Below are 72,089 nucleotides of genomic sequence, written 5' to 3'. Positions count from 1 at the left end.
GGGAACATGTTAAGTTGGAACCTAATGCACTCAACCGAGTTGCGCAGTATTAAAAACTCCAAACCTGAGCTTGATGTCCAACCAACAAGAGGGATCACTAACCCCAATAAAAGGAATTCGCAAACTCAACTAAGGAAATAGCTTGACACAACCCAGCTCGGCATATCCCAGCTCAGCAGGCCCCTAGTTAGCACGTCCAGGGCCGATACACTTCAGGTCAGTATTGACCGCCTCCTATCAAAATCCGACCTCCTTTGCCTAAGATCCTAGGAAAAGATCCAGGAAGCCTATCGCAATACAGATTCTCCTGAGATCTCGACCGCATAGAATCTTAGTCTAACCCCTCATCCAAGTGAGACATACATAATGGATGAGCTAGATTTGTGAACCACATCTCGGTGGGCCCAAAAAATTATTATGAATGTTTTAATAGAGGGTAACCCCTGCCATCTTTTATATGTGGTGTGGCCCACACAAGTCACGAATTAACTGGATTTTTAAGCCCTAGTCCTACTATGAAATGGTGCATCTAACTGATGGGGTCGATGTTCGTCATACATCATGGTAGGGCCAACACAGCTTGACCTAGACCGCATGGAGCCTTTTCCCATCCATATATATATATATATATATATAGTCATGCTCTCCTGCACACCTATGCACGTGTGCACCTTTGCACACGTGTCATGGGTGTCTAATCTGAATGGTCCATTTGATACGGAATCCCATGAAACCTCATGTGAGAAATTTTCACCCTGATCTAAAATTTTGGTGGGCCATAGCAAAAAGAAATACAAATCAAGGGAGGAAACTATTTTAATTTTTCATAGGCCATCAAAGTTCTAGATCAAAGTAAAACTTGGTCCTGGGGGGGTTTCACGAGGTTCTGCTTCACATGAACGGTTCAGATTTTGGATTCACATTACGTATGATGGGTTCTCAAAAAAGTTCGTATGTAATAAGTACGAACAGGTTTGCAGGTGAACATTTCTGTGTGTGTATATATATATATATATAATTAATTAACCTATGTCAATTGTGAATTTAGTTCATCAAGTTCAATTCCATGATCTAAACGTAAGTTTTACCTGATGCATTGTTTTTCAAAACGTAGGATTTGATTCCTAACATGAAAATTTGACGGCCAAAATATTCAGATTTTTCTAACACGCAATCAATACTGTGTAATAATAACGTTAATACCATCTCATACAATGTAGTACCATCTAATCCCACGTACCAAACAGGTCATAAGGTTAAGCCGGTGCCAAGCTGGCCTCCATTGCCGCTTCCACCGTTATCTCCTGGATTTTCGTTTGCCGTGAAATGGAATCCAACGTAAACAAGCGCCCATGGGAATAGCAATCATGATTTTGATTCGAAATGTTGATTCCGATGTCTTATTCTCAAGTGCTAATATCAGTCACACGCGCGATCCGCTTGGCACATGTGTCAAAGATCAAAACTGTTCATAAATATGGTCCCTACATTTCATATCTATATTTGCTACCCATAAGTAAGAACGGTTTGCTACTCGGGAGAAAGGCATATGAACAATGAATTTAGACCGTTGTTTGCAACCAACTCTTGAGAATTGTGATACACATATAAATTATCCAAACAGAAATTCAGAGATGGGCCAATTGCATCAACGTTTCAGATCCATTATACATGTTAAAATTGGCACGTGTAAGAGATTCTCGTTTTGGCGCTTGAAGATGAGGCGTCTGTAATTAGGCTGGTGTTGGCGTAGAACGCGGAGCAAACGACTGTGGCGTGCCTTCACGAAACACACAGCCGGGTGACCGGGGAGTGAATTAGGTGCAACCCCGGCCGCACAGTTAGACAGTGCGGTCCTTATCGTAGGGCCCATTTTGATGTATTCATTCTAAATCCATGCTGTCCAAACAATTTTATAGATAATTTAATCATATGATACAAAAAATAAAGAATATCCAAATCTTAGGTGGACCACAAAATAGGAAAAATTGGAGATTTATCATTAAAAGCTTTTTATGGGCCATTTTTTTTTATTAAGCTGGTATTTATTTATTTTCCCTTAATCCATTTTTTGACCTTTTATTTTTTTTTTACCTTATCAACAGGTTGGATGGAAAATAAACATTAATGAAACATTATGGTGGGCCCTAGGGATTTTTTAATGGTGTTGCGTCCAATCAACACTGTTTCTTATAGTATGCTCTCCTGAAATTTTTATCTACTTAATTTTTGGGCTAAAGCTAAAATTAACTGAAAAAACTGATGGACGTATTGGATTTAGAATAAATATATCAAGGTGGGACCCACGGTAAGGGCCTCATCATATTGGCTGTGGCCGGGGCCTTAACTAATCCGCTCCTAGCGTGACCATGTGGCCAACGTAATTTCCGGAGAGGGAATTTTGGGAAGCGGATTGTACCTCATATAGGTGTTGTAGGTACGTGTCGTTCGAAGACGAGCATCGACGCTCCTCGAGCTCTAAGTTGTACGAACGGTTCAAAGGAGATCAAAGTTACATTGGCTCAACAGTGATGTATTTATTATATCTACACCGTTCATCTAATTTTAGATTTCATTTTAGAGCATTATACAAAAAAAAAAAAGAATCATATTCAAAGATCATATGGACCACACTACAAATACTATAAGAGTTTATGATTTTCATCGTTAAAAATTTTTTCCACCCAGTCTGTTCATAAGTTCACAAAGATCTGAATTAAGAGAAAAAATAAATTTTATATTTATCAAAAACTTATGTAACCTGAAAAAGAATTTCAATGGTAAACGTTCAACCCCTACTTTTTTCACTGAGGTCTACTATTTTGTTAGATTTGTCTTAATTTTTCATCTCAAACATTAATATGAGCTCGTCAAATGGATGGAAAATTTCATATAACACATGATGAGCTCAACAAATGAATGGACGGTTTAGATATAACACATATATCATGATCAGACCAACCCAACTTGCTGAAGTCAATACAACGACTCTATAGCCGGGGTTAGGTACTCAGCCAATCCTCCGTTAGAGTGCAGCGGATGACACGCAGGCACTTAAAAATAGCAGTCGTTGTACGGATGCTGACATATCATTTGGACCGAACACATTTAGGATGGCAGATGGCTCAAAATATATACGGATCAGTAGTCTTCGAAGCGACGGTGGAAAATAAGAGTTGTGAGCGGTCTCGATCTAATGAATGGAGAATGGAATGTATGGTAATTACCCTGCGTTCGAGATGTGTGGGCCCACCCATGATGAAAATGTGGGATAATAGATGCGTCCTCATGTTCGCCACGCGTCCTAAGAACCGCCCTATCCAAAACTGTGGTGGGACACACCTTCGGAAGAAATGTACAGCCATGAACGTGGTGTGGCCCACTTGAATTTGGAACGGACGGAGTTTTAGTCTCCTTTCATCTTGGTGGGTTGCGGCTCAAGACAGAGTAGCCGTCAGACATGGGCTGTTCGGCTGTCTTTACCTGGATCCCGTGAAAGAAAAATCAACCTGGGCCCACCGTGTAAAAGCTGTCGTAGGGAGCCCGTACAATAAGAAACCATGTGGGGGCCACCGGGATGTGTGTGAGAAATCCACTCCGTCTATCACTTTCGAAAGTAAGGCTGATCGATACTCAAGTGGGCCACAGTACAAGGTAAAGCGAGTATCGGAACGGCTACCGTTGAAATCTTCGTCGGCCGACTGAATTTTTGGATGAGGCTGACAGTCGTGATTTCCATTAATTCTGTTGGTATTGACCTTATGAACGGTCTGGATGGCATAGAAATACAGCGTTGGGCCCTGTAAATGTATCAATGGCTGGCATCCTGATAACCAATTTCACTGTAGTGTGGTCCACTAGCATTTATTTTTGTCATAAAGATATCAAATGATCTTTATCACATGATGAACGGATTGGATTTAAAAAACCGATTAAGGTGGGCCATAAAACCGTTTGCTGCACTGGCTCCCATGATACCTATGAAAGTAGCAGGACATTCGCCTCCACGCGTCTTAAGAGAGATGGGACGCGGATTGCATCCTACCCTCGCCCGTCTCTAGCCCCGTCAGTTCATGGGCTGGCCCACCGTGATGTACCTGTTTATCTATGCCGTCCATCCCTTTTATCAATTCATTTTAATATATGATCCAAAAAATGAGGCAGATCCAACGCTCAAATGCACCGTACTGAAGATGACTGTTGCATTTGTCCATGAAATGCAACCAAGATTATTGTTTTTTGTGGTTCAATTGAGCGTTGGATTTGTTTCATTTTTATTTCAATATATTAAAATAATCTAATAAAAGCTATAGACGGTTTGGATGAACAGATAAATCATAGTGAGCCCGCCCACAGAACTGACCGTACGGGGCTAGAGACTGGCCGTAGGAAGCAATCCGCGTCCAGAGAGATGCCGCGGTTCGTCGACACGCCCGTCTGACAGCGTTGTCTTTATCCGTCCGTTATAAAAAATACAAACGTTAGGTGCGATTCGCGCATACGGGGTGAGTATATCGCACGTGCGGGAGACCCTGGCCGCTCATCAAGTGGGCCTTAATAAACTGCTTTAAAAATGCTTGGGCCACTAGGAGAGGTTAAAGAGGTGAATCACAGGACACGCACCAAAGCTGCAAACGTCTATATCTGCCGTTCATCTTGTGTGGCCCAATCCGGATCAAGATGGACGTTCGAGAAAAGTGACGAATGGTACGTCCACTCCAAGAAAGTAGCCACCTCGATGGGTGGACAAGCTGGATTCCTGATTTTGGGCCCCACCTAAATAATGGCAGGATCTCTTACACGTATTAGTAGATGGGTTGATACACGTGTACATTGAATATAGGCCGTAGATCGATTTTTGAATACTTCTCGACTCACTTACTTCTATTTTCCACTGCTCAAGCTGGCAAGCATTTTCAAAAGGGGCTTCCTAAACCTACACGCACTTCTACACGTGGACACACGTGCGAACCTGCTATGTAATTTGGTTATCCAAACCGTTAATCATGAGGAATCCACCTTCTAGGTCATCTATCCAAAAACTTATTCCAGCCAACCATCAATCAGGTCACGCATATTCAAAGAATCGGACGATCTGCGTTTATCCTTTTCATGCACTCGAGCATTTGTATAGATGATCTATTGTGGGACCCACCTGTTATACAGATCCCGTATACACAAGTTCAATGGAGAAACGGATCAGCTACTCACCCTGCCACTAGCAAATGGCTAGTGGTAGGTGCTCTGTGGGCCCCATCATGATGTATTTGTTTCATCCATGCTGTTCACCCACTCTTTCATATCATTTTATGGTATGAACTAAAAAATGAGGTTGATCCAAATCTCAAGTAGACCGCACAGTGTTGATTGAACTCCCACCATTAAAAACTTACTGGGGCCATGAAAGTTTTGGATGAAGCTGATATATTTTTTTTCCCTTCATCCAAGTCAGTATGACCTAATCAACAGGTTAGATGTCAAATAACAATTACAGTGGGCCCTAGGAGGTTTTTAATGGTGTACACTCAATCATAACTGTTTTCCCATGGTGTGGTCCACCTGAGATTTAGATCTACCTACATTTTGGAACCAAGCTCTAAAATTACCTTTCAAAATGGACGGACGGCGTGGATAAAACAGATACATCATGGTAGGATCCACGTAGCACCGACCACTAGCTACCTGGCTGGTGGCAGCGTTCCTAGCCAAACCGCGTCCTTCAAGGGTAGTGCATCCATCTGCTGCTTACGAAGCTAGTAAATCTCGAGAGAGAAATCCTCGTAGAATACCTGATTCCACACGTGTATAGAGCTCAGTTCATTTATAGGTAGACACGTACCAATATGGAGTGCATGCGAAAGATCAGAGCTCTCCGTGTGGTTGCTAATAATGCTCAGATCTTCTCAGGCAGCAACGCTAAGCTGAGTCACAATGTACGAAACAAACTTTTCTTAGTCGTCCATTTGTTTTGTAATCCGTGGCCCACCTTATCTGTGAATTAGTATGAGACTCTGCGGAGTATATCTAAACAATATATTGCACCTGATGGAAAGATCCGATTTCGCACAAATATCATATGTTAGCACGGTTTGCGCCTCATGATTATGTTGGATGGTACACATTTCATCTGAACATGTCCATGGTAGGTGTCATGCACCCTCCCCAATGTCCTCAAAATTTTCTATTTGTGTGGACCACCTGAGCTACGGATTAGGATGGATTTTTTTCCATCTACGTCTAAAATGAGAACCACATCTAATGGACAGTTTGGATGGGATTCACACATTTTCTTGGGCCCCCACACAGCTTGAACGGCCATGCTTAAATGCATTTGATCATTTCCCTATGTGGGGAAATGTTTAAAAAGATTGGTTAGGATTGTTTGATAGGAATGAATTTTTAGATATGGTCGATTTGTGATGGACTCACTGAATAGATGGCTTGTTGCCCTCAATTCAACCAGTCGGTGCTGCTCATGTGATCGGTGATACATGTGCGCGTATGATTGCGCAACCATGATAGAGTCCGCCTAACTGTCAAGGACCTAATTTGTTTGACTCAACCCTGACCTAACCCAAGGTTCCTATACCTCAACCCTAATCAAACCCAACCCAACCTCGGGTTGGGAATTCTCAACCCAAGCCTAACCCAAGCGGGCTTGCCCAGGATGATCAGGTATGAGTGCTAATATTTTCATTATTACATTAGTTTATTATATTTTAATACAAGATTGTTTTTTTTGTATTTATGATTTTATTAATTATATATGTTATTATTCGTCATAAAGAACTTTATTTTTTATTTTTTTTTAAAAAGCTAAAATATAGGACAACTTCTCCTTTAAAAGTCATGTAGCGTAAGACGCAATCTATTTGGGAGAGAGAAATCCGGCATATCTTATTAGCTCGAGTCCTTGGAAATGACGTGGACAAACGAGACCCGGCATCACTAGTGTGCCTTCGACACAAACGATCCACACTCAATTATAATTTATAGGTAACTTATATATTAATCGGGTTTGGGTTGGGTTGGGTTGGGCAACCCGAGCCCAACCCAAGTTTTATCGGGTTGGTGTTTGTATAGCCCAAGCTTGAGATTGGACCTGATATATCTTGCCCGAGCCCAACCCAATGTCAAGCCGGTCATGGGTCGGTCGAGTTGTACTCACCCAACTTTCAGCCCTAGTTGGTGGCCCATGCTGAGATGGATGGATTGGAGGCTAGACTAAGATTTAGGATTCTCTCCACTATCAATTAATGCGCTTCCTACTTAGGTAATTTATGTGAGAGTAGTGGTTAGCCTTCACGAATGACTTTTTTTTTAACCTTTGTGTCGATAGATGCATGATCAACATGCTTAAGACCTTTTAATTATACTAGTGTTTTTTTGTGATATTTTTCAATTAGAATGAAATATCTGCACAAAAGAAAATATAAGTTAGGCTAAACATGGTCAATATTATTAATAACTTGGCCTTGTTACAATTATATTGTTTTATATCCACATATAAATAAAAACGAGAAACTAGATAAATACCTGATGCACATATCGAAACAAACGATCAAAACGAGTGGTCAACATGATATGACCGGAGTATGAACAACTGAATCAAAAACTTTGATAAACATAGTGATCCAACGATTTAAAGGATCATAGATGTTTAATCAATCCTAAGATAAATGTACGGTGGCCGCGAGGCAGTAACAAATTAAACTAGGAAAAGTAAGATAAACATGAATGTAAAGTAAATATAAAGATATATAAATATATTTGGCATGGTGTATTGAGCTCTTCTTTTTGTGCTCCTTTTATAATGTTGGGGCAGTAGTGAACTAAAATAGGAAAATTAAGATAAACATGAATGTAAAGTAAATGTAGATGTATATAAATGTGTTTGGTGCAGGGCATCAAGCTCTTTGTGCTCTTTTTATAACTTTCTCGTGGTAGTGAAAGCCCCTCGTTGGGTTCGAGATCCTTCGTGTGGGCTTTTTGAATGCCTAATATTTTCCTTAGGACTTCGAACTCGTTGGCTTATCGATTTTTCTTCCGTAGCAGATCTTTCGAGAAGATATTCATGGCCCACCAAAGACTAGGCCTGGGACCAAAGTTCCTTAAAGGCTAGCCCTAGACCAATCATGTCGAGTCAACATCTCTGCTGATGGCACACCATATCAACCTCGAGGTGTTGGGCGGTCCAGATCAAACCACCCTTTTACCCTTATCCGTCCCTAAGGTGATGGTCTGGAGTGAAATGAGAATTAACACTTGATGTCGATCTGTTATCGGACCGGGTTATATCTAGTTCTCTTATTCTCTTGATCCCAATCATCACATAGAACAAGACTTGATGTAAGTTTAACTGTACCTTTATGATTCAGGTATGAGACTATATTTGGGTTGGCATATAAGTCGATTCAACCCCTTGGTCTTCGAAATCTTTTGAATCGTTACCGGCTCGCCGAATGTCCATGGAAAAATCTCTCACTTTGGAATGATTGTGAGAGACGACCTTGCATATGAGATCATATCCACTTGTAAGATAACATATGTTCACTCGATGTGTCTTTTATAGACATGCCATGCATGTTGCCTCATTTAATGGGCACGTTAATCATGGTCACGTGTCATGCGACGATTCATCCATTTAATAGGCTTGGTAAGAGTATGTACCATCACATTAATGACATAATACGTAACATTTAAAAAAATAAATAGAAGCAAATCTCTTCGGACGCGACTACGAATTCTGCACATGCTAATTGCTAAGCATGTAGTGTCTTTACGTGACATTTCCTATTTGGTCCATGTCAAGGCATCGAAAAAATGGGAGTATACATAGTCCTTGTTGAACATCATAGCCTCCTCCAAGGGAGTGCTTCATATCAATGATCTTGATGACTTAACCACATGCCCACTTGTATGGACCAGCGTATCAAGACAAGCACGGATTACGTACTACCCCAACTAGGGTGTGAAGAGATTGGCTATTACTCAAGTAACACTTCGGTGGGTGTTACCCTAATCATGTAGGGCCTACCTTGATATATTTGTTGTATATCCAAATTGTTCATATGTTTTTCCGTCTCATTTTAAGATGCAATTCCAAACCTTAAGAAGATCCAAATCTAAGGTGGATTACATTACTATAAAAAGTGATAAATGACCATTAAAATCTTTTTTATGGATCATAAAAGTTTTAGACAAAATTGATCTTTGTATTTTCCATTCATGTTTTCTTGCGATTATCAAAAGGTTGGATGTCAAATAAACTTTATGGAACCTTTACGGTGGGCCCTTTAGAATTTTAATTGTAAGGCACTCAAACACCACTGTTTCCTATGCTATAATCCACATGAGATTTGGATGTACTTAATTTTTGTTATTATGTCTTAAAATGAGAGGAGAAACAGATGGATGGCACATATATATAACCCATGATCAAGGTAGGCCCTACAATAAGGGTAATAACCAATTAGGTGTTACCAGGATAACACCAAATTCAGTCCCAACCAGGACCTAGCTAGAAGAGCAAGGCCCTGCCAGGGCTATGTGACGTACACTGTAACGTATATATTTTATTCAGGCTGTCTATACATTTTGAAAAATCTTTTTTATTTGTGATTATTATTATTATTTTTTACACACGCACCCGACACACACACCCGATAGTGGGATTTAACCACCTATCGATATCGAGCCCAAGGCCTCATGTTGAAACTTCTCAAAGTCTATACCACTAAGTTAAGGAGTCGAACCCTTAGGGCCTGTTTGGGAGCGTGAATTTGGAACCCTCGGGATTCAGAACCCTCAGGATTGGAAACCCCCTCGATTTGAAATCCTCCCGCTGTGTTTGGCACCCTGTAGTGTGAATCAACTTTAATCCAAAAGTACCTATGCATGGAATATTTATAGGGTTTGAATTTAATTACTAAATCAACTTTAGTATCTATAATTAGTGAGATGTGTAATTTTTGACACAATGGTTATGATAAGCTTGATGAAATATATGATTTGCCTGAAAATGATGAAATTCCAAGTCTCGGATGGGCCGCAAGCACAAGATCATGTCTGAGTGACTAACCAACGATTTTTAATCGTTGATTAACATGGACAATGTTTGGACAGTGCTAGAGGACAATGCTTGGACGGTGCTGATCATCATTAGTGGGCCATGTGCCCAATAGAATGATAGTATAGTGACACACAAATTACACCTACAACTATTGAAATGATTTTAGGTATAATCCAAGCTCTCATCATGGATTTGAAACCTCCGGATTTGAAACCCCCCGTTACTTTATCTTGCCAAAACAATTAGGGATTTAAAACCCCCTCAAATCCCCTCCAATCTACTGTGCTAAACTGCCCCTTAAGGCATACAAAAAATAGGTAGATAGAGGCTCAAGAAAACCACACCAGAGAAAGCGGTGGGGATTGAAAGCTGACTATTGAAAACGTCTAAGGGTAACAGAAGCTTTGGATCAAGATGATATTTATGACCTATGTGCCTATGAATAGGCTGGATAGCAAATAAACACCAATAAGAAGTTTTCAACTCTAGAAATTCAGTCCCATTGCTTTTCAGGTGTAGTCCATTTGAGCCATCAAAATCTGCTTCTCTTTTTTCTTTTTCGTTTTTTATTTTATTTCATGCCTTGATGATATTTAAAAATGGATGAACGGTATAGATAAAACATAAACCTTTAAGGTGGGCCAGAGAGAAACCACTTGACAAGACCGTCGGCCTCAAGCTAGGTCCGGATGGGGTGGTACTCATCTAGACAGAGTAGCCGTCAGACATGGGCTGTTCGGCTGTCTTTACCGGAAACGGATTGGCTGCTCTCCCTGCCACCAGCCCCTAGCAGATGGTCGGTGCTCTGTGGGCCTTACCATGATGTATATGTTTCATCCATTCTGTTCATCCATTTTTTAAGATCATTTTAGGGATTCAACCCAAAAATTATAGAGATATAATTCTCAGGTAGTCCACACCACATGAAAACAATAGTGATTGGATATCCATCATTAAAATCCTCCTAAGGCCCACTGTACTGTCTATTTGACATCCGATCTGTTTATTTAGTCATACCGGCCTAGATGAAGGAAAAAAACAAAAATCAGCTTGATCCAAAACTTTTATGGCCACCAAAAGGTTTTTAATGGTTGACACTCATTCAACACTGTTTATTGTAATGTGGTCCACTTGAGATTGGGATATATCTCATTTTTAGTCTCATACTATAAACTTATCTGTAAAAATATATGGCCGGCATGGATGAAACACATACATCATTGTGGGGCCCAAAGAGCACCGACCATCAGCCATTGGCTATTGTTAGGGGGACTAGCCAATCCGTTCCCGTCTTTACCTGGATCCCATGAAGGAAAAATCAATAAAAGCCGTCGTAGGGAGCCCGTACAATAAGAAACCATGTGGGGGCCACCGGGATGTGTGTGAGAAATCCACTCCGTCTATCACTTTCGCCGGATTACATCAGGACGGAAAAAAGAAAGTAAGGCTGATCAAAACTCAAGTGGGCCATACCACGAGGTAAAGCGAGTATCGGAATGGCTACCGTTGAAGCCTTCTTCAGTCCACTGAATTTTTGGATGAGTCTGATAGTCGTGATTTCCATTAATCCTGTTGGTATTGACCTTATAAACGGTCTGGATGGCATACAAATACAGCGTTGGGCCCTGTAAATGTATCAATGGCTGGCATCCCGATAACCAATTTCACTGTAGTGTGGTCCACTAGCATTATTTTTGTCATAAAGATATCAAATGATCTTTATCATATGATGAACGGATTGGGTTTAAAAAACCGATTAAGGTAGGCCATAAAACCGTTTGCTGCACTGGCTCCCATGACACCCATGAAAGTAGCAGGAAATTCGCCTCCACGCGCCTTAGAGAGATGGGACGCGGATTGCATCCTGCCCTCGCCCGTCTCTAGCCCTGAACGGTCCGTTCGTGGGCGGGCCCACCGTGGTGTATCTGTTTATCTATGCCGTGGATCTCTTTTATCCATTCATTTTAATTTATGATCCAAAAAATGAGGTAGATCCAACGCTCAAATGGACCGTACTACAGATAAGTCTTGCATTTGTGCATGAAATGCAACCACGATTATTATTATTTTTGGTACAATTGAGCGTAAATTAAAATTATCTGATAAAATCTATGGACGGCTTGGATGAACAGATAAATCATAGTGGGCCCGCCCACAGAACTGACCGTTCGGGGCTAGAGACGGGCGGTAGGAAGCAATCCGCGTCCAGAGAGATGCCGCTGTTCGTCGACACGCCCGTCTGACAGCGTTGTCTTTATGGAAACGGATTGGCTACTCCCCCTGACACCAGCCCCGTGGCTGGTGGTCGGTGCTCCGTGGGCCCCACGATGATGTATTTGTTTCATCCTTTCCCTTCATCCATTTTTACAGATAATTTTATAGTTTGATCCAAAAAAAGGAGAGTTATAGATCTCAGGTGAACCACACCACATGAAAACAATAGTGATTGGATATCCATCATTAAAATCTTCGCAAGGTCCACTGTACTATTTATTTGACATCCAATGGGTTGATTAGGTCATACAGGCCAAGATTAAGGGAAAAAAATAAAAATAAGCTTGATCCAAAACTTTTATGGCCCCAAAATTTTTTTAATGGTCGATACTCATTCAAAACTGTTTCCTGTAATGTGGTCCATTAAGATTTGGATATAACTCATTTTTGGTCTCATACTGTAAAATGATCTGTTAAAATAGATGGATGGCATGGATGGAACACATTCATCATGGTGAGGCCCACGGAGCACCGATCACCAGCCATTGGCTGGTGTCGGGGGGAGTAGCCAATCCGTTTCCTGTCTTTATTTGTCCCTTAGAAAAAATACCAACGGTAGGTGCGATTCGAGAAGAGGTGAGTGTATCGCACGTGCGGGGGACCCTGGCCGCTCATCAAGTGGGCCTCAATAAACTGCTTTAAAAATGCTTGGGCCACTAGGAGAGGTTAAAGAGGTGAATCACAGGACATGCACCAACGCTGCAAACGTCTATATCTGCCGTTCATCTTATGTGGCCCAATCCGGATCAAGATGGACGTTCGAGAAAAGTGGCGAATGATACGTCCACTGCAAGAAAGTAGCCAACTCGATGAGTGGACAAGCTGGATTCCTGATTTTGGGCCCCACCTAAATAATGGCAGGATCTCTTACACGTATTAGTAGATGAGGTGATACACGTGTACATTGAATATAGGCCGTAGATCGATTCTTTCCTCGCGCGGATCGCCTCAATACTTCTCAATTGACTTCTATTTTCCACTGCTCAAGCTGTCAAGCATTTTCAAAAGAGCGCTTGCTAAACCTACACGCGGACACACGTGCTAACTTACTATGTAATTTGATTATCCAAACCGTAAATCACGAGGAATCCACCTTCTAGATCATCCATCCAAAAATCTATTCCAGCCAACCATCAGTCAGGTCACGTGTATACAAAGAATCGGACGGTCAGCGTTTATCCTTTTCATGCACTTGAGCATTTGTTGAGATGATCTATTGTGGACCCACCTGTTATTCAGATCCATACACACGTTCAATGGGGAAACGGATCGGCTACTCACCCTGCCACTAGCCAATGGCTAGTGGTCAGTGCTCCGTGGGCCCCACCATGATGTATTTGTTTCATCCATGCCGTCCACCCATTCTTCCATATCATTTTATGATATGAGCCCAAAAATAACGTTGATCCAAATCTCAAGTGGACCGCACAGTGTTGATTGAACTCCCACCATTAAAAACTTATTGGGGCCATGAAAGTTTTGGATGAGGCTGATATATATTTTTTCCCTTCATCAAAGTCGGTATGATATAATCAACAGGTTAGATGTCAAATCGTCATTGCAGTGGGCCCTATGAGGTTTTTAATGGTGGACATTCAATCATTACTGTTTTCCCATGGTGTGGTCCACCTGAGATTTGATATACCTACATTTTGAAACCAAGCTCTAAAATTACCTTTCAAAATGGACGGACGGAGTGGATAAAACAGATACATCATGGTAGGATTCACGTAGCACCGACCACTAGCCACCTGGCTGGTGGCAGCGTTCCTAGCCAAGCCGCGTCCTTCAAGCGTAGTGCGTGCATCTGCTTTTGAAGCTAGTAAATCTCCAGAGAGAAATCCTCAGAGTGATTTCACACGTATATAGAGTCCAGTTAATCTATAGGTAGACACGTGTCAATATGGAGTGCATGTGAAAGATCAGAGCCCTCGGTGTGGTTGCTAATAATGCCCGGATCTTCTCAGCAGCGACACTCAGCTGGGTCACAATGCACAAAAGAAACTTTTCTTAGCCGTCCATTTGTTTTGTAATCCGTGGCCTACCTTATCTGTGAATTAGTATGAGATTCTGCAGAGTATATCTAAACAGTATATTTCATCTGATGGAAAGATCCGATCTCGTACACGTATCCTATGTTAGCACGTGTGTCCGCGTGTAGATGGGCCTAGCTACCACACGCGTGTGGAGTCAGCAAACTGCCTCTTTCCGAAGCTGCTTGACGGTTTCGCATCGTACTCGCTGTTTCACTCCATATAAACCGATGCTCTCTGCCCTAATCTCCGTAGCCTTTTCAAACGAGCGAAGAAGAAAGAAAGAAATAGAATTCCGACAAATCGCGATATTCCTATATTGCAGGTTTGTGTTTTTTTTTTTTTCCTTCTTCTGTTATTTGCGTTTTATGGGGTGCGTTTGGATGCACCATTTTTCATGATATTTCGCACCAAATCAGACTGATTAATCGTGAAATGTGATGAAATTTCATGATAATTGGTGCAACCAAACGCACACAAAGAAAATAATTTTCCATTTTTGGAATTTGTAATTGTAATAAAGGGCGATTTCCTTTGTTGGAAATTCTACTGAGAGAGTAGAAAGTCCAAAAAAAATCACGATTTTTTTTTTTCGGGCCAAACGCAGCCTAAGATCGGAGAGACATCGACTCTTTTCTGGAATTATTATTATTATTTTATTTTTAATTTGATTCAAATGCAAGACCTCGTTTTGATCGGACGCCGCCGTTAGATCCTGGATGGAGTATCTTAGCCGTTGGATTTGTCTGAATGCGTCATTTTGTACTTCTAGGGCTCATCTTCAACTGTTGATCTGAAGACAACTACAGTTGATGGGTTGTATCTGAAGATTGTTCCAGATTGGACGATTCTAACCCTTTTGACTAGTGGCCTCAAACTAAATGGTCACGAAGAAAACGCATCGAGGGTCCGAAGCAGTATCCATATATGAGATGGATAAGATCATCCATTCATGGGTGTCCCCATCAAATCAACGGTCTGGATCAGTCAAACGGCCACAAATTGTGCAAAATAGATGCATTTCGACACTAACGAAGTTCTATTCTGTGATCAGATGGGGCCCACCGTGATGTTTGTGAGAAATCTAGCCCGTCCATCTGTTTTGCTAGCTCATTTTAGGACATCTACCAAAAAATGAGTTAGATCCAAAACCCAAGTGGGCCACACGACAGGAAAGAGTGGGCAGAGAAATGTCAACCGTAGAAATCTTCCTGCGATCCTAGAAATCTTCCTGCGATCCACCGCCCCAAAGCATCCGATCGGACAGTCCGTGCTGTCGGCTAACTGGAAAATGTCTTGGATTAGAAGATCCTAGCCATCCATTCCTTGGATTTCTCAACTGGGAAATGTCCGCGGCTGCTTTTTTTGTACCACCATCTATCTTAGGTCCGTGATTGAATGTTTAGAATCTTCGAATTCTGAGATTCATTGCCCATCGTCCTCCGCGATGTGGCCCACCTGATGGAAGGCTCAGATCTCGCATCCTTGCGTGCGTGTGTGCTTACAAGGCACTTTCGTAATTTTTATAAGAATATGGACTTTTTAGTAATTTCCGATTGTTCCCAGCTAAGCCTTTCTTGCCTTTTTTTTCCAGATTTTTTTTCGCGGGGGCAAAAAAGGAAAAAAGCGTCGCCTGAAAGTCAGTTTCCGACGATGTCAGAACGAGTCCACCCAGCCGGAGACAGCCCATCGACCTCCGGGAACAGAACACAAGCGCCGGAAAAGCCCGTCCCTCCGCCGGGAGCTTACGTTATCCAAGTCCCCAAGGACCAGATCTACCGCTACCCCCCGCAGGAGAAATCGGGACGGCACCAAACCGGCCGGAAACCCCGCCGGAACTGCTGCTGCCGCTGCCTCTGTTGGACAATCGGCCTCCTCCTCCTCCTCGTCATCCTCGCCGCCGCCACCGTAGCCATCTTGTACCTCATTTTCCGTCCAAAGATCCCCGAGTACTCCGTCGAGAGCCTCTCAATCAAAGGCTTCAATTTCAACTTCTCATCCGATCAGACGAGTCTAACATTTTCCCCGGAAATCGACGTTAGCGTCAGAGCCGAAAACCCTAACGGAAAAATCGGCATTTACTATGAGAAAGGAAGCTCGGTTTCCGTTTTCTACTCCGACCTTGAGCTGTGTAACGGTGTTTTGCCGGTGTTTTATCAGGGGACTAAGAACGTAACGGTTTTTCGGACGGCGTTAACGGGGGAGGGGGTCCTTTTGACGGGGGCTCTACATGGGACGTTAGCGGCGCAGCAGAGGAAAGGGGAGATTCCGTTGGAGCTGGATTTGAGGGTTCCCGTTAAGGTGAAGTTCGGGGCCGTTAAGACGTGGACGATTACCGTTAAGGTGAGGTGTGGATTAACGGTGAATAAGCTGGCAGAGGATTCTAGGATCATCTCCAAGACGTGCAAAGTTAAGGTGGATGTGTGATTGAGATCTAACGGCCGTTTGGAAGGAGTGTTGTAGTAGTTTTATTATATAGTTGAGGGCCTGTTCGTGCAGCCCATTCTCAATTCTTTTGGTTTGTGAAAATTTCTTTTTAAAGGGAGTATAGGGGTGAGAAAAAATAAGTAAAGGGGAGAGAGAGAGAGAGAGAGAGAGAGAGAGGATATGGGTGCAGGTACACAGACAGGTGCGTGCTACAATAGATTATACATTTTTTTCTCTTACAATAGTCATTTGTAACATTGGCCATTAGAGGGTAAATTCAGTATAAAAATGTAGTTACTTGGTGATGGACGGTTTAAATTTTAAGATGAGACCATGCAGGTTGTACACTCTTCTTCTTTGAACTGGGGCTGTTGATGAGTTGGGCTTGGGTTATTCGTGCAGGGAGAGTGTGAAGCGATAGAGAGAAAATAACAGTCTTCCTCAAGTGCCAAATAGCTCTTAAATCGAATTTGGAACCCTGCATTCAGAATCCCTGGGTTTGAAATCCTCCTATTGTGTTTGCCACTAGGGATGGTGTATTCACTTGGCTTGAATTTAATTTCTAAATCAACTTTAATATTTCTAATTAGTGAACATACGTAATGTTTAACACAATGGTTATAATAAGCCCAATGAAATATATGTTTTGTTTGAAAACAATGAAATTACAAGCCTTGGATGGGCCATAACCACAAAATCATGTTTGAGTGATTGACCAATGATTATTAATTGTTGATTTACATGGACAATGTTTGGACCGTGCCAATCATCATATTAAAGTAATTATAGTGTTGTAATTGATAATCTAATTGTTTTTGGACATCATTAGTAGGCCACGTGCACAATAGAATAATAGTCCAGTGACATGCATGTGTAACATGCAATTCTTGGAAGGATTTTGGATGTGATCCAAGCTCTCACCATGGATTTCAAATTCGCTCTTTGAGGTCTTGGTGTCGATTCCCTGGTGGGGGTGGCTAACAATGAAGTGTGAACTGACATTGGGTGTACTAACTAGTTAACAGGGGAAAAAAAAAAAAAAAAAAAAAACTCCTCTTTGAGGGGGATTTAAAATCCTCGATTACTTTATGGTGTCAAACAACCAGAGGGATTTAAAATCCCCCCAAATCCATGGTGCCAAATGACCCCTGAGAGTTAAAAAATTTCGAAAATACTTGAATGAAGTTTCTTTCTTAAATGAGATTATAAAGCTTTAAATAATAAAATAAAATTCTAGTAAAGAATTATAATACAAATAAACTTTTTTTCCTAAAATAATAGAACTTACTAAAAATAGAAAGTTGTAATCTAACTAGAATTCTTTTTGGCATGATAAGAGACAAACCCTAAAAAGACGCTGAATACTAAAACTTTAAGAATAAAAAGTTATGTTTGACCTAAAATGTAACATCCTCGATTTTCACTGTTTTGGATTTTCAAAAATTCTTGATTTTTTATTTATTTAATTAACTTATAGCATCACTTAATGATCATTAGCACTCAATGATAGTTTATACGAGAGTGTACCAGTAAAGAACCGCACTAGTCCGATTAATCAGCCGTAGAAAGCCAATGAATCCGTCCAATCACTTGAACATCAGGTGTAGTGTAATGTCCCACCCAACCAGAATAGTGTCCTGGAGCGTCCATGTAAGATTTGCCACATGACTGTTCATTTAAGCCACTCATAGTGAGGTATCACAAATAAATTAGACCAAGATTAGCCCAATTGAATAGACCAGACGGGCCTTGATAGAACCTGGTGCGGGCCTCCAAGCCAGATAGCCGTTTACACTTAACGACAGCCCGTGCGGGCTATACCGCGACACGGGAAGGTCAGAAAATTATAAAAATTTAAGGGAGTATAGATCTCACTGGGCTTGGGGACCATCGCGGACCACGGACCCAGTGGACACCTAGAAGTGGAATCTGGCACTTGCCAGATGCGCCCCACCAATGTCAAAATTGGAATCTGGCACGGGTAAATAAAACTGAAATGTAAGACATTTCAGCCGTCAGAGTTCTTCATAATTTACAATGAAGGTCTAATGTATTTTTTATACCCGCCCACAAAAATCTGGGTCCCGATCGTGGCACGGTGACTGTTGATCGCGAATCAGACCCGTGCGACCAAACCCCATATCTAATCATTCCTAAATTTTGCATGGCCCTTCATCGGGCCATGGAGCACCTATCCTATAAGTTTCATGGCCAGAGGACCACCAGAACTGCTTTAGTTATCCAAACAAGCTCTAGACTGCTCGTGGGTGGACTACTAGTTCCAAAACTATAGAATAATGTCCGTCTCATTGGGCTTGACGTCCATCGCGGGAATCGGATCTGGGTACGGTCCAGAACCGGTCAACTTGAGCTGAAGGATGAGTGCATGAGAAGTGCAAATACCCTAAAGGAAGGAGTTGGAACTTAAGTGAATTGAGTCGTCCACTCTTATGCAAAGTTGAGGATTTCGGACCGTCGGCTTGCGACCAAACTTTACCCATGGATTAAGGATATTTCCCTGCTTATATCCGTATAGCCGCAGCCCTGATCGACTATCGGTGACCGTTGAACAGACTTCTTATCATATCTGTCGATCGGCGCATCCAAATGGCGGGCCGATCATATTCATACGTAGATCATCATTAGGGCTAGCTATCCTACGGTGTATATTGACTTGTACACCCCATAGTGGGCCCTAGAGCTTAGAAAGACCCTCTCATAGGTCTAGTATAGTAAAAACCCAACACTTGGGGCCATTGTCACCAAATCTGGCATTATAAAAGGCCTTATTTGGGGCACCCACTCCCTCATACGAATTTGCCCTAAGGAACAAAGGGAGAGAGGAGAGAAAAAGGAGAAAGAAGAGAGGAAGAAAAGAGTGAAGGTGAGAGTGAAGGTGGACCGTAGGCAAGGTGGGATCCAAGGGAGGTCAATCTTGCACCACCCTACCTCTTCTTCAAGGAAGACCCCTCCACTACAACCACAAGAATCGTCCATTGATCATGTAGGTAAAACCCCTCACCCCTTTTTCTTGAAATCCATGTATTGAGAAGAGATTGACATGAATTTTAACATACAAATGCTTGCTTTAGGGATTCCGGCCGTTCAACCCCAAAAAAAATCCATCTTCCTAGGTCGTCTTTCAAGCCTCCAACGATTCATAGGTGCGGACTATTACTTCTAGGTGGTCTAGCACCAATTTCATTATGAGATTAATGATTTTGATTGCTTGGTTGAAGCATTTAGAGAATATAGAGAAGAACCTAGGATTTTGTGCTTATTGGAGTGGTGTGGAATTATATGACTTATTTGATTTCCTCACATGATTTTTGTTCTCGTTTCTTACATGACTTGTTTAAAATTTGTTGATTACTTGTTGATGTCTTGTCGGATTGCTTTTATGATGTTGCCCTATAGCATGCATGCCTTAATTATTTCGGTGCAAATTGTTCTCCATGAGTTGTGGGAAGTGAGCAACTTCCTCACTAACACACACAACATATATGCACCATTACTCATAAATCGTGATACCTTGCTTAGTAGATAAATTTGAATTATATGTTTGTGTGTGAGAATGCTATGATGATTTTGCTAGTTGATAACCCTGTCCGTCGACATGTTGTGGACCGCCATTCGAACCCTAGGGTTGGTCAAGAAAACAAGGAAAGTTGAGGCGGTCCCGTTGGTAGGACCGCCTTGAGGCTAAACCCGCGGATTTGGACGAGTGCGTGTGGGCGACAGTAGTTGGACTACATGGGTTGCTTGCACCCGATGTCGTACCGCCATGTAGTCGCCTGGACTCGTGCGGTTTAGCCTACTGTTTGACCACCCATGATTTGTTAACCCTGTTTGCTCACATCTGTATAGAACCTGTGACACTCTACAACGGAAGTAGCCCATCAATAATCCACTGGAAGATGGTCTACAGCCTCGTGAGCCGGGCATGGTGGAATGGGACACTGTGTTCGAGCTGTCGGCCTACGCTGGGGTGACGCGCCTCCCCGTAGTGACCGCGAGCGACCCCACATTCAGCACCCCCATGTGCTTGAAGTCGGGGATGGGAGAAACCCGACGGGGTCAAGGACCGCGGGGTCTCGGCCTCACGCATTGGGGGGCCTTGGCCTCGCAACTAGTTCAGGGCATATGATATGTGGGGTGTGACAGATTCTCAAACCTGCTGGATGAATGGACTTAACTAATAACTCGGCTAACACGATCGCATCGCATCGCACTAGTTAGGGTAGCGACTCGGCAGTCGAGGTCGCACTGAGGGAGTGTTGGCATTGGCGATCGTTAGATGTTGTCGCACGAGGGAGCGTTGTTGTGAGGGCATGCATCATGTTATGCTGCATACATGTGCATTAATAAGATTACTTATATGTATATGATTGTATGTTTTTCATTAAGACCATATTAAAATTGATGCATATGATAACTTGAGATTAATAGCACCCACTGAGTTGATCACTCACTCCCACTCTGGGACGGTGTTTTAAAACACCAACCAGACTCGTCATAGATGCAGGTGATACAGATTTTGTGGAGCCTGGCGATGCAAGCCTCGAGGAGGACGGGCCCTCATCGGACTTGTGGATGGCATGTTGGATCGCTGCACAGATGGCTCAGCTCTATTCTTTTTGGTCATATTATTCTTTATGATTTTGTTGGGTGACACCATGTGCGACTCTTTATTATTATTTTTCTTGGTCATGTATATGTGTGTGTGTGTGTATATATATATATATATATATATATATATATATATATATATGCTAGTTCTCTTTCATTTCAGTCGACAGGTGCATTTGTGCTTCATGTTTCAGGAACTCCAGGCTGCGCATTTAAACCCGATTAAATGCATATTAAGAAAAATCGATTATAAGTGACCCCGGAAACTCGGGAGTCGAGCGTATGCACGACCCCCGATTTCCAGGGCGTTACATAAAATTTGTTAGAAGTAATTAATTTTTTGAAAAACCGAAGACCTGAGTAGGAATGAGTCGTTTTCTTATGAAATGGAGCAACACGACATGCTTACGATGTTAGTTGGCTTAGAATGAAATTTTAGTCAAAATTCATATGTCGTGCATCCTGTAACTCATTTTGGATTAAAAGTTATGGTTGATTTACGGTTTGCGTTTGAACGACAATTTTTCACAATCCCGAGTGAATTTCTCCGATTTGAATGCGTGATCTGAATGCATTTGGGGCCCAATTACATCATATCCAACATAATATTATGCTCATATCTGATGGATTACGTCCGTTTTCATTTGGATTAGGTCTACGGCCTGCTCTACATTAGTTATTCAAAATTTTAGGCCTGACAAAATCAAAATTTTGAATAGCCCATCTCATAAGCTCATTAAACAGTTTAAATCAACCCCATTGACAACTCTCCTTTAACATGTATGGTTCACAACAATGTCTCATCTTGTGTGTATAGCTTGCATGAAATGTTTAATGATGTGTGATTGCGCAACAAAGTGTCTATAAGGCTCATCCTAGTGACTCTGTTCATTGAGTTCATATATTTGTTACGTTGGCTTATATTAAGATGTTGGTCTAAAAATTAGGCAAATTTGGAGTTGGACTGACCTATGATAAGGGAAATAGTGAAGATGGATTATTATTTCTCTCTTTTTTCTCTCTATGTGGAGAACACATCTGTATCTAGTCTTAACATTTTTTTCTCCTCCTTTTTACTTTTCTCTTTCTACTTTGAATTCTATAGCAATGTAATGGGTTGGATATTCTTTTTAAATAGAGTAGTGAGTATGCCTAGTGTAATGCACATGAGACGAATACTCTGCGACATGTTCAAAAGCTCAAGAGCTCATACTTGACTTGATGCCCCTTGGTCGGAACTGTACAAAATTTAGGGTTTGTTTGTGCTGCCCATTCTCAATTCTTTTGGTTGCACTGTCTTCCTTTTAATTCTTTTAATTAGGGTTGTCAATCAGCTAGACTCGAGCCTGGCAAAAATAAACAAATTAAATACGCCGTGCCCATTAAGCTCGCCCATGATTAGTTTAAAATTAGGGCAAATGCTATCCCTAGGCTTGGCCGGTTTGCAGGTCTTCTTTAATGTGTATAGCTCGCATGGATGTCTCATCTCTATGCATATCTCTCCTCCTTTAATGCATATAATTCACATCGATGTCTCATCCTTGTGTATAGCTCGCATGAAATGTTTAATGAGGGGTGATCATGGTATAAAGGCTCTATAAGACCCAGTTAATAATTATATGCATCAATTTCATATACATGTTGCATTGGTTTATGTTAAGATGTTGGTCTAAAAATCAGGCAAATCTGTCTCTCTCTCGTCTTTTCCTTTTGAATCTCTCTATATCTCCTCCTTGCTCCATTGGCCTTGCAACATGCCATACCCCCTAGTGGTTTTAAGAGAGACGGGTTGAATGATTCTTTCCAAATAGAATATACTTGCTGAAGTGCTCATGAGAGAAGAATAGCTTGCAACATGTTCAGAAACTCAAGAGCTCAAACTTGACTTGATGCCTCCTTTAATGTGTATAATTCACATCGATGTCTCATCTTTGTGTATAGCTTGCATGAAATGTTTAATGAGGGGTGATTGTGGTATAAAGGCTCTATAAGACCTACTTAATAACTATATGCATCAATTTCACATATCTGTTGCATTGGTTTATGTTAATATGTTAATCCAAAAATTAGGCAAAGAATATCTCTATATCTCCTCTTTGCTCCATTTGCCTCACAACATGCCATAACCTACTAGTGTTTTTAAGAGAGACGGGTTAGATGATTCTTCCAAAATAAAATAGTAAGTATACTCGGGGAAATGCACATGAGAGAAGAATAGCTTGCAACATGTTCAAAAACACAAGAACTCATACTCGACCTGATGCCCAATGGGTTGGGTTGACTTGGTGATTCAATCGAGTCATTATTCAACTCAATTGGATATTTAATGAACAATTAACAAGGGATTAGGGCGATGGTCCATATTTAAAATTTAAAAAGGCAATTAGTAAAACAAATTGCGATTGGCATATGTTCAGAGCTGTTAAAATGGGCCTAATATTAAAAGACAGATGGTCCCTTGTGCTAGTCCATGCAAGGTGGGCCATGGTTTAATGACAAAGATTGTTAATCTCATGGGTCCCATTATGGATATGGGATGATTAAAAACTATTGCAGTGTGGAAGATCTTGTGTCTTAATTATTGGTCCACCGATATATAATAAGAGAGAAAAAAAAGCTACATTTGGTTTGAAAAAAAAAAAAAGAATATTGGATTTTAGTCTGGATAGCTAAATAGTAAGCCGGTTTACAGAGCCTATGTGCACCGGGACCCATTCATCATTTTTTTTTTTTCCTGAGAAAATGTCCACAGTTTAATATATTGTATTTTTTCTTATTTTTTATTTTAGAGAGAAGCTCCAGTGCTCAGTGGCATTTAATATGGACGGTTAAGATCACTTGCACAAAAAATAGTCTAATCAACAATCTAATCCATCTATTTACTGATGATTCTAGAGAATGACTTTTGTTAGGCAATTGTAATCATCCCATCCACCGGTTCAAAAATCGGATGGCTATAGAAAATAAGGCCGAATCGAAGATGGATTGGATCATCCAATAAGTATATGAAATGTATTGTGGACATATACATGTACGAAATTATAGAAAATTACATTTTAATATTAATTATTAAATTCAATTGCCAAACAAATATCATCTAAGGTTGCTTATCCAAGCCATTGATAAGATGGCCACATCATGGATTGGCCATGCCACCAAAATCATCCAACTTGGAAGGTCCCTGCCTTCCAATCTTTGGCCCTTTTCTCCCACACAACATGAATTTGCATGATGGGGGAGATTTTTGGACATGGTCCATTGATGGCAATGGGCCGATTTTGGGCTGGGCCTAGCCCAGACCAAGCCCTAAATTAGTGGGCCTAGGCCCAACTCAACATAGCCAGACTAAAATTGATGAAAACACTAATTCCTATTGTATGCTTGTGTTATATCCGTTGATCTGAACCGATGGCTCACATTTAGATGGATGTGTTGTCCTCTGCGCACGAGCTCGGTTAAAAGAGTCCGGCCCTTGTAGTTCCATCCAAACGGCCCAGTAAAGTGCGGCCCACCTTAATGTATGTATTTTGTATCCATGCTGCCCATCCTTTTATTGAAAAATTAGGCAGTCCAAAAATTGCAGAAGATCTAATTATCAGGTGGACCATCCCATAGGAAACAGTGGTGATTGAACTCCCTACCATTAAAAACATATTAGGGAGCACATAAATGTTTCCGTAGTGTTTATTTCCAATCCAATCTGTTGATAAGGTCAGGTAATCTTAGATGAAGGGAAATAACAAATATCAGCTTGATACAAAACTTTCATGTCCCTCTAATTATCTATCTATCACCACTTTTGCCTTTGGTATGGTCCACCTGATAATTGGACCTTCTTAATTTTTGGACAATGCCCTGAAATAAATTTTCTATGGACGGCATGGATATAGAATACATATATTTAGGTAGTCTACATGGTGTGGGGGATGTGATGAGTTTTGATGGGTGAGATTGTACTTAGTAAGAGATGAGTGTAATCCTTGTTAAAGAGTTTTCCTGGAATGTAAGGTGGGGTCCACCGTAATGTTTATAAGAAATCCAATCCGTCCATCCATTTTTCGAGCTCATTTTAGACTATACTACCAAAAATAAGGAGTAACCAAAACTCAACTGGGCCATACAAGATGAAACAGTGGGGAAAGGAATTCTTATAGTTGAAATCTTCATGGGCTCCACCTTAATGTTTATATGCTATCAAAACTGTTTATAAGGTCATTTTCACTTGGATGAAATGAAAATACCAAAAACTTAGGCCCATATAAACTTTTGTGGGCTTATAAATATTTCAACAGTCGTCACTAAATCCCCACTGTTTCCTCTCATGTGGCCCATTTTGGATTAGGCTGATTTTTGTTTATATACTTTGATATGGTGATTTACACCTGATTAACGGATTTGATGAAAGATACACGTTATGATAATCCTACACAAACCTATGGTTGGCATCCTATCCTCATTGTTTCCTTGGTGTGGTCCAGCCGAGTTAGGGATCTGGCTGATTTTTATCTCTGAAGTCTAGATTCAAGGATAGAACCTGATGGACAGAGAGGATTTTACATTTACAACTGGTGGACCCACATAGCTTGGGGGTTTTGCATTCTGCTTAAAAAAGGTGCGCGATAGATGATTCGGCTCAAGTTCCTGCGCCGGAAACCTAGGTGGGCCCACCGTGATGTTTGTTAAAAATCCACTCCGTCCAACCGTTTGGTTAGCTCATTTTAAGACATGGGTACAAAAATGAGCCAGATCCAATACTCAAGTGGGCTGAGAACGTGAGGATTGATCGTGAACGTCCACAGTTAAAATACTCATGGGGCCACAGAAGTTTTGAATCAAGATAGTATTTGTGTTTTCAGTTCATCCCAGTGGGAAAAACGTTATTAATGGTATGGATGGCATGTAAACATCACTGTCCACCCCAGAGAGGTTTCAACCGTAGGAATTTCCCTACCTACATTTTCCTTTAGTGCGGCCCACTCGAGTCTTGGATCCTGCTCAGTTTTATCCCTGTATCCTAGAATGATATAAAAAAACAGATGGACGGAGTAGATTTCTCACAAATATCACGGTGGGCCCCACCTAGGTTTCCAGCGCAGTAACCTTTAGCAGGAAATCCTCGTCCGTTTGACCGGCCCGGCTGATCGTCGGGCCTACGCAAGTGTAATTAATGGAAACGGATTCGCTACTCCCCCGGTGGCTAATGGTCGGTGCTCTGTGGACCCATCATGATGTATGTGTTTCATCCATTCCGTTCATCCATTTTAAAAAATTATTTTAATGTTTGATTTCAAAAAGAAAGGGATATAAATCTCAGGTGGACCATAACACAGGAAAACAATAGTGATCGGATATCCACCATTAAAATCCTCCTAAGGCTCAATGTACTGTTTATTTGACATCCAATCTGTTTATTAGGTCATACAGACCCAGATGAAGTTAAAAAACAAATATCAGCTTGATCCAAAACTTTTATGGTCCCAAAAAAGTTTTTAATGGTCACCGTTCATTCAACATTGTTTCCTTTAATGTAGTCCACTTGAGATAGGGATATACCTCATTTTTGGTCTCATACCATAAAATGATCTAGAAAAATAGATGGACGGCATGGATGAAACACATGCATCATGGTGGGGTCCACAGAGCACCAACCATCAGCCAATGGCAGGTGGCAGGGGAGTAGCCAATCCGTTTCCGACCGGCTGATCATCGGGCCTACGCAAGTGTAATTTATACACAGAAAAGCTTTGATGCTCTGGCCAATTGATACACAGGCGTTATAACATTGCATGCAGCATGCAAGCAAATCAATTTATACCGTCCAAACGGTGACCCCCACTTTAGATGGATGGCAAACCAAAAATCATCCGTACGTGGGTTGTCCACTGTTAGTTGCCAGTAGCCTGTGCTCTGTGGGCCCAACCATGATGTATGTATTTCATCCATGCCGTCTATCCATTTTTCCTGATTATTTTATGGCAGGAGCCCAAAAATGAAGTAGTTCCAGATCTCAAATAAGAAACATTGATTGATTGAACGCCCAGGATTAAAAACTTCTCATGGCCCATAAAAGTTTTGGATCAAGCTGATATTTGTTTTTCCCTTTGTACAGGTCTGTATGATCGTGATCAACGTGTTTGATTTCAAATAAACATTACAGTTACCCCAGCAGGTTTTTAATGGTGGGCATTCAATAACTACTATTTCCTGTGGTGTGGTCTACTTGAGACTTAGATCTGCCTCATTTTTGGGATCAAACCCTAAAATGATCTGAAAAAATGAATGGACGGAATGGATTAAAAAATAAAATAATTGTGGGGCCCACAGAGCACCTCTACCGGCAGGATTTACTGGATGGTCGAGATAAAAAAATCCAATGGCCTAGATTAAGCGGACAAGTATACTCGAATCAGAGGTTAAGATTTTTCAACTAATTTGATTTTTGGAAGATGGCTTATATACAACAGGTCACTCAGTTTGGACAGTTTAATTCGAGTCAATGTACGTGCAACATGTGCAGTTCCTGGCTGCCCGCGTACCAACCGCAACAGGATGCCAGAGTATAAAAAAAAACTCCTCAACCCTCAAAACACCTCCTCCCTCTCCCGCAGTCTCTCTCCGTCTCTCTCTCGCTTTGGGTGAAGAAGAAGAACCCTCCCTCTCTCTCGTTTTGGGGCGAAGAAGAAGAAGAGAAGTGGTATGGATTTTTCCCTTTACCTGAGATTTATATTTTTTCTTTTTGGGATATTTTTTTTAAAAAAAATTTCGACCTAATTTCAGCCATCCAATCTGCTGGATTGGACACAGGGGCTGAGAAATTCGATCATTCATCAGATGGGCACTTCCCAACTTTGGGAATTTCTTTCGGACGCGGATTTCCTGCGACCCCCGACCCCAGGAACTTCTGCGTTTGGAAGCTAGGTGGGTCCCACCATGATGTTTGTGAGAAATCCATCCCGTCCATCCGTTTTTTAAACTCATGATAGGGCATGAGCTAAAAAATGCTTCTTTGGAATGAAATAGAGATGTGGGCTCACTTCATGGATATTGGCTTTCAGCAAATTCTGAGAGAGGAAAATTGTACTACTGGTTCTTTAGCAAAGGAAGAGATCCATAAATTTCTCTGTATAGGATACTATTATCCATTGCCTTTATGGATGTCGTATCCTTTTCGCTGTGCATTCTCTTACAAATTCGTATGTTGTTAATGTGATAATATATGTGTTGTACGTGTATCTGTATAGAATATAGAGGTGTTGTACATGTGACGGTACTTTCGTCTCTTCATACCCCCTTCTATATATTGTAGTTTGCTAGAGCCTTGATAGAGCTTTTAGATATTTTACTCAAAATCTACATATGTTTTCATCAATTAATAAGAAAGGGTGTCGAGTTTGCTCTGTCCATGTTTCCATGATTGGCCTTACTATTTTCACCCTTGAGAAGAAGCAAAGGTATCCTTTGTATAACTCAATCCATTTAAACATAATTAAAATCTTATCTTGGTTTTTTTGTGCAAATCCAATTTGTAAACGAATCGTATCGATTGAATGTTACTCTTTTCTACACCTAGCAGAATGCCATATGCTTGCTCTCTGAGTGCTGCTCATAGGCTGCAACTGGGCTTCAGGTCAATCCGAACCTGACAAACCCAACTTGAGTATGGGTTGGGTTGTCAAGGTCCTTGGATTGGGTTCAAGTTGAAAAATGCCGACTCAATTTGAATTCAGTTGGCATTTGGGTTGAGCAAATTCAGCTGAGGTTAGGTTGGGTTGGGAATAATCACATGTATTTGGGTCGGGTCGGGTCATGTTTGGTTTACAATAGAGTACTTCGCCTTGGACACCTTCGGTTGGGTCCTCTTGAGGTTGGGTTGACCCTCAACCTGACCCAACCTGCCCAAGTTGCACCCGTAGCTGCTCATGAGCAGACACATAGTTTGCTGATTTTTTCCAAGATATGCACATGTGTGCAGCTCATGGTTTGTGATATTTTTTTGAAGGGTAAACAAAAATTTAGTAGAAAGCAGGAAGGAACATAAAATTAGTTTTGCACACATGTATATCATCATTGTTTATGATTCTAACTAATTTTGCACACATGTATATCATCATTGTTTATGATTCTAACTATTCATTTGATGGACCTAATTTTTGATAGGGCCCATGCTCAGTATCTCTGGGATCAAAAGATCCGAAGGGGCTGTTTGTTTACCACTTAATATGTCACTGAAATCTTAAACTCAGATTTCAGCTACTCAATATGCTATTTTGGGTGTTTGTTTAACACACTTTAAAAAAGTCCTTAATGAAAATTAATTACTGAATTAATTCAGGGGTGGCGTATGTGCCGAAAGCGGTAAGTTATTTTGATGGAATGTGGTAAGTGATTTTAAGTTGAAACATTTTCGGCAAATGACAGGTTTACCCCTTTTAATGTAATCTCCGTGAAGGCTTTGAAACAACTTGGGTTGGAGAACACTTGGCAAAGTCTTGTGTGCCCCATCATAATGCATGTGTTATACACCATCCATCCATTTTTTCAAATCATTTTAGGTCATGAGCCCAAAAATGAGGTAGATCCAAAGCTGAAGTGGACCATACCACAAAAGATAGAGGGGAGAATGATGTCCACCATTGAAACATTCTTAAGGACCGCCGTGATGTTTATTTGCCATCCAACCTATTCATAAGGTCACACAGACTTGGATAAAGGGAAAACACAAATATCAGCTTGATCCAAAACTTCTGTGGCCCCTAAGAAGTTTTTTAGGATATGCGTTCAATCCCCACTGTTTTCTATGGTGTGGTCCACTTGGGTTTTGGATCTACCTCATTTTTGGGATCATGCCTAAAAATGATCTGACCAAATGAATGGACTGCGTGGACATAACACATGCATCACGATGGGCCACACAATCTTGCCAGGTCAACACGGCGCTAAGGTGCCATGTTCTGGACTTGCGAAAGGAGCGGATTAGGTGTTACCCTAGTAACACGTTAGTGGGTGTTAGGCTGACTGTAGCACCTTGATCTTGGCACTCACCTTGATGTGTGTTGTATATCCACGGGGTCCATTAGTTTTTCCAACTCATTTTATTTTATGGTCCAAAAAATAAAGCAGATCCAAATCTCTAGTGGACCACACAATGGGGATTGAATGCCACCATTAAAAATTTCTTGAGGGCCACAAAAGTTTTGGATCAAGTTGATATTTGTGTTTTCCCTTCATCTAGGTCTGTGTGACCTTATCAATAGGTTGGATGACAATTAAACATTAAGGTGGGCTTAGGAAGTATTTATTGGTGGACGTTCAATGACCGCCATTACCTATGCTATGGTCCACTTAGGATTTGGATCTACTTCATTTGTGGGACCATTCCCTAAAATGAGTTCGGAAAACACCCCTTCAATCAGTGTTGGAAAAGCTATGTGGGCCCGCCATGGTGTATGGTTTATCCACGCCATCCATCCATTTTTCCATATCATTTTAGGTAATGAGCTAAAAAATGAGGCAAATTAAAATCTCAGATGGAGCACTTTGATAAGTATATTTTATATCCACACCGTGCGTTAGTTTGATAAATATATTTTATATCCACACTTTCCATCAATTTTTCTAACTCATTTTAGGGCCTGAGCCCAAAAATGAAGCAAATCCTAATTTCAAGTGGACCACACCACAAGAAACAATGGTCATTGAACGGCCACCATTAAAAACAACCAAGGGCCCACCATAATCTTTATTTACCATCCAACCTATTTATAAGGTCACATAGGCTTGATGAAGGGAACAAACAAATATTAGCTTGATCCAAAACTTTTGTTGCCCCCAAATTTTTTTTTAATGGTGGGAATTCAATCCCTGTGGTGTGTCCGCTTGAGATTAGGATCTTCTTTATTTTTATAACTGTATCCTAAATTGATCCAGAAAAAATGGGTGGACCATGTGGATACACAACACATACATCAAGGTGGGCACCATGGTCCGACATTGCCCCGATAACAACCTAATCCACTCCAGCTTTGGAAGGACGCCAACTAGGTGGGCCCATCGTGATGTTTGTGAGAAATCCACCATCCATCCGTTTTTTCAAATTATGTTAGGGTATGGGCCCAAATTAGGGGCAATTTGTAAAATTCCCAAATTTCAGACATTTTTACCAAACAGAAAATTTTGGATTTAGTACTAAATTTTAGTGTCCAGGAATTTTTTCAGACAGTTTACCAAACGGGCATTCCAACACTTATCAATACTTAAAATTCAGTGCATGATGGATCCAATACTTCAATTAATTTTGGACTCTTTTTTTTTTTTTTTTCAGTTTATCAAACGCACCATAAGGCTTAATGATTTAATGTTTAACCTCCCTCCATCGAATGTGGGCGTTTGTTGTATTTTCCCTCATGATCATTTATTTTCCGGCCATTATATCCAAGGTTTAATGTCTTCCAATGATTTCTGAGGCATCCGACATCCACGCACAAGTTCTGCTAGATCTATGGTTGGGATCGCCAATACATGGGACCCAAGCATGTGGGATCCCGCATTTCAGCGAAAGTGAAACTTTATAATTCTTTCGATAGCCAGTATATGCATGATAGGGCTTCCTTGCAACTCATTTCCCACTCTCCTTAGTTTCACAAACCTTCCCTCTCTCTCTTTCTATGGTTTTGCAAGACTAGGGCTGTCAACGTATCAGGTAGTGGTATTACCTGTATCCTGATTCGACTAAATGAATTGTATTTGGGTCCTGTTGGGTTTAGGTATGGGTGTATGAAGTACTCTATCTGGATCTGATCTGATTTGAGTATGCTGTTGGTCTAGTTTCGGGCGTCTTGTTGGGTCAAGTTTTGAGCATGAATTAGGATTTGGAACTGTTTTTGTTCCAAATTCGGGTCTAGAAGTGGGTCCTTATTTATTTTCAGTTGCATATTCCGATCCAATCCACTAGAAACATGCCTTTTGTATGGTTTTTTTGAATAACAACTATGATAAATAAAGGATGAGAGTATAAAAAATATCATATATTTGAGTACCTGCGTGCGTTCGAGTTGTGTACCCGACCCGATCCAGATGCTAATCGTACCTGTATGTGGGTTTGAATCTGACTTGGGGCCTGTTTGTTAATGCTGATTTTTTTTAAACTTAATATGGAATTCGAAAAGTGCTTAGTATTTAGTGTTGTTTGTTAACACCGAATGTGGAAAGCGCTTTGTAATTTTTGCCGAATTTTTTTGACGAGGGACGTCTAGCTTAATGGTGAATCCAGAATGCGCTCTGTAGACTATTAAAAAAAAAAAAAAAATCTAAATTCAGATTTCAAATTCAGACTTTGGACTTCAAATTTAACAAACAGGCCGTTGGTTATTAATTGGGCCTGAAGTCTGAATCGAGATGGATTAACTAGGTCAGATAGTTTTGGTAATGAATGTGAGTTGCCGGTAACATCTGTTACAGGGAGTTCTTGCGACACAAAGCTCTGTGGGGCCCATTGCGATGTTCATGTGAAATCCGCTCCGTCCATTAATTTTGCCAGCTCATGTTAGGATGAGAGCCCAGAAATGAGTTAGATCCAAGATCCAAGTGGGCTACACCACAAGGAACAATGGGGATTGAATGCCCACCATTGAAACCTTATGTGGGCCCACAAAAGTTTTGGATCAGGCTGGTATTTTTGTTATCCCTTCATCGTGCTTCTAATGGGTTGGATGGCAGAAGAACATCATGCAAACCCCAAGAAGGCTTAAATGGTGGCATTTCCCTTCCCCGCTGTGTTCCTGTGATGCGACCCACTCGGGTCTTGAATCTGCCTTATTTTTGGGCTTTCACACTAACATAAGCTGGCAAAACTGACTTAAAAAAAAAAAACTGGCGAAACTGATGGCTGGAGTGGATTTGATGTGGACATCGTGGTGAGCCCCAGGGAAATTCATGTTCCCCATTGACAACCCTATGCAAGATGCCTCTTTCCTTTTCTCGCCAGTTTTGTACTATCGTTTTTTCTTTTTTCCTTTACTTTTTTAGGAGACAAAGGAGGTGATTTTCTTTTCTTTTTTCCTTTGCTTTTATTGAAAGGCAACATGGCGGAGGTGATTTCAATGGCTGACATTGAGGCTATGGCCCAGCATATTGGAATCGATTTGTCCAAAGTTGATGTGGACTCTATAAAGCTCCCTCCGGGAGAAGATTTTGGAATCAAAAGGTAACAAAACCTGACCCTAACTCTCCTTCTATTAGAAACATTAGGTATCTGCACTCCTTCAAATCCGAATATCCATTTTCATTCATTTTCTCTTTCTTGCAGTGATGATGATGAGGATATTCTTCAAGCGGATCCTCTGGAATTTGAGTCCGGATTCCAAAATGTCATTGTGGTCGACAATCTGCCAGTCGTTGCGCCTGAGAAATTCGAGAAGCTTGAAGGTGTTGTCCGGAAGATCTACAGTCAGATCGGCACAATCAAAGAAGATGGGCTTTGGATGCCTGTTAGCCAGGAAACGCAGAAAACCCTAGGATACTGCTTCATTGAGTACAACACTGCACAGGTAACTATGACGGTTGTGATCCCTTGTGAGGTTGGGGAGAAAAAAAAATAAATAATCAAATTTCTTGTTTTTTCTTGGTTCAATTAGATTATTTGATATTGTGAATGCAACTCCCTCAAGGGCTATGGCAAGGGCTATGGTACAATTCTTGGCTTGAACCAATGTGTTTTAGTTCTAGCCACTTCTTTATATAGGCGTGGGCTCCTCGGGGGAGGGGTGATGGACCAAAAACAACTTCATCCTTCATCAAGCAATCTTGGCTAACCAAGCAGCGAGCTTCTTCTCATTGGCTCTACCTCTCTTAACATCCATTTGCAGGCCAATTATTGATTAAGTACAAGTGTTCATGGGTATGTTTTCGGCATTGCGCATCACATAGGGGCCCACCTGATGAATGGTATGAAGTTTTGAAGGTGGGTCCACTTGCATGGAAAGCTGGTCCAAGCAAACAACTCCACAGTTTCAGGCTGGGGATTGCTTACTTTCTCCTTTAATTGCAGTAGGTGTTATGTAATCCACCATCTGATTATCCCGTCTCATGTTATGACTGGGTTTGGATGCATAAGTGAATTGATTTGGGAACATTCAGTTTAACAAGAGGAAATGACCAAAGCTAATGATGTTTCCAAGTAATTCATAGCAAGGACACATCTCAGATTGTAGTTATACTTCTTCCTAGTCCAACTTGAAATTACATAATTGTGGGTAGGTGCACAAACACTCGAATGAATAGGGGTGGTGATGGGCCAGGTACGGGTCATGCAAGGCCAGGTGTGGGCCCAGCCCAAGTCGGTATGAGCGTGGCAAAGCAGGCCCAAGCCTGAGCCCAAAAGAATTGGTTGTGCCCTTGCCTGGGCCCAATCCGCCTGGCCTGAAAATTGACAAAATCCACATTTCTCACTTGAATTTTCCTAATATATCTGTTGATCAAGTGGGTCACACATGCACAAAGATATGGACATTTTAGAGGAATGAAACCAACAGTCTACTTTCAAGCTTGATGGGTTGCCTAACCAAGGATTAGAATGGCATATTTGAAGAATATAACATGCATACAGATAAAGTCAGGTCAGTCCGGGCTGGGCTAAAATGACTTGGGCCTAAGCCTGACCTGAAAAATGATCGGGCCATCCATGAGAGGCCAAGCCCAGCCCAAAGTGAGGTTGGGCCGGCTACCTGGCCCATTGCCACCCTCAATTATGAGTGCTTATAAGTGGATGGATGCATGGATGGATGGATGGAAAGGAGATTGTTAGATTGTTTTTAATTTGTTAGATTGTTAGGTTGTTTTTAATTTGTTAGATTGTTAGATTGTTTTTAATTTATTAGATTGTTAATTTGTTATATTATTAAGTTACTATATGAAAAATTAGATAGCAACTCAGATGGATCCAACGGCGATGCAGGAGCTTATAGTAATATGCCAAGAAAGCACTCATCCTATAGAGGAAATTAGAATTAGATTAATGTCGTGAACAATGTAATTATGATGGATGCAATTATAATGGATTATAATTGTATTTTATGTATTTTGCTTTTATGCTCAACTTCGAACTCGAATTTGAAATTGAATTCAAACTCGACTCAAACTCAATAGATCGAACTCGAACTCAGCTCGAAAGCATGAATTCGGATTGAAATGACAAACTCAAACTTGGCTCGAAATCTCGAGCTCGAACTGGCCCGAGCTGCTGACCAAACCGGGCCGAGTTGGACAACCATACTCGATGACTGAGCCAATCTGAGCCAAGTCCGAGCTGGGGTTAGCTGCTGGCCGAGCCAAGCCGAGCTTGGCCCAGCTCGACTCGGTTCGACTCGTGTACGCCTCTTACTTACAAGGAAAGTACAATTTAGTCACTTCTCCTTTGTGTAGAGACACCCAAATTGCTAGTCAATGTGAGAGTGCATCCAATTGCACCCTAAATGAGCATGTGCTAAGTTTTTAACTACGGGCAAATGAATAAAAGCAATTTTATGAGTTTGATTTTGAACATTTTGTCATCTTGTACTTTATTATGCTTTACATGGTTTTTTTGTTGTTGTTGTTGTTGTTGTATTATGAGACGTGAATTATTATTGAATTGCTGTTGTAGGAAGCAGAGCTTGCAAGGGAGAAGACGAATGGGTACAAGTTAGATAAGTCGCATATATTTGCTGTGAACTCATTCGATGACTTTGACAAGTACATGAAAGTTCCAGACGAGTGGACTCCTGCTGAAATAAAGCCATACACACCTGGGGTAAGCGTCTCCATTTTTCTTGATAGGCATTCTTTGTAATTCTTTATGTATTTTAGGAGGTGGAGGTATGGAAAGCTTATTTTTGAGGGAAGGACTAAACTTTTTAAAAACTAAATTGTTCCCCTTTTTAGTCCACCTTCACAACCCTTAACCACCGCAAGGTTCTTGGTTTATATATTTAATTTGGTTGTAAACATTACTCTGTTCAATTTCATAATTATTGATGGTTGGTGAACTGCAATATTATACTTTGTTCAACTATTATCCAGCCTATTCACATGCTATAAGACCAGCGATCCTTTATGGAATAGAATGTTGGGCAGTTAAGGAACAACATGTCCATAGGAGTGTAGCTGAAATGAGGATGTTGATATGGATGAGTGGCAAGACGTGGAAGGATAAAATTAGAATAATGCAATCAAGGAAACTTATGATAGTACCAATAGGTAATTAGACAAGGGGAAAGTAGATTTTTATCTCTCTCTCTCTCTCTCTCTAAAAAAAAGTAGACTTAGATGGTTTGGTCATGCGCAATGAGTGAGTGGGTACAAGTCGAAGGCTCTAAAAGGGCAAGCAGAAGTCCCAGAAGTCTGTGGATGGAGGTAGTGAGAAAAGACTTGATTACCTATGGTCTAACTGACGGTATGGCCCTTGATAGAGTAGAATGGCAGAACAAGATTCTAGCTGACCCTAATTAATTGGGATAAGCCTTAGCTGATGATGGTGTAAAATTGTACTTATTTTTACGAAACCTGACATACAACTGTGTAGTTTCGTTTGATACTTGGGAAGGTTGATGATGCAGGACATGAAATTAAACATGATGTGTGAGATTTCAGGCTTAAGATCACCTTAGTTCAGAAACAATTACACAAATTTCATATCCCACATAAAAAGTCCAAACATTTAAGTAAAGGGGAATCTATGCGGGTCCAGGCCTACACAGGCTAAGACTGGACCAATAAAAATTATAAACCAAACGATGCTCAAAGGGAAATAGGAATCAACTACACATGCAAAACAAACAGTTCCTAATCCAAGGGTTTCCTCAATCTCAATTCAAGGAACTCTAGGGTGAAAAAAAATGGGGCAAATAAATTAGGGCTAATGCAAACTAAGGCTAGGGTTTAGGAAATAGGAATGAAAAGAGGAAAACCAGAGGAAAACCTGACCTGGAGAAAGCCCCGGCGTGCAGATGGTGACCTCGGGCTGACGCACGTGCGCGGGTGGGGTAGCCGCATGTGTGATGGAAGACCGCCTCCTCAAAGTGGCACCTAGGCCTTGGTCGGCCAGGAGAGACCTCCAAACTCTCCAAGTTTGACGACGATCCGACGTAAGGTCGAGGCGTAGTGCTCCGCCGAAGTTTCAGCCCTCCTACAGGTTCATATTTTGGAAACTGGCTGGAGGGGAATGAATAGCTGCAAAAGTTGAAAAATTTAAAGCAAAAATAATGATAGAAGATGAGATATATGGATGGGAGAGGGTAGGAACGGATGAAGATAGATGTGGCTTCACCCCACGTAGTTAGCCCTTCGAAAAGGGAGGGCCTCGCACCCACTTTTAAATTCTTCCACAACTCATTAAGAGCAGAAAAATAAAGTAAAATTTTTTGTTAAGCTTGAAATAATTAAAAGAACTATAAGGGGTGCCTATTTATAGGAAAAACCCTATACCCCAAAAACTCGCACCATGTGTGCAACCTATTACTTGGCAATGAAGTAAACTAAAATAAAAACTAAACAAAGAAATCTAAAGCGTTCATGATGTTTTAAATAATAACAATAAGCAAAACCTAAAATATGAAATCAATCCGACTAACGGGTCATGATTATGAGATCCCATGATGGGCTTTTCTTGGTTATCGGGCTCAATCTTTTGAATCGAAACTCCGTCTTCTAGCATGGGGGCCCTCCTTGAACGTTGTCATCGATCCATATAGATGGTGGGGCCCTCATTCGTGCGTACGTGCGTAGAGGGCGGCGTGCGTGCGCGTGATGTCCCTATCACTACTCTTACCGACCTTTCTTCCCAGCCTCTACCTCCCATACCTAGCCTTCACACACTCAGAGCTGAAATAGAGGATATCCTAGACCATCAAATAGTTTCCACGTCGGATGACGGGTTTCAGAATTACCTGGTTAAATGAAAGTCACGCCTAGCTTTAGACAACACGTGGCTCACTGAGGAGGAGCTTTAGAGACTTAATCCTAATATCCTGAAGCGGTTTAGGAGTTTTATTTTGCCAGTGGCGAAATCTTCGCAGCCGGGGAGAGTTGATGGGGACATCACGCGAACACGCGCATGCACGCCGCCCCTTACGCACGAACGCATGAAGGAGGGCCTCACCGTCTATCTGAATCGATGACGACATCTAGGGAGGGCCCTCATGCTAGAAGATAGAGTTTTGGTTCAAAAGAGTGGACCCAATAATCAAGAAAAACCCATCATGGGATCTCATAATTATGGCCCGCTAGTCGGATTGATTTCATATTTTAGGTTTTGCTTATTGTTATTATTTAGAACATCATGAACGCTTTAGATTTTTTTGTTAGGTTTTTATTTTAGTTTACTTCATCGCCAAGTAATAGGTTGCACATATGTTGCGAGTTTTTTTGGGTATAGGGTTTTCCCTATAAATAGGCACCCCTTGTAGTTCTTTTAATTCATTCAAGCTTAATAAAAATTCCTGCTTTATTTTTCTGCTCTCTTAGTGAGTTGTGGAAGAATTCAAAAGTGGGTGCGAAGCTCTCCATTTTTGAATGATTAACTACGTAGTGTGAAGTCACATCTATCCCCATTCGTCCCTACCCTCTCCCATCTATATATCTCATCTTTTATCATCATTATTGCTTTGAATTTCTCAGTTTTTGCAGCTATTCATTCCCCTACAGCCAGTTTCCAGAATCTGGACCTGTAGGAGGGCTGAAACTTCGGCGGAACACTAGTACTCGATCTTACGTCGGATCGTTGTCAAACTTGTATGGATTGGATGTCTTTCCTAGCCGACCAAGGCCTAGGTGTCACTTTGGGGAGGCAGGCTTTCATCACACGTGCAGCCAACCCACCCGTGCACATGCGTCAGCCTCGGGTCTCCATCTGCGCGCAGGAGCTTTCTCCGGGTCAGGTTTTCCTCTTTTCATTCTTATTTCCTAAGCCCTAGCCTTAGTTTGCATTAGCCCTAATTTATTTGCTTTTTTTTTCCTCACCGTAGGGTTCTTTGAATTGAGATTGGAGAATCCCTTGGATTAGGGATTGTTTGGTATGCATGAGTGGTTGATTTCTCTTTCCCTTTGAGATTATTTGGCTTATAATTTTTATTGGTCCAATCTTAGCCTGTGTAGGCCTGGACTCGTATAGATTCCCCTTTAATTGAATATTTGGATTTTCATGTGGGATGTGGAATGTGTAATTGTTTCTGAATTAGAATGATCTAAGCTTGAAATCTTGCATATCATATTTAAATCTCATGTCTAGCATCAAGTAGGTATGGGAGGTACAGGCTGGAAAAATGGGTCGGGAAGGGTAGGTATGGGAGGTAGAGGCTGGAAAAATGGGTCGGGAATGGTAGGTATGGGAGGTAGAGGCTGAAAAATGGGTCAGGAAGAATAGGTATGGGAGGTAGAGGCTGAAAAAATGGGTTGGGACGGATAGGTATGAGACATAGAGGCTGGGAAGATAGGTCGAGAGGGGGCCATGGATCAAGGGAAAAGTCTGGAGAATCAGGATGTTTAGGCGAACGGTTGGACAATGCATCAATGGCCGCTTGAAATGCAACTAGATCCTCCACATTAAATATGGAACTAATTCCCATGGAGGGTGGAAGATTTGCCACATACGCATTGAGACCGTTTCGTTTTATAATTTTGAAGGGTTCGGCGCTACACGCGTGTAACTTACAAACGGTCCTCGGAGGATACCGCTCCGGCCTGATGCGGACAATCACGGAGTCCCTTATATTGAATTCCTTGAAACATTTATGTTAGTCTGCAAAAAATTTGTAATATTCATTACTAGTAGTGATCTTCTGCCTGATTTCTTGATGCTATGAATAAATGTTGTGTGCAAAAGACTCTGCAGACTCTGACGGCCTATGAGACAGTGACATAGGGACAAGATCAATAGGTTTCTCAGGTTTATAACCAGTAACGTCTTCACAAGGACTGAGACCTGTAGACCTATCGACGGAACTATTAAACGCAAACTCGGCTTTAGTTATTACGGTGTCCCATGTTCTGGTGTGCTTTATATCTACTACTAAGAAGTCGATCATTTTAGTGGCTTGGTTCTGTTTGTCTCCAGCTGTGAGCGAGAGTTGAATTGCCCCTTCAGGGGGAGACTCATCCGCTAGATCATCAGGAAAGACATCACAAAACTCATCCACTACCGGAATGGCTTCAGTGGGTAACTTTACACAAGCCTCTGGTGCACTCTCTCCAGCCACAAGGCCGCACATGTTGTACCCATGGTCTTGATGTCCCTCATGGGGGTGGGGTACGGGTGCACGCCCATGACTGATTCCTTGACCACCTTCATTCATTGGTCTATTCTCTTGGCCACCTGCCTGAGATTGGTCATCTTCCCTAATGGTGGGGTTTGTCCTGAGGGAGGCCTCTATTTGGTCAAGGCGTTGATCTATGCTTTGTTCCAAGCGCTTACCTTAAGACTCGATCTGTTGGGACAACTTGTTTAGTAACTCTAGCAGTTGTTCCATGTTTATTGTATGGTACTAGCCAAAACCATGACCCATACGTGTGGGCGTACAACTTGCTAACTCCACTTAAGAACTTTTTACGACGACTATTTGGGACTAAATGATCCTATGAGACTCTATATGAGGGAAACTACGCAATGCTACTAAAATCCAGCAATATAGTTATCAAATTAAAGGAATAACAGAAAGTTACAACAATGTAAATTGCTAACTTCCTGCTAACATAAATTTCAGCAACTAATATCAGGGACTATGGACTCCTAAAAGCTACATGTGATGGACTGGATGTATGAAGGACTCAAACAAACTAACCCTAAATAAGTAATGTATTCCCCTATAAAAACCCTAGGTTCTGATACCAAATTTGATGCAGGATATGAAATTAAACATGATGTGTGAGATTTTAAGCTTAAGATCACCTTAGTTCAGAAACAATTAAACAAATTCCATATCCCACATAAAAAGTCCAAACATTCAAGTAAAGGGGAATCCATGCAGGTCCAGGCCTACACATGCTAAGACTGGACAAAAAAAATATATATATAAACTAAACGATGCTTAAAGGGAAATAGGAATCAACCACACATGCATAGCAAACAGTTCCTAATCCAAGGGATTCCTCAATCTCAATTCAAGGAACCCTAGAGTGAAAAAAAAGGGGCAAATAAATTAGGGCTAATGTAAACTAAGGCTAGGGTTTAGGAAATATGAATGAAAAGAGGAAAACCAGAGGAAAACCTGACCCGGAGAAAGCCCCTGTGTGCAGATGGTGACCTCGGGCTGACGCACGTGCGCGGGCGGGCTGGTCGCACGTGTGATGGAAGCCCGCCTCCTCAAAGTGACACATAGGCCTTGGTCGGCCAAGAGAGACCTCCAATTCCTCCAAGTTTGACGACGATCCGACGTAAGGTCGAGGCGTAGTGCTCCGCCGAAGTTTCAGCCCTCCTAGAGGTTCAGATTCTGGAAACTGGCTGTAGGGGGATGAATAGCTGCAATAGTTGAGAAATTCAAAGCAATAATGATGATAGAAGATGAGATATATGGATGGGAGATGGTAGGGACGGATGGGGATAGATGTGGTTTCACACCACGTAGTTAGCCCTTCGAAAAGGGAGGGCTTCGCACTCACTTTTGAATTCTTCCACAACTCACTAAGAGAGCAGAAAAATAAAGTAGGAATTTTTATTAAGCTTGAATGAATTAAAAGAACTACAAGGGGTGCCTATTTATAGGGAAAACCCTATACCCCACAAACTTGCACCGCGTGCGCAACCTATTACTTGGCGATGAAGTAAAGTAAAAAAAAAAAATCAAATAAAGAAATCTAAAGCATTCATGATGTTCTAAATAATAACAATAAGCAAAACCTAAAATATGAAATCAATCTGACTAGCGGGACATGATTATAAGATTCCATGATGGGCTTTTCTTGATTATCGGGCCCACTCTTTTGAACAAAAACTCCGTCTTCTAGCATGGGGGCCCTCCATGGACGTCGTCATCGATTCAGATAGACGGTGGGGCCCTCCTTCGTGTGTATGTGCGTAGGGGGCGACGTGCGTGCGCGTGAATCATCCTCTAGGCCTTATCCCAACTAATTGGGGTTAGCTACTTGAAATCTATTGTGCAATTCCACTCTATCACGGATCATATACTTAGTTAAACCATAGGTCCTCGAGCCTTTTTGTACTACTGCTCACATCCTTTTGGGGCTTGCCCTTGTTGGGCCTAGATGGTCAATTTTAATGAAGCGGACATTTGAGCTATTACAAGTTGAGCCTTTTCAAAGGCTCCTGCAGTTAGGTGATAGTGGAAGGGGACTTTAGCTTATTGGGCATCTCTGGAACCTTGGTAATTTTCCTTCATTTCATGAAGTTAGATCCACTAGTGTTACCTTTTTTGATTTTTATTTTTGAAAGGTAAGAGCCACTAGTGTTATCTCTTGATCTTATTTTTTAGTAATGTCTTTAGAGACGCAAATATGGTGGCACTTGTCACCCAAAAAAAAAAAAAGAAAAAAAGAAGAAGAAGAAGAAAAGAAAAAAGACAAAAAGAAAAAAAGCTAGTATGGTGGTGAAACCGTGGAAGACAAGGCGTGCCATAACAGTAACGGTGGCTGTAAGAGCCGCCACCATTACTGTTACAATATTGGCTGTTATGCCCCCCCCCCCCCCCAATAAAAATAAAAATCATACAAAGCCCAATTATGTATCTTCCTATTAAATGATGCCATTGGATATTCATTATGTGGAAATCTGTATTTTTTAGGGCTGACAATTTCATTCAAATTAAAAAGAGGGAAAGTGCATCATAATAAAGGAACTAAGGTTCTGATATGCATTGAAGACCCCACAACCTCTCCTTTTGCTGAGGAGCCTGCCAATTTGTTTGCCTCTTTCACCATCGGTAAATGAAATGTTTAAGCTAGAGGTTTTATGGAGGATTTTTATCAAACACACAGGCAACCTTCCACGGATCACCTTGCCATTCCTGGCCCACGAGATGGCATTTCCATAACCTCCTCTAGCAATAACAGGGCCCCCGAGAGTATAAGTGAAATGACAAAGACTTCCTCTTAGGGCCTATTTGGATTGAAGGCAAACTAGGAGAATGCAAGCGAAAGCAATAACGTGACATAAGTGGGAGGTAAACTGACATCAGCGTCAGGGGTAGCCAACTCTTTGCACCTGTTTGTTTTGCTAGAGAGATAGAACATACTTTCCTTTGCATTGGCAACTATTTTGATTGCAATCCCACGAAGGGAAGCCTCTTTCCCTTCTAAATTGTCATTTAGAACGTTACATCAGAGGCAAACTCTTTTCCTTCCATTTGATTTTTTGGAAACAGGGTGTACTCTCTTGTTGAGGAGGGGAAAGCAAATGCAAGCACTTCTCTACAGCATCCACTGCTTCCCAAACAGGTGCAAATGCCTTGTTGATGCAAACTGGTTGCATTCCCTAGTTTGCATTCTATCCAAACAGGCCCTTCTCTAGGAAAAATCTGGATTGCGCTGCAAATCGTTGGCTCATCTAAGTTGACTGAACTGTTGAGGAGATGTTGACCTTGTTTTTTGGGTAGTTGCTAATGTCATGCATATCTTTGCGTCATTACAGGAAAATCTACAGCACTGGCTTACTGACGAAAAAGCAAGGGACCAGTTTGTCATTCGTGCTGGTTCTGATACTGAGGTGTTGTGGAACGACCCAAGACAGCTGAAGCCTGAATTGGTTTACCGTCGCACTGTAAGTGAATATTGCTTTTCTATACTCATTAGACCAATATCGAATTCTTACTTCCCATTTTTCATGATATGGAATCATGCCCGAACTTGTATTCTGAAACTAGTACAAATGCATGTATGAGGCCCATATTCTGTTGAAAGCAGCAGGCAACAAGTCTCCATGATCTTGCCCTAACTATTCTGTGGTATTCTTGGTTACACCCTTGAAAGTGTAACCGATAACATATGGTTCAGTTTTGGCCAAGCAAAATGTGTCCATTGATGGGTTATCAGCCAAAAAAGAAAAAGAGAGTAGAATCCCTGTCTCTGCTAGATCTATGGATTCATGCAATATGTAAATGTTAGATGCTAATGCCATGTCACACCTTTGTAACAATATTCAATTTGTATTGGTGAACAAGTTGGCTGGGTAGCCCTAAAAAGCCGAGTGCAATTTCAGAAAAGAACTAATGGACTATTTCAGTTGCTTGTGCGATACTATTTTATGGTGGGGGGCACTCCATGGTACCAGTACCACCGTAAGCTTATGGTGGCACTAGGCAGATGTTGGGGCCATGTGATGTATGAAGGCCAGCCAACCTGTCCATCATATGCGTCACCTCATATTACCTCCATGTGCCAAAAATCAACCTGATCCAACATTCAAGCGTGCCACAAAACAGGGAACAATCTGAGAGGGGACACAATGGCCTGATTTTTGGCCTGACCCGCATCCATACCAGTTGAAGGGTCTGAATGGGCTGGATTTCCTATATATAACACGGTGGGTCCTCAATGCAAATCAAGGGTGGTTATTGCCTCCCAACTTATTCCAAGTGGTGTGGCCCACCTGATTCATGGATCACCCTGATTTTAAGGCCCTGCGAGTAACATGTACAGATGCAAATGGACTGATTGGATTTTATGCATGCATCATGTGGGCCCCACATCTTCCCAGTACCACCGTGGCTTATGGTGGTATTGCTACCACTAGAGTGCCCCTTTTATGGCAAGTTAGTGTTAAATGGTCGATAAATGTATTCAGAATTGTTTGACTTTTTTTTTTACACACGCACACCCACCCCACACACGCCGTAGTGGGATTTCACCACCTATGGATACTCGAACCCTTGACCGGGTGTTGAAACTCCTGAGAGTTTACCACCCGAGGAATTGTTTGACTCGCTTTTACCTGAATCAACTTTCTTATAGGCATCTTCTGTCCTAGGAAATGGGCCACATGAATTTGAATGGGTAGAAGTTGACAGTTTTTTGCCACACTGCCTTCAAAATTATGGGAAAATAACTTAAATTACCTAATTTGTTTGTGAAATCAGTTAATGACTTTTGAGGCCATGGGGGCCAAAGTTCAAGTATTATTCAGTGTAAACACTGAAAAATACAAATAAAAATTCAGCCATAAAATGCGGAAATGATAAAAATAAGTTGAGACGGATTTGTTAGTGTATAATATGTTTTTCCTTGAGAAGTACGGGACAAAATTCAGCTACGTACATGGAGTACATACAGGTTATTCTAGACTGTGTAAATTTAATCATCCAAAAGTAGAGGCAGGTTGTTCACCAAGTCCTTGTATAATAGGCTTATTTCTACAAGTTATTTGCAAAGGCATTCCCCTGCATGTAAAAATTATTCCCCTTGTTATTCATCTGCTAATTTGCCTAAACACTGTTTCCCATGTGAGGCCAACTGTGTTGTGTGTGTGCCATTCAACCCATGCATTAAGGGCCTGTTTGGTTCGGCATATCAAATGAGATTAGATGGAATTCGGCGGTATTATGTTCTGATATCCAACGAAGCCACGTTTGGTATTGGAGACGATTTGGAGCTTTGGAAAAGGTGCCCAAACCTTGCCCATTGAAAAGGGATTTGGTGTATTGGTCTTGGATTTGCGATATCCAGTGACGGAGAGAAATTTTCAAAAAAGCCCTCTCATTTCAGGGAAATAAGGTCTAGGCTATGGTGATGATTCACCACCATTTTGAAAATGACGCCCCATCATCCGCCACCTTTTGGCAAGCATACGGAATCTGGACTGACCATACATTGACCATTGTTTTGTATGGATCATAGGTGGGAAAAAAAACAGACTGATCGAACAGAGCCAACCAGCTGATTGGCAGCTACCAAAATGGACCGTTGAAAAGATCATTGTCAACGGGATGTTTTCAATGGGCAATCCAATGCTCCAGATTTAACAGTCTGGATTTCCCTTTTGAGGATGAGAATGGTGGTCAACCATCACCACCATAGTCAAGGCCACAATAATAAAAGAAAATAGAGGAACGCAAAGAAGAAGGAATATTATGTACTCCGCATGGCTATCCAAATTTGTAGCCCTCCATTGCATTTCTCTTCCTATCTTCCCTTCTCTTAAATCCAACCTCTAGAATCTCAAAGAAGAATATAGAAATTACAAAACCCCATTCTTGAATTGATCTCTTCTTCTCCTTTCTTGCCCCCAATTCCCTGTATCTCTCTTCGGCATTTCATCGGCAACATCCAGGGCAACTAACCAAGCCATTCTCATTACAAAGAGAGCAGCTCCTGAACCCACCTTTCTCCAAAACGCACTTTTGGCTGCCTAGGGTCGGCCGCAGAGTAAGAACTGGACCCCACCGCAACCATCGCAGACGCTGGACTCGACCTTTGGGAACCCTTCGAAGATCTTCTTTAGCTTCCCAGATTCATGCAATTGCTGGATCTTTCATTGGTCCTGCCGATATATCTCCCCCCAATAAAAAACCCTAGGGAGGGTGAGATTCCTCTTCCCCAAGTCTGCCTCCATTTCCGAATGTTACATTCCAAATGTGGTATGTGTTTCCTCCTTGGATTACAATGCCGAAACTATATATTCCAAACATGGAGACGGGATTTGGTGTGTTACTCCAATCCATTGACAATACCTGAAGTTAGTTGATTATGACTTGAAGCTAATTCCATCCCCACCTAATACTACTTAATCCTATGCACCAAATAGGCCCTAAGTGATCTCCACCATGATGATGGATGACCCAAAACGTAGGTCTTTGTCTAATCATTAGGTGGGAGTTGGACATATCATAGAAAACAGTGAACAACCACCCAAAACCTCTAAATTCACGTGGTGGCCCACGTGATGGTTGGATTGGCCTAATTTTTGGGGCGTCAAACTTTCATGGTGGGCAACACTGCTGGATGTGTAGGATGGCATTTACACACCACTGTGGACTTGTATCAGAAGCAGTCTCAATGCCATCATAGATAGGAGTTTGCTTGCTTTCCATCACTACTGAGGATGCAATGTGTGTTGCAACCCATTGGGGTGTACATATTGAGATGGTCCTGTGATTTGAATTATCTGTATGCTAGATACTACCATAAATAATCTATCGTGCTATAGTCACACTTTAGTGACGATTAAATGCAAGCCATTGAAAATCTCTTTTAATTGTTCTAAATTTATCTATAGATAATTTTCTACACTGCCTTTAAAAGTATGAAAAAACATCATAAATTACCAAATTTGTTTGCGAAATCAGTTCACAAGTTCGAGTCCATGAGTGTATAGTGTGGACTGTTGTAAGTGGGAGTGCCACCATTTTTTGGTAATGTGATGAGGATATCAGACCCGTCAAAGTTTATCAAAGACGAAGGTGGCCGGCGAATACATCTTTATGGCTCGATGATGGTTCGTGGCATAACCAAGGAGGATTTTGAAGACCTTACATGTGTCCCTGGATTAATTGAAGGCCCTACATTAGGAGGATACATGTGTAGGATGAGTTAGAAGCCCGATCTGTTACGCGAGATTTTTTTATTTTTTATTTTTATAGAAAGCTTTGTTTTGCGCATTTTCTTCTTCTTTTGTTATAGGGGTAGTTTAGTCATTTTCTTTTAAATTCGAATTTTATAAATAGGGTGTTTTCTACCCTAAACCGAATAATGTTTTTTTTTTTGAAAGCTTGGTGCCTCTTTCCCCTTTCTCTCTGTGGTAATTTCTTCTCCTCCTAATATCTTTTTTTCTTCTAAATTCTATTTCTATCCCTCCAACATTCTTCTTCTCTTTCTATGTGACTTTTCAAAAAAACCTTCTTCTCTTTCTATGCCTAGTATTCTTTGATTACTATTGACCTTGGAAATCTAAGAATTGATCCCGACCCTCTCTCAGATTTTCCAGCAGTCCCTATTATAGAAATCCTTTGATTTCTTAGATTAGAGAAGCTGCATTGATTGTTGGATTGAAACCATGTAAGATCGGGAGGTCCCATCCCTCCCTGGATCCAATCCATGCATGATTTGAATACGGTACCGCATGATTGTGATGATAGTCATCAACCATTAGAGGTAGGCACGGGAAGACCTGATCCGGCTAACTTGACTCGTCCGACTCGACTCGACCCGAACCGAGTAAGCTTCGCCCAATCCGAACTCAAACCGAGTCGAGTTCGAGTTACCCAGTAACTTGACCCGACTTGACCTGAAACTCGATCCGGTTAGACTCGACTCGATCCAAAACCCAACTTGACCCGACTCTCTAACCCTACCCCGACCTCATCCCAACCTCTCTCTCTCCCTCCCTCATCCTCCTCCTCTTCCAAGCTCGACAACCACCCACCACCATCACCCTCCTCCTCTCTCCCCTCTCCTCTCCTCTCCCCTCCCTCCCTCCCTCCCTCCCTCATCCTAATCCTCTTCCTCTTCCAAGCCCGACAACCACCCACCACCGCCACCCTCCTCCTCCTCCTCTCTCTCCTCTCCACTCCCTCCCTCCCTCCCTCATCTCTCAATCCGACTTGGTGCCAACTCGACCCGACTCGGTACTTCTAACCGGATCGGACTCGGTACGGATCAGTCCAGGCCAGACTGCACTCGGATTGAGTCAGGCATGCTGGACTCGGTATCGAGTCGGATCAAGTTTGGGTCAGGCCTATTTCAAAACCAGATTGAGTTGAGTCAGCCCTAACTCGGTTCGACTCGACTCGACTTGATGCGCAGCTCTAGCAACCATTGCATGTTTCCTTTGTTATTATCTTTACTATGATTTGGAATGTTGAATATTTTAATTGATTTGCTTAGTTCATTTCGCTGGATAATTTCCGTGCTCACACATGCATTCTAGTTTAGACTGTCCTGCATCATAATGAAATACTGAAACTGCATACTTATTTCATTTGCAGGCAAATCCTTGCTGCATTGCACTTTCTCACAAATCTGGATTATAGATTTGATTTCCTATGCAGCATCATGTGTGTTTACTTTGTTGTAATGTTTATTTGGGTTTCTATAATTCTCAGTTTTTCATGCTTTTCTTGATGGACCATGTTAAATTGATTATTCTTAACCTGTGTATGAGAGCTTATGAGGACTCACCTCATCTTGGCTTTGTTTTGGCAGTTCTGGACTGAAAGCTTTGTGCAGTGGTCTCCACTTGGGACATACTTAGCAACAGTTCATAGACAAGGTGCAGCTGTTTGGGGAGGTGCCGCGACATTCAACCGCCTAATGCGCTATGCTCATCCACAGGTTATCTCCAGCTCATTTTTTTTTGTTCCTTTCAGTTCACTTGCTTGGCATTTCTTTGGTTTGCTGTATATCTTTTGTCGGATTCATTGCAGGTAAAACTCATTGACTTCTCTCCTGGAGAGAAATATCTGGTCACCTATAGTAGTCATGAACCTAGCAATCCCCGTGACACACATGTAAGCAATCCACATGCATTAGATTTTTTACTTTATCCACCTAAAGGAATTCTCTCTCATAAGCAGTTTTGATTTCAGAGGGTGGTACTGAACATCTTCGACGTGAGAACTGGAAAACTTATGAGGGACTTCAAGGGGAGTGCTGATGAATTTGCAGCTGGTGGAGCTGGGGGTGTTGCTGGAGTCTCCTGGCCTGTTTTTAGGTGATTTGATTTCTTTCTCACATGTTTCTGGGTTTATCTGAATTTCTGTGTCTTATTGATGGAAATGGTAATTTTTTCAGATGGGGTGGTGGAAAAGACGACAAATATTTTGCCAGGATTGGGAAGAATGTCATCTCAGTATATGAGTCAGAGACGTTCAGTCTCATTGATAAGAAATCTATGAGGGTTGAGAATGTGATTGACTTATGTTGGTCGCCGACTGATCCCATACTTGCTCTGTTCGTACCAGAGCTAGGCAGTGGAAATCAACCTGCTAGGGTGAGTGGGTTCGTTTTGATGTGAATTGGTTACTATCGGATAGGGGTGGCAATGGGCCGGGCTGGGGCTAGTCCTGTCCCAGCCTAGTCCCCTATGCCTTAGCCCTAGCCCTAGCCCTAATCGGGCTAGAAAGGCCTCGGCCCTGGCCCTATGAGGAAAAGAGTGGAATGATCAAAGGTTTGAAATACTCCACATCTAAGAAACGTTTTGCGGTATCCCCTGGCTGCAATTAATCCATCGTATAAATGTTTTTCATCATAGAAACATCACCCTAGATCTGAAAGTGCTGCTAATCTACATGTGCATTGAATGGGACCACTCACAAGGGTCTTCAAATTGTGCATTCTTTTCCGACAGTGAACTGCTTGATGATTGAACCGGGCCAGCGGGCTGGGCTAGGCATTCATCATTGGCCTTGGCCCTGCCCGGACACCAGGTCTAGATTTCAAGGTCAGGCCCAGTCCCCAGGCCAAGTCATAGGGGCTCAACTCTAGCCTTTCGGGGCTGGGCCAGGCAGCCCTGCCCATTGCCACTCCTCTTGGAACATGTTTTTCAGTACATTTAGTTTATATTGTGTTCATAGGTAAGCCTTGTTCAAATCCCGGGCAAAGAAGAACTGAGGCAGAAAAACCTCTTCAGTGTCAGCGACTGCAAGATGTATTGGCAGAGCAATGGGGATTACCTTGCTGTCAAGGTTGACAGATACACGAAGACGAAGAAGAGCACTTACACCGGTTTCGAGCTCTTCCGCATCAAAGAACGAGACATCCCAATCGAGGTCTTGGAGCTCGAGAATAAGAACGACAAGATTATTGCATTTGCTTGGGAGCCCAAAGGCCACAGGTTTGCAGTAATCCATGGGGACAGTCCAAGGCCCGACATAAGTTTCTACTCGATGCGAACAACCCACAACACCGGCCGAGTCTCAAAGCTCACAACCCTCAAAGGCAAGCAGGCTAATGCTCTTTTTTGGTCCCCTGCTGGCCGCTTCATTATCCTTGCTGGGTTGAAGGGTTTCAATGGGCAGTTGGAGTTTTACAATGTTGATGAGCTTGAGACCATGGCCACCGGCGAGCATTTCATGGCAACTGACATTGAATGGGATCCGACTGGAAGGTATGAACTCACTATGAGAAAGCAGCAGCTACTCCAGATAGTAGGATTTCAAACCTTATTCTCTGCATGCATGTGTGAGATCCAAGTCATTCATCTGTGGGTCCCGCCATGTATGTCTATGGCTCATAAATCAGGTTGGACTGCTCATATATGAAAAAAAAAAAAATGGACTAAAGAAAATTGACCACGTGGGGGCATGCATGATGATTGTGCTGGCCTGATTTTGTTAAAGGGTGTCAGTAGGTTGGGCCAGCCCATTGGGTCTAGCCTGTCATGGACCAGACGGAGGATGATACACTATTAGACCTGTCACATCAGCCCTAAAAATTCAGAACTGACTAGTAAGGTACAGGCCTTGATCATTGTCACTTTATCTGTTGTCCGGCTGGACTACGACAACAAATGCGCATTCTTTTTTTGGATATATGTATAATCATTATCGGCATCATCATTATCATCATCAATGTATGCCCCTAAGTAACCTCGTCTCAGTTACTTGGGGTTGACTTCATGAATCCCGTTTCGCCAATCATTTGAAAAAAGGAATTCTAATGATTTTCTTGGCAAATCCTTCATCAATTCTCCTCTTTTACTGGGTCAGGGCCAGCTGGTGCATTGCTACCAGGTGGAGTTAGGAGTATACTATCATTTAAAATGTGTTACATGCTATTGACGTGTATAAATTGCATAATGGGTCAGATTTGGTTTTGATATATATCCCTTGATTTTTTTGGTCGGGAGCTTGGTTTTGATAAACATCCGTTGATTTTTTTGGTCGGGATTGTGCTCAGGACAACTGTCACTCTGGCAATGCCCCAACCTACTGATGTCCCCTGATTTTTGGGCCACAACCCATACATGATGGGGCCAACTTGATGAAGGGCTGGCACTCTAGGACCATAGATGGGTACAATCACCATTTGTCTGTACTCTGCAGCGTTTTTGTTTTGGGTGGATCATTTGTTTCGCTATCTTGATAGTTACTCTTTGCAAATACAGATATGTTGCGACTTCAGTCACTTCAGTTCATGAGATGGAAAACGGCTTCAACATATGGTCATTCCATGGCAAGTTACTATACAGGATTCCAAGGGATCATTTCTATCAGGTAAAAAGAACCAAATTCTTGGCTTCAAAAGCAATCTACTGCATGGTTTCTAGACTCGCATTGACTTGTTTTTGTTCGAGTCTGACTTGATGGGAAGGGGAATCATGGTGTCGAACTGGATCGGGTAGTGCCAAATCCGAGTTGACTCATCCAGGTCGCACAGCTGACTTGGAGGATGAGTTTTAAAACCATTATCTACTGACCTCCAATGACAGGTTCTAACATTTGGGTTCTTTTCTTTTGTTGCTGCAATCAAACAGTTCCTGTGGCGGCCAAGACCACCTTCGTTCTTGAGTTCGGAGAAGGAAGAGGAGATTGCAAAGAACCTGAAGAAGTACAGCAAGAAGTACGAGGCGGAGGACCAGGATGCATCGTTGCTCTTGAGCGAGCAGGATCGGGAGAAGAGGAGGATGTTGCAGGAGGAATGGGACAGATGGGTGAAGGAATGGAAGCGGTTGCATGAGGAGGAGAAGCTGTATCGGCAACAGCTGCGGGATGGAGAAGCAAGTGATGAGGAGGAGGAATACGAAGCCAAAGAGGTGGAAGTCGAGGAGGTTTTGGATGTCACAGAGGAGGTTGAGTACGATTTCGAGCAACAGGAGTAAGTACAAAATCCGAACCATAACCTAAACACATCTGAGGTGAGTCTTCAGTTTTTGCAGTTATTTCAATCTTATTTCATACGGAAGACGGTTAATTTCTGTTTAACTTCTAAAACATCATACTTTGAATCTTCTTTTTAGTATTTTTGGCAGAGTGGAAATGAAAATGAGTTTGAAGTATAGATATTCTGGGAGTGTAAATCTAGTATTTTTCACATCCCTCCTAGGAAAACCTTTTTGTTGCCTCTCCTTAACATTGTTTATCCAATCTCGAAATAGCCACTCTTCAAAACCTCTACTTTTTTCAACGTGGGGCGGACTAGGCGAACCGACTGGTTTGGACTGGCCACTGAAATGGGCAGTGTCACCTAGAAACCCAGTTAGTTATAGGGTCAAAAACTGTTTTGTAAAAAGAAAAAGAAAGGAAGAAAAAACATGGCTTCCAAACAGTCCAGGGCTGGCTGGCTTGACAGTTATTTGACCGACCTGTGCGCAAGTTGAACTGGTTGGACTGTAAGTTACGGTCCAACCAGCTGATAACTTCCTACCCTTTGCGTTTGAGACATTCAATCCATCCAGTAGGTTGCCTTATCATCAGGATCACCATTTTGTAAAAATGAGATATATCCACTTATCAAATGAACCATACTTGGGACTGGTTTTTATTGGAAATGTATATATTTTTTATTATGATTTTTGAAATGTGATCCGGCCCATAGTCTTGCTATCCAATAGTTGCGATCGGGACCCTATTTTATTGGGATTTTTTTCGTAATTTTTGATATGTGATCCGGCCCGTTGTCTCGCAATCCAACAGTTGCGATTGGGACTGGTTTTTATTGTTACTACGTCTATGGTGTGTGACCCATGTGATGATAGTTACGGCACTTTTGATTGTCCAATCAATTCATCTGGGCTGTCCATTAGGTTGAGGACACATTTAATAGTATATCAACTGAAAATCACACTAGTTAGAAAATGGAACCATCTGATCAGTAGTATAAAATGGATGGTCAAGATCATTGATAGAGAAAAGGGGCCTCATTGTCATAAGTGAGCCATCCATTTGGAGTCCATGAGGGATTGCTTATGGTTCTAACGAATCGCTTCTTTTGTAAAACCCTGACCATCCCAACCATGGCTTGGGAAGTACATGGCTATGAAAAATAAAACTCCTGGATGGATCGGATCATCAGATCGGTTAGAATTTTTTATTCCTTCGAATTATAGCACATGAAATGTTTGCAGAACCCAGTGGTCAGTCTGGATCGGTTGGTTAGACTGCACTGTTTGATATATATATATATATATATATATATATATATATATATATATAAAGGAAAGAGAAACTACATGCTGCTGAGAATGCGAACCACCGAAACTCCAAGAAAAAGAAAATTACAGCCCTTCAGGATATCTACATTAGAATTCCTCTCAATCATCAACCGTTTTACTCTACACCTAAACTCCAAGAAAAAGAAAATTACAGCTCTTTAGGATATCTACATTAGAATTCCACTCAATCATCAACCGTTTTACTCTACACACTAAGAACTCTACCGGGTTGGAAACATCCATTAAGCATCTCCCGTTTCTTTCTTCGCATACAGACCACCAAACAGCCAGGAGAGCCATTCTCCCCGTCCTGTAAATTTCTTCTGCATACCATTTTCCCACCAACTAAGATGTAGCAGCTAGCTACTGATATGGCTTGATTTGGAACGAGACGGAATGTGTTTGGAAAATCCTCTTTCAATGCAGCCTCTCCACCTAAAGTATCTTTCCAAACATTATCTTCCTTTCCAATGTCAAACCCAATGCCTTTGAGGATTCCTTTTTCAAGGATAACATGCCCCTCATGAGGGTGGCAGACTTGTAGTGTTCTAAGAGAACTTGATCATTGTACGGTCTGTTGGCGAATGACAAACCCAAACAGTATGAAACGGATTGCGTGCTGAGTAAACTCTGTGGGCCCCACCATGATTTCTGTCTTTTATCTACACCATCCATCCCTTTTACCAGCTCATTTTAAGGCGCCCAAAATTGATCATCTACCGTTGAAAACTTCTTGGGGCCACATGTTTTGGATCAAGCTGATTCTTGTGTTTTTCTTTTCATCCATGTCTGTCTGACCTATTCCCATTGTTCCCTGTGGTGTGGTCCACTTGAGCTTTGGATATGATTTAATGTTGGCTCATACCCTAAAATGATATGGAAAAACGGATGGAGGGCGTGGATAAGGCCCGTACATCCATGGTGGGCCCACAGAGTTTACTCAGTATGCAGTCCGCTTCGGATACTCGTGCATCTAGAAAATGTCAAGTGTCCTGAAATGGGCCGTGGTTTTGGTGATCCGGACCGTCCATATGATGGAACTGCCATTGGGGTTGTCCCAAAAATTCACGGATTGGAAGATCCTAACCCTTGGACGGTGGCCAACAGATGGAGATGTTGAGAGAACAAGTGCTTTAGTATGTACCAACGCCTATGATTCTGGGTGTATGGTATCAGTGGTCTTGATCACCAAACGAGATGTCCCACTTGTACGGACCGGGTCCTCACTAGGACCTACAAGCATCCTGATGCATCAGGACCCCACAATGCCATGCCCAGGCAAGTCATAGGGCACTTTCCACCATTTTTTATTTTTTATTTTTAATTTTAAAGAGTATTATTTTAGACCATCTTCAATAAACCCAACTGCTCAATCTAGACCGTCCATCAGGTCAGCACGTTTCATGGGCTAAATTGCTGAAAGGTTCTGAATCATCTGAACAATAGCTTATAAAATGGATGGCCAGGATTATTTAAATAAAATATGTCCCATCAACAGTTTGAGCCGTTTATTTTGGTGAACACATAATAGATAGCTCAAGATCCAAAGAATTCCTTTTTATCATGGAATGGTAATCGTCTCATCCATTCTTACAAAACCGATGGCTGTGATTCTCTTTTCACCGTAGTCATAAAACATGTACTGGGTCTGATGGACGGTCCAGATGATATTTTAGACTATCCTAAGTGTTCTGATGCAACTAGCAGCACTATAAATTATTTTGGATGAGCGAAGCGGATTGCGTAGTGAGTAAACTCTGTGAGGTCCACCAGATGATATATTAGAAGTTTTGGATCAATCTTATATTTGTGTTTTCCCTTCATCTATATCTATATGATCTTATGAACATGAACAGGTTGGATGACAAATAAACAGGCCTAGGAAGGTTTCAACTGTGGAAATCATTATCCCCACTGTTTCCTGTGGTATGATCCATTCGATCTTTGGATATGTTTCAACTTTGGGCTCAACCCCTTAAATTAGATGGAAAAACGGATGGACGGTGTGGATAGACCAGATACAATCAAGGTGGGCCCAACTGAGTTTACTCAGTAAGATACGAGCATACTGAGTAACTCAGTACGCAATCCAATTTCGAGCAAATGGTTTCTCTTTCCCCCTAAGGGCAAATAGTAGACTGTGTGTAGGAGCTTGTTACCATTTTTTAAATGGTGGTGACTCATTTCCCATACATGTGGAAAACGTGTACAGTCATTTTCCACCCTCATTTTGGATGGAAGATATCTTGAAAATCACATATCTAGAAATTCTAACCATCCAATTGATGGTTAAAAAAATAGCAAGTGGTGCCCACTCAAGATCAAAATCAGGATGTTATTGTCATCTTATTAGTGTTGACAAGGTGCAAGATCCAAGCTGTCCATCATGTGGGTCCCACATTTTGAAGGATTGGGCCTTAAACATCACAATGTCCACTTGTAGGGTATTAGAGTTTTAGGAAAACTTAACAAAGTTAATTTCAGCTGTCCATTATTTAAAAAACATAGCTTCCTAATAAGTGGCCCAGATTGTTTCTGAGCTAACATCTATGGTCAGAACCAACTAAAGAGAGAGACTTCTCTCTTTCCCTCCATTCCATCACATATTCAATGTTAAGTAGCTTTACAGTCTTCCTTTTATAACATGTTTTTTGTTAGACAGCTTTATGGTCTTCATTGGCCTTGCTCTACTATATATATGTTAGGTCTCACCACTTCCATCTAAAATAGATTGGAAAGAGACCTTTTGGTTGAAAATTCAACACCAATAAATTGATAGTTTTTGGCCACATTGAGTTAATATTACTATTTAAAATTATGTTTTTGATTTTTGAAAGCTTGACAATATCAAATGAAAATTTTTTAAATGTTAAATCTAAAATTTATTTTTTTTAAAAAAAAATTATTTTCTGTTTCATTTAAGGCTATTTGATTCACGTTTGACATAATTACTAATAAATTAGGGTAAATAAGTAATAATTATTTACTGGTTCCTACTAATGGCCTAGTGATAGATTGAGTTTCAATATTGAGATTGTATGTTCAATTATCTGTGTGGGGGTAAGGTTGTTTTGGTTTTAAAAAATAATTATTATTTACTTTCATATTTGCTCCAACAAAATTTAACGAATATGGCAAACTCAATTTACATGATGTATTTACCATGTTTGCTTAGCAAAATCATATAGTCCTCACCATGATGTATGTGATATATCCGTGCCATCCATATCACACTCGTTTTGCCTCCAACAAGATTTGACAGATACGACATACTCAATTTGCATGATCTTCTTACTATGTTTTGTCACGTCCTAAAAGTCAGCACCTAAGTATGAAGATTTTGATATTGAGTTTTCAAATATGCGCATAAGAGAAATGTATATGTGTTCTAATTTAGGTTCATATTTATTACACATACAAATAATCATAACAACGCATTTCAACTTAGTGGATCCAAAATAAGGTAGAGATAATAAAACTAAAAAATATAAAGCTAATATATGTAAACATATAATTCTAAACGTGGTGTTCACCTATATGAGAATTATACAAATTACAATAAATTTAATATGTATAAAAAATAGAATTATTAAACGAAAAAAAGTTAGCGATCTACTATTTTCAAGTATAATATATTGAAAATTCAGCCCAAGTAAATTAATATTTTTCGTATTAATAATTATTTGCTTTTGTATTTCCTTCAGCAAGATTTGACCGATACAACAATCTCAATTTGCATGACATCCTCACCATGTATGCTTGGTATAACTCCATGGCCTCCACCGAGATGTATGTGTTTTATCTAAATTGTCTGCCTCATGTGGTGTGTGTGTGTGTGTGTCTATAATGGTAAAAAAAAAAAGTAAAATTATTTACTCACCTATTTTCTCCAACAAGATTTTACATATATGGCAAACTCAATTTGCATAACCTCCCTACCATGTTTACATGGTAAAACTCTATGGTTCCCACCATGATGTATGTGTTTTGTGGTGTGTTGGTAAAAAAAAGATAATAATTAATTATTTTTATTTCCTCATACAAGATTTGATGAGTATGGCAAACTTGGCAAAATTATATGCCACTATAATGTATATATTTTATCTACACTGTTCATTCATTTTTTATTTTTTTAAAATATCATGTTGACTAATAAATAGAGAATTCCGTCTTTATCTTTGCTTAATCGAAGTGGTAGGGAAAGGAAAGAGATGTGGGGAGTGGCCCCCACTCATCAAACTTGTAAACTTGTAAGGAAATGTGTGTCTAGGATTATGACCCTTTGTCATTTTCCTTTATATATATATATATATATATATATATTCTAAGGCTACATGAGAGACCACGTTTACTGATGATGCGGGAGTTTGTCTAACGTGTGCACCATGATTAGGGGCTGAGGTGTGCAGGATAAGCATGCAAGGGAAGATTCATGAGAGAGAGAGAGAGAGAGAGAGGAGGGTTTGGAAGATGAGATTCGTGAGAGAGAGGCCCCGCACGCGACGGACGCGGATTTCCTCCCGAAGCCTTTCGCCGGTAGTCCCTGCACCAGGATGCTGGGTGGCATTAGCACATTGGGAGCAGTTTACACACATGTACAAGATAAGATGTAAGATAGATGATGACACATGTGGCACAGTAGCATATGTGGGGCATGATCGAAAATGATGGGCAATGTGTCATTTATTACATGTGACACATTTGAGGTGATTTAACATGGATAGGGTGTGTTTGGGCTTTAACCCTTGAGAAACTTATTTTCCTTCCACGGTGGACAAAATGTATTTCTTATAAGTGGAGGTGGGAAAATAAATTCCAACAAAGAAAGTGAAAAATGACGTTTCTCATAATTTTTCATAGCTCAACAAATAACATAAATGAAGTTTCATGGAAAACATTATTTATTTTCCCACGCTTTCTATGAATCCAAACAGGCCAAAAAACAATGAAGATGTCCAAATCAGAAGTGTACTACGCCATAGGAAACTCATTCTAAGAAATAATTCAAAAACAAAAGTAGATCCAAATATCAAGTAGACTATACTAAAGGAAACAATAATAATCAATTATTAAAAATTTCTCATGAGCCTAAAAGTTTTGGATCAAGTGATATTTGTGTGGTCTGACCATGGTGCCCACTGTGATGTATGTCTCTGATATACATGCGGTCTATCCATTTTGGAAACTCATTTTAGAAAATAATTCAGAAAAAAAAAAAATTCAAAAAACAAAAGTAGATCCAAATGTCAAGTAGACCATACTAAAGGAAATAATAATAATCAATTATAAAAAACTTTTTGGGGCTCCAAAAGTTTTGGATCAAGCTGATATTCGCGGTCTATTCTCTAAGTCTTTATTAGATCCAAATCTCAAGTAGACCATACTAAAGGAAACAATAATAATCAATTATTAAAAACTTTTCAGGGCTCCAAAAGTTTTGGATCAAGCTGATATTCGCGGTCTATTCTCTAAGTCTTTATGACCTTATCAAGAGGTTGGATTGCAAATAAACATTCCGTGGCTAGTGAAGCTTCTAATGGTGGGGATTCAATCACTACTGTTTCCTGTAGTATGGTCTATCTAAGATTTGAATCTTCTTTATTTATTGAAGTGTCTAAAATGATATGTCAAAATAGATGAACAATGAGGCCACAGTCCGGGGTCCCTAACTGTGGGGTTCACCATGATGTATGTGCCTTACATCCACGTTGTCCATCTATTTTGAAAACTTATTTTACAGCGTGTTAAAAAAAATAAAAATGAAGCAGACCTAAATCTCAAATGGACTATAATATAAGAAATAGTAGTAATCAACCGTTAAAAACTTCCAGTGGGCCACAAAAGTTTTGGATAGAGCTGATACTTGTGTGGTCTCTTCATTCATGTCTTATGACCTTATCATATAAAGTTGGATGACAAATAAATATTCTGGTGGTCCCCTATAAAACTTTTAATAGTGGGGGATTCAATCATTATTGTTTCCTATGGGATGGTCCACCTAAGATTTGAATCTGCTTATAATTTTTTTTGGATAATCAGATAAAATGATCTATCAACATGTATGGACGGTGTGGATGCAAAGCAAATATATGACAGTGGCCCCACAGGGATCCACCCAAACCTCGCCCAAAAACAGACATGTACATTCACAGTCGGGTCACAGTGTATGAAACAAGTGGACTGATAAAACAAGTTTGTAGCTGTTGATTTGTTTTATACATTGTGGCCCACCTGATATGTAAAATTTCTAGATTTTTGGGCCAGTGAATCTAGACAATGTGGTCCATCTGATGGACCGATCTGATGTTGCACTCGTCTATCATATTAGCATGTGCAATTTCGTCCGGATGAACGGCTCAGATATTGCACAATAGAGCAGATCAATTCAACCATCCAATCACTTTAGACATGGCTGATCTTGACTTTTCAAATCGTGGGCCACATCGTTAATGTGCATAATAAAAGATTTCAAACAAATCTAAAGATCCGATCCGTCGGACAGATGCAATATTTCTTGCTTTCCATCATCTATTTGATAGCCACTAAGTGAACGGTTAGGAATTTTCTATTAATAGATTCTGGGGAATCCATGATTTGGACGGTTTGTTTTATTCTGCAATCACAGTGGCATATAACTGGTGGGATGGACGCGTATGGCCCACTAGGTGGGTGCATTTGTCCGGTCCACCATACTCCACATTTTAAAATAATTTCCACTTTTCACGTGGAGAAGTAGGTATGTCAACGGGCCGGGCTCGTGCCTGAAAAATCAGAATTTTGAATAGGCCCGGCCGGAAACAGTTCAAAATCCCGTTGACAGCCCTACGTGGAAGTGGTTGATAGCATTTGGGAAAATTACCACTGTTAACGCTACCTTTTATCTAGCGTCTTTTATGAAGAGTCCAAAACTTATCTTCTCAAATTAGACCTTGAACGTGCGGACAAAGCATTTTAGGACGAAAGTACCCCTGCTTTTCACAGAGCATTGCACGAATGGACAGGGGTATTTTCGTCCTCAAAATGCTCTGTCCGTACGTAAAAAGTCTAAGTTGGTAAGGTATGTTTTGTACGGCTGACGCTGGATAAAAGGTATCGTTTACAATGATAATTTTCTCCTAGCATTTTTACCGAAAAGGTATTATGCAATGCTGGGCACCGGAGCTTGTACACCGCAGTAACGTTTTTTGTCTGTACAGGTGGGAACCGTTGCTGATCGACCGTAGATATTTTTGGGCCCACTGAGGATGGCCCATGCATAAAAGTCTTCCTCCAATGAGAAATTCCTAGCACTTCAGTAGGCATCAATGAAATAGATGGTTTAGATAGAAAGTCTGTGTTGGGTTTCATCGTATCAAGCGTTTGGATCTTCTCGCATCGAGGAATTTTTGTGGATGGAAAAGCTGCGGTGGGTCCTATCGTATCAACGGTCTGGATCACTGAACTATGTGTCCCTCGAAATTAATCACCTATCTGTACTTAATTATATGGAAATTATATAGACCTCCCTCCGTTTTGAATTATTACAGAGACATCCCTATCCTTTAACACCATTTACAGGCATCCTTATCATTTTGCAATTGACCATTTTAGCCCCATCACATAGGCAGCTAGGTATGGATGTTTGGACCTAACGTAGTGCATGTGTCATCCAACCTATTTGGCATATGTGGCTCTCACAACAAAATGTGACACGTTGGAAATTGGGTCCATCTAATTGTAAGGTAGGCCGTCAAAAAACTTGGAAGGTTTTTTACTTCAATGTAAAGGTTTTTGAATGGTTGTCGGTTGTTTTCTATGGTATAATATGCTTATAATTATATCAGCAATAGTTAGGGGTGTACATTGAGCTGAGCCTTAGCTCGACTCAGTTTTGTCACTAGCTGTCCTCAGCTCGAACTCGGCTCGACTCAATTTGGTGAGTAGCTCAGGCTAGCTCGGGCTGAGTTCGAGTTAAGATTGAGGCGAGTTCGCCATCGAGGCATTTTCACAAACACATGAACTGCAATTTCAAAATTCCATTGTTTTATAAATAGAAGCAATAATTTTATAGGCATTTTATCAAACACCATCTAAGCAATATAAAAACCAAGAAAAAAATGGTATTTGTCTCATGTACATACCTTCCTTGTCGTCGGCCACACTTCGTTGAATCATTTTATCAAACACTTGGTGAGCAACATCAGTAGCGAAGTAACCGAGTCACCGAACTGGTTTGATCCGAGTTGAGTCGAGTTGGGGCTAGCTCGAACTCAGCTTGAACTCATTTTCAAGCTAAAAAAATCAGCTTGAACTCAGCTTTGAACCCAAGTTGAATCGAGCTTTTTCGCGTTAAGTCGAGCGAGCTAATCGAGCTTGCTTGGTTCGTGTACACCCCTAGTAATATTTAGATAAGAGCGATCCTAGTGGGGGTTTTATAAGACCTAATGTAATGTATGTGTTTTATCTACCTTGTCCATTCCTTTGTAAAGATCATTTTAAGACATGAGCCTAAGAAGAAGTTAGATTGGAGGATTAAGCGGACCACACTATAAAAAAAAAAGTGGGGATTAAACAAGTACAATTAAAAACTTCTTAAGGGCTATAGAAGTTTTGGATTAGGTTGATATTTATGTTTTCGATTTGTCTAGGTCTACGTGACTTTGTGAATACGTTGGATGGAAAATAAGCATCATCGTGGACCCTAAAAAGGTTTCAACGACATTATTGTCACACTACTTCCTATCTTGTGGTCCACTCAAGTGCCCGATCTACCTTCGTTTTGCGATCATGTGCTTAAATGACCATTAAAAATTGATAGATGGCATGGATAATACATACACTTCACATTGGTCCCATAGAGGATATATCTGGAAGGGGTAATACCTAATTCACCTCCCTGGGCCTCACAAAAAACAAAGTAACAGGCAAAGGGTATTTTTGTAATTTGGTACAAATCCATGTAGTTTCTCTAAACCGGAGGCCGGAGGGAGCTACTTCCAACAGTCCAAAACTAAGAAGGGGTAAGTACAGCTATCATATAAATGAGGGGTGGTAGCTGTAACCCTTGTTTATTTCCAAAGGATATATCAGATATGGTATGGCAGGGCCATCTCTCTAGACGACACGTGGCATGGTGATGTATACTACCACCACGACGGATGCCATACATTTCAAAGTAAAAAACCTACGGGAAGATCCTATCCGTTACTTTATATACAGTTTATCCCACTCCATATATGACCGTCAAATATTTTCATTTTCCACCGTCACTTTAATTGTAATAGATTCAATGGATAGGATTCTTTAATAGGAGTTGTTTTATATTAATAAACCATCCATGCCAGAACCCTTCATATGGACGGACCGGATTTGCATATCGCACCTTCCACGTGGGTCCCATAGAGAGATTGCTCTGCCATACCACGGATCTTCATGGTCCACCTTATCATCTCCCTTTCCGACGTCGATTGTCCACATATCACGTTTCAAAGATTTGGTAGATGCCAACTAACTTATTTCACAGCAACGAAGGTGGGCCCCACACAGATTATCTGGTATACCGTAACGACCGTGGGCCCCACACGAACTATATTTTCCACCGTCCACCCTTTTTTAAAAATCAGATATACGTTGTGGTAGGTACGCTACAGTCAAGGCCGTTGAAAATTCCAGTATGTTGGGGATATTGGTGGAAAGATATTTCCTACCGTACGTTTGCTAAGCCCACACGCGTGCATGGCGCAGTTCATCTACACGCCAGTACACGTGCCAAATTGATACACGTGTGAGATATCTGGTCTTTCCACGACTTGGTCCACTATCCAGATCATCTGGCCTGGTTCATTCCTAAGGTGGATACGGTGCACAAAACGAATGGACGGCTAGATGAAAAAACAAATCTTGGCCGTCCCATTTGATTTGTACACTCTGGCTCAAGTTAGCAGTGGACGGTTTTTTTTTTTCGTTTTTGGGTTAGATGATCTAAATAATGTGGCCCATCTTATTGAAAGCTCAGATCTTTTATGCATTCACCACATTGACACGTGTGTTGGCAAGTAGAGTAGGAGAGCCATACGCGAGTATTGGCTTAGTATCCACGCCGTTCATCCGTCAGCGTTCAAGTTCCACTGTTTCATGTGGTGTGGTCCACAGATTTGGATGTACTTCAACTTTAGTCTCATGCCCTAAAATGATCCATCGTTTAACTCCCACTATTTCCGTGGTGTGGTCCTTTTGAGCTTTGGATGTACTTTAAATTTAGTCTCATGCCCTATAACGAGCTTGAAAAACGTGGCTCGGATCAAATAAGTAAATGATAATGCGCCTTATTGAGTCTTCACACCATAGTAAAGGGTCGTGAGCGCCGTACTGCACCTTCCTTGTGCCTTTTCAATGATCTAAATGGTTCATAAGGCGGTCCTCACCTTAGATAGGGTATAAATAAGAAAAAAAAAAAAAACTTGTATTTGTGAGGATATTCCAAACTTTTGTCATTTACACGAACGTTCTCTTTAAATGTGGAATAATTAAAGGGTTAAAATTAGAGCACGACATTGACTCGAGCTTGGCCTAGCTTGGCTCACTTTAGTTAGGAGCCATCCCTTAGCTCGAGACCAGTTTAGCTTGGTGACTGAGCTTGATTAGCTAGCTCGGCTCGGCTTGGTTAGCAGCACAGGTTAGATCGAGTCGAGTTTGAGCTAAGTTTGAGCTCGAACTTTTGTGCTGAGTTTGAATTTAAATATTTGAGTTGTGTTTGAGTTTGAGGTCGAGCTTTCAAGTTTAAGGTTGTGCATAATATTCAATCAATGATGCAGTAAAATTGAAAATTGAAAATAACTTATAAATTAATAGTAAAAATATTACAATTACAAATTTACAATAACATTAGATGCATTTCTTTTATATTGTTATTTACTACAAAAGAGTAGATTCATTTGTTAAGTGCGAGATACTATCCGATATTTCATATACATACTCGTTCACATCTCCCAGATTAGAAGGTGAAGAGAATTTTTCATCGTGCTTTTGAATAGTTTGAATTTGATTGTAATGCCATAAATTTAAGGAGTCGAGCACGAACTCAATCCCCGATATTTCGGGCGTCACTTATACTTTTCGGAAGCGTGAATTTACGATATGTTTAGCTTGATATCCAAGCAGCCATGGAACTAAGCTAAAACTGTGTAACATAATCTGAAATAAATGCATTTGAAACAAGTAATGAACTAAAATATATAATGCGTATCTATATAGAATATGTGATCCACAGGTATGGCTCAATATACAGTTCCAAAAATAAATAGAAAATATATCAAAGTATAGTCCGCCCAACACAAAAAACATCCGCCACATCTAGTTGAGTGGCGCTCCGGCTACATTAGTTTGTCCAACGGCCGAAAGTACGAGAATTCTTTCATTGGGTCCATATACATTTCATCCAATGTGTCCACCCCGGTAACTCTTGCATCTATGACAAGGTTGGCTTGGTGTTTTAAAATATTGTCTTAGAGTGGGAGCGAGTAATCAAATCAGTGGTTCCATTAGTTTTAAGTTACACAAGTTATCAACTCAATCAGTGTAGGTAATGATAAAGTAGATAAACAAATATTTCATAATTACTTTTGTTAAATGCACGAATGTTGTTATGAAATGATGTATGGGCCTTACAATTCAACATTCTCTCACATGCAACTTTAACGCTTATTTCACGAATGACAACACTCTTTCATCATGCGACTCTAAAACCAAATTGCAACATCTTATCTAGTGTAATTCGAATGAAATATATGATTATTCGGGTAGTTATTAAGTCTCATTCATTTAGCATATTGGGAAGCTAGAGTACCTCCATTGTATTACTAGCCTCAACCGAATCACTAGAATCGAAACAGTCGTAGCGGTTCCTTGCTTGTGTCTCTTGATCCGTTGTGGGTTCGTCACTCTCAATCAATCATAGACGATAGGCAAATTATAATCGACATTGCTCAATAGACACTACAAGGAGGCTCGTCACCCCAACGTAGGCTGACAACATGAACACAGTGTCACATACCACCATGCTCGCTCATGAGTCTTATAGTATCATATCGCTAATGGTTATAAGTAGAATAGTTCAATGTGAATGAATATATTATATATTTAATTTGGTCGTTGTCATACATTATCAAATATAACATGATCAGTCGGCTGTTGGACTAATTTGATTGACATGGGAGAACTCTAGCACAATTGACATTATGTGCAAGTATCACATGTAGTCCAGCTACTGTCGGTCGTCCATATTCAACCCCGATCAATTAAAAAAGCCTAGAGTGACCGACCTAATACGAGCTGCCCTTAATTTACGTGATTTGAACATCAAAGGCAATTCTAATTATCAACTAATGATAGCAAATTGTTAAACAATCATAATGAGATTATATATAAACCTTAAAATTAGAAAACTTCTTCATTTATGAATTTGATCGAGTATGTGAACAGTTATAAGTAAATACTAGCAAGAATCGAAAAATATAAATAAAACATAGCCAAATTATTCTATATCATGCAATTCAAACAAACAATTATTAATTGAAATTTTAAAGGATAAACAACAATGTAGGAGTAATGGTCCACATCTTACGATGATTCGTCTAAATTAGAGTGCTTCTAAAATTAAATTTTTAGAGAAAGATTGCCGAAAACCTAAACAAATATACGAAACTTGTAAGCATGAAATACCATCACAGACAACCTAATCTTTCCTGCCAATTTTTAATGCGCGTGTTACATGTGGACCGTGCAAAAGATGACCGGCACTTGAAGCTGCCCTCTGGTGAAAAACTTACCCATCTACTTATGAGGTGGGCCAAAACCATACCGATGTTAGACCATTGGTTGTAATTGATTTTGATGATGTGGCCTGCCTGGCAAGTGGATCCAACTGATTTTTTTTCGCTCATGATCTTCATGTTGGGCCCCACCATTTGCACCATTAGGATGTTCTAGCATGTGACACACTGACAGGAAAAGTGGGGTTGTATGTGAAAGCTTATATTACTAATATGAAACTCACTAAGCTATTGGCATAGTGCATCGGAACCTTACCATGCACATTATTGCATTTGGAGTCGCTGCTACTCGAATCAAGCTATTTGTACCATCTATTAGGTAGAGTATGCTCTCCATAGGGAGCCTTGAAAAAATCATACTAATCGTATGATCCAAACCGCTCATTAAAGATAGGTCAAGTCACGGCTATTTAGATCGTTTGATTGTTGTTGTTTTCGTAAATTAACAGAAGAAACTTAGACTACATCCAATGGATAGATCAGAATGTGACGTGATAGATGGAAAGTCTAAATGCAACTGTTAATGTAGAAATCCGGTTATCCCTCTCTGGATCAGTAAAAATGCACAAAGAATAGACAAGGAAGACCCTGGCTCATGCAAGGGATCCTCTGATGACTAAGTCAAGTATGGAATTAGGGTCTCAGTTGAATGGAGGAGTTATATATGGTTAGAGATTGTGTGTACCTTTCACCATGGGAGTCTCTTATTTATAGATGGGGAGATGTGATGGCGTAGAGGGCATCTTCCTATTTTGGTATGTGCGGATTATGGTAGGATTCGAAATCCTCACTTGAAGGGAGGATCTCTCTGGATCATTGGCTAGAATCCCAGGTAGAGTCGCACTGGAGTCGATTTCCTAGTTCTTTGGCTGAGATCGCAGACAGACAAGATAGAGGTCAGGTCGGATTTTATGGAGGGCGGGTTTAGCTGACCTGAGGTGATCCGACCTGGTCTCCGCAATCGAGATCAGGTCACATCTGATAGAGTATGGATCTTGCCGACCTGAGGTGGGTAGCTAATGGTTTCTTTCAAATCGCAATCGGTGAACAATTATTCTGTACTGAGAGCTTAAGCTCGACCTTTCTCTACACTTGGTCAAAGAGATAAGGGTCGATCTCATTGGGTCACACCTGCTGCTGCTGTTTGAAGCGTTGATCCGGTAACAAATAGTTAGTTGGTACATTTTTTTCTATAAATAGACCCCAATGGTTTATTTCTCATCAGTATCTATATTCTTCCCTGGATGAGCCAATGGCTCTAGTGCCTGCAAATCGTTTTCGGCAACTGTGCCCGTGTGTATGATAATCAAACCGTGAATCCTGTAGGGTCCGTCGTTGATAGGCCAATAAGCAGATATTTCCTTGATTGGACTATCTTAACCATCCATTAAATGAACTTGTTCCCATTGAATGTGAGCCGTTCCTGATTTTGTCTTTTAGTGTTTGTTTATGTGGCTACGATTGAAGGGTTAGGATCTTCCAAACAGAGAAAATATTAATCTACGTGGCACACGTTATCTGAGCTACCGAACACACGGTTTTGATCCCATCCACGTAAGCAGCATGTGTACAACGGCATCGTTGCACGATCCATCCAAGGCTTCAAGGGGCTAAGGGTCAGATCCCTGGTTCCATGCCTTACCATATAAACGCTGCCTCACGTACCAAACTGTCATACGCGTCAAGATCTAAGCCGTCCATCAGATCGATCCCACATGCATATGCCATTGAATAAAATTAAATCCAGTTTGATGATCAATCGCTCTAAATATTATGAAACAAAATGACGGCTAAAAGAACTTAACCCAATTTTTCTAAGCCATCCTTATGTTTCTAATGTGTTGGTTTTTTTATGGGAATATTTGTCCATTTTAACAGGTACCAAACTATAAGATCCACCAAATGGACGGATTGGATCTTACACATGCGTGACGTGTATCCCAATGAGGTGGCATGTACGTATGCTCTCTTACACACGCGTGTGGACTTTGCATACCTCAGATCTGAAACGCAGAGATGTCATATTCTCAGTGCATGGTATTACTATTTAATGAACGATGTCGAATAAAATACAGACACGACTACAGTCATAGTTAACCACCAATCTCAAGCTTTGTACTGACTCATACATCACACGTGGAATATATGTACACAAATCTGGACCGTTCAAATTATGTGGCCATCGTCAACAGGACATATCCAAAAAAAATCGTACTGATGGATTGATTATAACCATCGATCTGGCTATCTTACGTAATCTAAATTCAGTGGAAAAATTCCAACGGTCAAGATTTCCTTATTAACTACGCTCCATCCATCCTGGCTCTCATGATCTAATGTATGGTACAGATTCTCCTAAATGTATGCCACGTGTAGGGTGGATGAGTCATCACAATTTTGATAAGGGTGGCGAACTATCGTAGTAGTGTATGCAGCAGAGAGAATGTGGACAGCTGAGATCCACGCCAGTAACACACATACATGCACGTATGGATAAAGACAGACAAATTCATAGGTACACGTGCATCTGTCGGTCACCGTATATGCACGAGGAGTTATATACTCTGGCTCCGTATAGCTTTTGATACGCAGGCACTCGGATATCATGATTGGGGCATACACAATCACAAGTTAAAACGGATTAAGTTCTGGAACCCACTAATCAGATTGGATGAACAATTCTAACCATTGATTCGTGGTCCCTTGCTTGCGGAGAGGACCATTGATTTTATTTTTTTCCAATTTTAACCGTCCAATAAATGTCCACCAATCAGATGGTTATGTAATAAAATATTGTAATTTTCAGATCATTGAAAATCGAAGCTAGGCCGCATATTTTGGACGGTTTAATTTGAATTACTTGCATCACATGTACCCAATTTCAAGTAATTTTTTATTATAGGCGTGACCTTCCATGCACTTTTTTCTTTTTTGGACCGAACAAACTTATTTTACCAATTTAGACCTTTATCCATACCATAAAAACGAAAATACATCTACTTTTTCAACTACTTTTATACGAAAGTATAAGTATTTTTGTTCAAAATTTTCCTTTCATGACTGAAAAGTTTACTTTCATAACATAAGTTTTTACCCGTTCAAAAAAAAAAAAAACATCGCATAAAAGCTAACGCCTACTGTGTTAAATTTTTTCTCCAGGGTACGATGCTTGATACACCGGCACTCAGGAGCCCTACACGTGTCCGACTAGTTTTGTGTATATACATTAGAGATGGTACAGATGCTCTCATGGCACTAAGTTGTAGTATTCCTAGTTACATTTGGACAGTTTTGCAGTCAGATTCATTGATCTGGACCGTTCACTAGGTCTATTTCATTTTTTACCAGATACCATGAAAAAATCACATGATTTGACTAATCCTAACCGTTTGATCATTAACTTTAATATGGATGATCAAGATCATTTACACAAAGAGCCCCAATCAACAATTTGATCCATCTGTCTCTTACTGACAATCATGGATTGCTTATGATTCTAAAGAATAACTTTTGTTAAGCAATCATAATCGTTACATACATGGCTTCAAAATGAATAGCCATAGAAAGTAAGGTCAAATCAAGGATGGATTGGATTATTTAACCAGTGATTTTTTAAAAGTTTATAGACCAAGAAAAGTGTCCTGGACTTAATGAACGGTTCAGATTGACCTATTGAACTGTCCAAATGAATCAATGAAACTAGGAGCACTATAACTTATAACTATCCGAAGAGCATCAGATCATTTCAATCCGTAAAGAGAAATTTCGTACTGTACGACCCATTTATGGCCCACCAGCCATTTTAACCCACTTCTTTTTAAGCTTACAAGAATACTCCCATGTGTACGGGCAACTTTTCACACGACGAAAATGCCCCTACTTTCAAAAAAGTGATTCCTGAAAGCTGGGGGCTCCCTATGGCTACCGATTATAACCGTAGCCACTGAAAAATAAAAATAAAAATGCTTCAACGGTGCTCACTAAAGGGACCCAACCCGGTCGACCCCAACTGGCTGTCCCACCTTTCATTAATGACATGGGTCTTACTTGATTTTTCTTCCTCAATCATTCCACCATTCGGCCAAAATGCGACATGGGTCTTACTTGATTTTTCTTTCTTTTTTCATACAGGAATTATAGGAATTCTTACTTTGCTAAGGTGGGCAGATTATCGATGGCTGAGATTAATAAATTGGAAGTGGATTTTCTTTTCTTGATGGGTTTTAAGTTACATGTAAATGTGAGTGTTTTCGAGAGCTGCAATTCACATCTAGAGGGAGAAGTGAGCATTGGAGGAGGGTACCATATAGAAAGGACTTTGAGATCCATGTGCAGAGGAGAAATCAGTTCCAAGGAAAAGGAGAAGAGGGAATTCAATGGACCATCGTGAATTATCGGATGCGGTCCACATTGACTTGTTTTTCAGGCACTTTTGGGTTAAAGGATTGAATTTTCTTGTAAATAGTTGTAATTGTATATGTGATATGGAAGTCTCATTGAAAATGCTAATTGAGTATGTTACCTCATCAACAATGAAAAGTTAAGGTGTAAACCTGTCTTTTTTAGAAGAATTAAGGAGTTTGTTATGTTATATATATATATATACCAATTTTTTTGTGGTTATATATCATGGCAGGCAATGGGGTTGGACCCAGCAATAACCATATGAAGTGATTTGTATAAGAAAACAACATTTTCATTGGTTTTCTGACATCCTTTCTTGTTTGTACATTGATAAGGAGGCACACATCATGTGTGATAACACTAGCCATCATGAGACATCT

At 40.8% G+C, this 72,089-nt stretch overlaps 2 protein-coding genes across 3 annotated transcripts; both read left to right on the top strand.

The window, feature by feature from the left end:
- The first annotated feature begins 14,651 nt into the window (after positions 1 to 14,651).
- LOC131227278 (NDR1/HIN1-like protein 13) lies at positions 14,652 to 17,130 on the top strand. The gene is made up of 2 exons (XM_058223051.1): positions 14,652 to 14,704; positions 15,974 to 17,130. The coding sequence occupies exon 2, from the start codon at positions 16,033 to 16,035 to the stop codon at positions 16,804 to 16,806; it is 774 nt and encodes a 257-aa protein (XP_058079034.1). The 5' UTR covers positions 14,652 to 14,704; positions 15,974 to 16,032; the 3' UTR covers positions 16,807 to 17,130.
- A 10,865-nt stretch (positions 17,131 to 27,995) lies between these two features.
- LOC131226614 (eukaryotic translation initiation factor 3 subunit B-like) lies at positions 27,996 to 53,345 on the top strand. Of its 2 annotated transcripts, none has more exons than XM_058222192.1 (12): positions 27,996 to 28,129; positions 33,511 to 33,637; positions 33,740 to 33,980; positions 36,074 to 36,220; positions 44,045 to 44,173; positions 49,549 to 49,677; positions 49,770 to 49,853; positions 49,932 to 50,056; positions 50,137 to 50,335; positions 50,919 to 51,451; positions 52,451 to 52,559; positions 52,820 to 53,345. In XM_058222192.1, the coding sequence occupies exons 2-12, from the start codon at positions 33,516 to 33,518 to the stop codon at positions 53,162 to 53,164; spliced, it is 2,163 nt and encodes a 720-aa protein (XP_058078175.1). In that variant the 5' UTR covers positions 27,996 to 28,129; positions 33,511 to 33,515; the 3' UTR covers positions 53,165 to 53,345. The 2 variants fall into 2 exon arrangements, with proteins under 2 accessions (XP_058078175.1, XP_058078174.1); XM_058222191.1 differs by having other exon boundaries at positions 28,029 to 28,129; positions 33,460 to 33,637.
- Positions 53,346 to 72,089: the final 18,744 nt, after the last annotated feature.

The sequence above is a fragment of the Magnolia sinica genome, chromosome 15 (assembly GCF_029962835.1).
Source record: "Magnolia sinica isolate HGM2019 chromosome 15, MsV1, whole genome shotgun sequence".
Taxonomy (NCBI): Eukaryota; Viridiplantae; Streptophyta; class Magnoliopsida; order Magnoliales; family Magnoliaceae; genus Magnolia; species Magnolia sinica.
Note: the sequence above shows the minus strand (reverse complement) of the source record. Positions and strands in the feature narration are given on the sequence as shown.

What these genes read in the sequence shown, in the direction of transcription:
- LOC131226614 (XM_058222192.1), top strand. Translation starts at nt 33,516, where the DNA reads ATGGCGGAGGTGATTTCAATGGCTGACATTGAGGCTATGGCCCAGCAT. An exon ending in GAAGATTTTGGAATCAAAAG is followed by an intron (nt 33,638 to 33,739) that starts GTAACAAAACCT and finishes TCTTTCTTGCAG; the next exon opens with TGATGATGATGAGGATATTC. An exon ending in TTGAGTACAACACTGCACAG is followed by an intron (nt 33,981 to 36,073) that starts GTAACTATGACG and finishes TTGCTGTTGTAG; the next exon opens with GAAGCAGAGCTTGCAAGGGA.
- LOC131227278 (XM_058223051.1), top strand. Translation starts at nt 16,033, where the DNA reads ATGTCAGAACGAGTCCACCCAGCCGGAGACAGCCCATCGACCTCCGGG.